The sequence below is a fragment of the Physcomitrium patens genome, chromosome 23 (assembly GCF_059467195.1).
Source record: "Physcomitrium patens ecotype Gransden chromosome 23, ASM5946719v1, whole genome shotgun sequence".
Classification (NCBI taxonomy): domain Eukaryota; kingdom Viridiplantae; phylum Streptophyta; class Bryopsida; order Funariales; family Funariaceae; genus Physcomitrium; species Physcomitrium patens.
This window is the reverse complement of record NC_143432.1, coordinates 4,135,530-4,206,384: the sequence shown is the minus strand read 5'-3', so window position 1 is coordinate 4,206,384 and position 70,855 is coordinate 4,135,530. Positions and strand designations below refer to the sequence as shown.

The 70,855-nt window shown below is 33.2% G+C and overlaps 7 protein-coding genes and 1 long non-coding RNA gene across 25 annotated transcripts; 5 read left to right on the top strand and 3 right to left on the bottom strand.

Annotated features, from left to right (window-relative positions):
* The first annotated feature begins 1,483 nt into the window (after positions 1–1,483).
* LOC112275997 (small ribosomal subunit protein uS7) lies at positions 1,484–3,012 on the top strand. The gene is made up of 4 exons (XM_024506900.3): positions 1,484–1,596; positions 2,130–2,401; positions 2,511–2,714; positions 2,823–3,012. The coding sequence occupies exons 1-4, from the start codon at positions 1,537–1,539 to the stop codon at positions 2,875–2,877; spliced, it is 591 nt and encodes a 196-aa protein (XP_024362668.1). The 5' UTR covers positions 1,484–1,536; the 3' UTR covers positions 2,878–3,012.
* A 1,216-nt stretch (positions 3,013–4,228) lies between these two features.
* On the bottom strand, positions 4,229–6,415 carry LOC112275996 (uncharacterized). 3 transcript variants are annotated; one of them, XM_024506899.3, is made up of 5 exons: positions 6,239–6,415; positions 5,997–6,100; positions 5,742–5,819; positions 5,505–5,560; positions 4,229–5,375 (listed from the first exon to the last, which is right to left on the bottom strand). In XM_024506899.3, the coding sequence occupies exons 1-5, from the start codon at positions 6,273–6,275 to the stop codon at positions 5,291–5,293; spliced, it is 360 nt and encodes a 119-aa protein (XP_024362667.1). In that variant the 5' UTR covers positions 6,276–6,415; the 3' UTR covers positions 4,229–5,290. The 3 variants fall into 3 exon arrangements, with proteins under 3 accessions (XP_024362667.1, XP_024362666.1, XP_024362665.1); XM_024506898.3 differs by having other exon boundaries at positions 4,229–5,308; positions 5,997–6,094; positions 6,239–6,396; XM_024506897.3 differs by having other exon boundaries at positions 4,229–5,308; positions 6,239–6,386.
* Positions 6,416–8,829: 2,414 nt separating this feature from the next.
* Positions 8,830–12,429, bottom strand: LOC141044793 (uncharacterized). 6 transcript variants are annotated; one of them, XR_016500401.1, is made up of 4 exons: positions 11,757–12,429; positions 10,574–11,378; positions 9,540–9,651; positions 8,830–9,241 (listed from the first exon to the last, which is right to left on the bottom strand). It is a non-coding gene; the product is annotated as an uncharacterized LOC141044793 (long non-coding RNA). The 6 variants fall into 6 exon arrangements; XR_012216502.2 differs by lacking the exon at positions 11,757–12,429 and having other exon boundaries at positions 10,098–10,668; XR_012216501.2 differs by lacking the exon at positions 11,757–12,429 and having other exon boundaries at positions 10,351–10,668.
* A 367-nt stretch (positions 12,430–12,796) lies between these two features.
* LOC112275988 (large ribosomal subunit protein bL19c) lies at positions 12,797–14,941 on the top strand. The gene is made up of 6 exons (XM_024506889.3): positions 12,797–12,903; positions 13,218–13,358; positions 13,640–13,822; positions 14,025–14,111; positions 14,258–14,391; positions 14,511–14,941. Exons 1-6 carry the CDS (start codon positions 12,880–12,882, stop codon positions 14,614–14,616), a joined length of 675 nt encoding a protein of 224 aa, XP_024362657.1. The 5' UTR covers positions 12,797–12,879; the 3' UTR covers positions 14,617–14,941.
* Positions 14,942–26,872: 11,931 nt separating this feature from the next.
* Positions 26,873–29,229, top strand: LOC112276139 (putative oxidoreductase At4g09670). Of its 8 annotated transcripts, none has more exons than XM_024507196.3 (4): positions 26,873–26,949; positions 27,384–27,498; positions 27,638–28,167; positions 28,267–29,229. In XM_024507196.3, exons 3-4 carry the CDS (start codon positions 27,709–27,711, stop codon positions 28,894–28,896), a joined length of 1,089 nt encoding a protein of 362 aa, XP_024362964.1. In that variant the 5' UTR covers positions 26,873–26,949; positions 27,384–27,498; positions 27,638–27,708; the 3' UTR covers positions 28,897–29,229. The 8 variants fall into 8 exon arrangements, with proteins under 8 accessions (XP_024362964.1, XP_024362959.1, XP_024362962.1 ...); XM_024507191.3 differs by having other exon boundaries at positions 27,624–28,167; XM_024507194.3 differs by having other exon boundaries at positions 27,357–27,498.
* A 12,532-nt stretch (positions 29,230–41,761) lies between these two features.
* LOC112275487 (ATP synthase subunit delta, chloroplastic) lies at positions 41,762–43,024 on the top strand. The gene has a single exon (XM_024505858.3). It carries the CDS (start codon positions 41,796–41,798, stop codon positions 42,789–42,791), a length of 996 nt encoding a protein of 331 aa, XP_024361626.1. The 5' UTR covers positions 41,762–41,795; the 3' UTR covers positions 42,792–43,024.
* Positions 43,025–44,251: 1,227 nt separating this feature from the next.
* LOC112276195 (uncharacterized) lies at positions 44,252–50,400 on the top strand. Its single transcript, XM_090246856.1, has 16 exons — positions 44,252–44,537; positions 45,243–45,503; positions 45,652–45,743; positions 46,091–46,187; positions 46,339–46,382; positions 46,552–46,640; positions 46,792–46,880; positions 47,093–47,230; positions 47,462–47,613; positions 47,845–47,881; positions 48,147–48,230; positions 48,341–48,388; positions 48,958–49,085; positions 49,581–49,734; positions 49,832–50,036; positions 50,168–50,400. The coding sequence occupies exons 1-16, from the start codon at positions 44,403–44,405 to the stop codon at positions 50,233–50,235; spliced, it is 1,821 nt and encodes a 606-aa protein (XP_090102982.1). The 5' UTR covers positions 44,252–44,402; the 3' UTR covers positions 50,236–50,400.
* A 485-nt stretch (positions 50,401–50,885) lies between these two features.
* LOC112275485 (uncharacterized) lies at positions 50,886–55,155 on the bottom strand. 4 transcript variants are annotated; one of them, XM_090246416.1, is made up of 7 exons: positions 54,974–55,155; positions 54,063–54,272; positions 52,647–53,762; positions 52,209–52,448; positions 51,890–51,994; positions 51,638–51,757; positions 50,886–51,466 (listed from the first exon to the last, which is right to left on the bottom strand). In XM_090246416.1, exons 3-7 carry the CDS (start codon positions 53,739–53,741, stop codon positions 51,242–51,244), a joined length of 1,785 nt encoding a protein of 594 aa, XP_090102542.1. In that variant the 5' UTR covers positions 53,742–53,762; positions 54,063–54,272; positions 54,974–55,155; the 3' UTR covers positions 50,886–51,241. The 4 variants fall into 4 exon arrangements, with proteins under 4 accessions (XP_090102542.1, XP_090102540.1, XP_090102541.1 ...); XM_090246414.1 differs by having other exon boundaries at positions 54,063–54,256; positions 54,974–55,153; XM_090246415.1 differs by lacking the exon at positions 54,974–55,155 and adding an exon at positions 54,790–54,926 and having other exon boundaries at positions 54,063–54,256.
* Between the last annotated feature and the right edge of the window lie 15,700 nt (positions 55,156–70,855).

Sequence of the window (70,855 nt, the reverse complement as noted above, 5' to 3'; positions counted from 1 at the left end):
TGCTGCTGAATTCTAAAACCTTGCTTGTGGTGTGAATTAGAATGACATAGCTTTTAAAATAAATCTTATATTTCTAAGATATTATGTAGTTTTTAAAACATTATAAAGAATATTTTTTTAGAATATAGTTTTTATAATAAAAATAATGAAAAAATTAAAGAGACACCTATATCTTATTAAGATAAGTTTTGGCACAATCTAAGTCTATTAATTTTTCTATTATTATATTTGATATTTATTTAATTTAGTATCTTAAATTTTTCTTATACCTCCTGATTTTTTGATTTTTTGAATTATTTTTTTTATAATTTATTATTTTGAAATAAATAAAAATAAAATTAAAAAATTAAAAAAACATAAAATACAACCTTGCCACAAGTAATTCTAATATAAAATGTTAAAAAAATTTTGAACCTTAGTTATGTTTTGAAATAATTGATAGATTTAAGTGTGATAATCCAAAGATATTTTTGAAGAATAAATATAACTAAATTTTAAGGATGATATTAATAATGGCACAAAAATTGCAACTATAATCTTTGATTGAATGGATTTATATATCCATCAAATAAAATTTTAAAAAACTATTATCATTTTTTACAAATAAATATTTATTTATTTTAGAAAAAATAGATAATTATTGAAGCCTCTTTGATAATACTTTTTGCTAAAAAAAGTTATTATTGATATTTAATAAGATGTAGCAAATTTAAGATTTTTCTACTACAATATCTTATTTTTTTGTACTTTTTTTAATCTCTTATCTTCAAATGATAATAAATTATTTTGAAGTAAGTGTTATTATAATGATTAACTTATTGTTAAAACATTAAACAAGATTTTTACTATATTTAAATGGAAATAAAAAACACAATTAAAACTAAAGTCAAAAATTTTGAACCAAGTTTTTTCACAAATTAAAAAATATATATCATTTCTTAACAATATGTGTTGTTTCTAGAGAGAGAATATTTAAATATTTATTAAATAGACCCAGATTTTTTCTAAATCAATCTACCTATGATGAAGAATGTAGGAATCATGATGAATGTGGTTGGTTTTTATTGATTTTGGATCCATTGGTGAAGAAATGAATGTAGAGTTTTTTTTTTTTTTTTTTTTTTTTTTCATTTTTTCTTTCATTCATGATGGGTAGGTCAGTTTTGTAAAAACCCAAGTCTATTTAGCATTCCCATATATATATATATATATATATACACACATATACATTGAGTGAGAGACGAGAGAGCAAAATGAAAAATAAGTGATCTATCAAGAAGGCAAAGTCTATTTGACAAGCATTCAGGCGTCGCATCGCAGACGATCCTGAGTTCTGGTTCAGGGGCACCGTAGGATGCATGGGGCAGATCGAGGGCCGCGGATGGCTGCCCGTGCCTGAGCTGCCCGGGCGAAATTAGGGCTGCGAGGGGGGAAGGCCATGAAGGCCGAAGGAGCGATTCTCAAACTCTCTTTTTCGTGCGTCTTGCCACAGTTCCAAGCAGCTTTTCCTGAGACGACGACCCTCCTTCCATCATCATGGCTGTCGCTCAGCCGGAGGTCAAGCTTTTCGGGCGCTGGTCTTTTGACGACATCGAGGTTTGTGTATTTTGTAGACCTTGTGTTCTTGGTTTTTGTGGGTTTCTTCCGTCGGTACTCACCGGCACGGTGAAGATTTCATATTTCGCGGGTTGAGCTTGTCCAAGGAAAAGGCTATGGCAATTACTTCTCTATTCCTTCTGTTATACAATGGGTCCATTTTTCCCTCAGCTTGAAGTGTGAATTTTAGGGTTACGGCGGCTGGAGCCAGAATTTTAACTGGTTTGCGGTATTCTCTTGTGGTCGCTGTGTTACAAAGTAGGCTAGATTTAGGGTTCTTCAGTTAGGGAATAGGTTTTAGTCTTTTTCTCGCATTGAGTTGTTGGATATGCATTTATCGAGGTTGAAACGTAGCTTGGCAGTGTTCTATTCACGCTGAAGCGCGGTGAATCAATCGTCTCTCAGAAACCACTCCTCTAGTTTTCTATGGCATTTAACAGGCGCGCCTCTTTTAATTTCTTTTAATTTCTTGCCCTCTTTCTAACTGCACGCTTTTTCTTAATGTGGGTTCTCCGTTCGTACTTCTGCTACAGATTAATGACATCTCGTTAGCCGATTACATTGCCGTTTCTGTGGACAAGCATGCCACCTTCGTCCCTCACACTGCTGGACGATACTCCGTCAAGCGATTCAGGAAGGCTCAATGTCCCATTGTTGAGAGATTGACCAACTCCCTCATGATGCACGGTCGCAACAATGGAAAGAAGTTGATGGCTGTCCGCATTGTGAAGCACGCCATGGAGATTATCCATCTCCTGACTGACCAGAACCCCATTCAGGTCATCGTCGATGCTATTATCAACAGGTTCGGACGCAATCCCGTGTGATATCGAACATCCTGAGGACACAATTCTTTTTCTGATTAAATATTGTCAATTTGTCTCTGAGCGACAGTGTTTTCCCATACATTGCAGTGGACCCCGTGAAGATGCCACACGTATTGGATCTGCGGGAGTTATCAGAAGGCAAGCTGTGGATATTTCCCCATTGAGGAGGGTTAACCAGGCCATCTACTTGCTTACTACTGGTGCGCGAGAGTCTGCTTTCAGGAACATCAAGACCATTGCAGAGTGCTTGGCTGACGAATTAATTAACGCAGCTAAAGGGTCTTCCAACAGGTAAAATGCTTGAGACAACCTTGTTTTGTCTGAATTACATATGGCGTCATTCTGTTTTGATACCTGTTACACTTCTCTGGACTGATAAAAGGTTGTTGCTTGTTCCAGCTACGCCATCAAGAAGAAGGATGAGATCGAGCGTGTGGCCAAGGCCAATCGTTAAGCTAGTTGCAAGATGTTTATTGCATCTGGGAACTCTTTAAATGTTTAATCGTGAGGTGGAGCTGTCTCCTGGAATTGTGGCTCACAGAAGTTTCATGGTCAATCAAGGTTTCTCAACATCTGTTGCTGAGTTGAATTGGCAGTGCTCTTATTACTCTGATTTGCGGACTTTAACTGTTCACTGTGTTAGTATTGTTCTCGATATTCTGGCACTGCACTTTGTCTGAAGTTCCTGGTCACAGCTGAGCTGGGAATGACCTGTTATCTTCTTTCACACGTTTCATAGAATTTAGATTTGGAACAGATCTAGATGAGCGAAATGGTCAAGGCAGCCCATGTCTTGGTAAGTAATGTGGTGCACAGAAATACTTGACTGCCTGTGAGCAGGTAATGGTGTCATCTTTCATTTTCATTGTTTTTTCTTACTGGCACACACTCATCAGCTTAAGATGTTTCTAAGATCGACAGGCTTCTCAGTAATTTTTTTCAATAATGTTAGATTAGAGGTCCAGTTCAGTTGGCACGGTGTCTGTATCACCACTGGTGGCTTCACAGATGCAGGCGTGTCAACAGCTTCCGTGATTTGAGCACTTACACATTCAGATGTTTGTGAAATTCTCTTATGCATGGTTCAGTTTCAACAGATATAAATGCTTGTGCAACTGTAGGGTAGTCCAAGGAACTAATTACCAAGGGAAATCTTCGTATTTGTAACACATTCCTTATAAGATTACTCGACTGCGTCTTGAACAGTGGAAACTGTATGAGAGCAAGCATCAAAAACTCTGGCCTACTGGATTGAGATCGTTACTCCGTAGTCTCTAAAAGAAGTGCGTCTATATGTTGTCTGAAAGATGTTGAATATTGAATTTCTCAAGGTTAAGAGCAGTGATGACCAATACCCATTTTAGTTCTTAGCATAAAACTAAAATGTTTCGTTATGTACCATTAGTTTAGAGAAGTCCACCGCTGAACAGAAATATATGAAAAATTAAACCACCTGTGTAGAGACTAACTCTTAAAACTTATGTTGTAGAACTTCAAAAATGAAACTTTAATGTGCAAAGACTACGGTTGTATGGAAAAGAATCGTGAACTGTCAAGTGTAGGAATACTATTTTTCATTGCAGGTTAATCAACGAATTAATTTTTAGCTATGTTTATTTCAAACGTAGATTATATTTTAGTAATTTTACATACTTACAATCACGGAAAACATATTGGCTACTTATATTCGATGATGTTGCATAGAAATGGAATTCAAAGCCATGATTGTCTATCAGATAGTGGATACAATATGAATATTCATTGTTTTAAAATTCAAAATTAATCAGACAAGTATGACAATGAAATACTAGAACTTGATTAAACTCCTCTTTATTCCACCGTATTTTACATATTCAAACTTCGACTTAATCCCTAAATCTTCTGAACCATCTATCTAGTTAGTGATGAACTAGCTACATGTAGAACAATTTTTGTTTTGCAACACAATTTTTGTTCTGCAAGTAACATCACAATTTAAACTTCGATTCTTTGAAATGGTCTAGATGAGATGCTCTCAGTTCTACAATATGCGAATAAGTAGATATTACTTGTTAAAAAATAAAGAAAAAGACAAACAAAGAATATAATTTATGGAAAATATTAAAAGAGGCACGTTAAACCTCACAAGCTTGCCTCTAGTGCCATTTTAACTTCAAGATTAGTAATCTTGTGAAACCAAATCTATTTCTATTGATGGCATGAATTGCTCAGTCAATGACTATTTCCTTACTGACCACATTGGTTTAATAGATAGTATCTTCCTTGATTGACAAGTCACCCTAGTCGTGCCAAGTGGACAAATAGTATAGAAAGATTGGAAATTGAAACAGAGCATATGGACATCATGTGAAGGGCAGAACCAAACTGCATGTTCCACACGAAAGTGGAGAGATGATTCAAGTGCAATTCCCGATGTAGCCCTCTTGCACAAATTGCATCGCTCAGAATCTTACCAGGTTTTGTCAATTGTGTCCATTCTCGAAGTTGGGAGTTGTGCAGGACGTGAGGTCAAGACCAAGGTTTAAGCGATGATGATTGATAGCAAAGTTTCTTGGTCACTGGCTCACTTCTTAACAGAGTCCTTGGACTTGGCTTGTGCAGTGACCAACTCTCTGATCGGATCATCGACAGTGAAATTTTGTTTTGCATCTGCGAGTATGCTGTTTTTCTTCGCTAGTTCATCGGTAGTTGTTGGCTCGAGGTCAGGTTTTGGTGGTTCTTTCCTTTTGAAACGATCGCAACCACAAGGATCGTCCTCATTGTCATCTTCGATATTCTCTTCCTCCATTACCTTCTTGGGTTTCGGATCATCCTCTGGGTATGTGTCTTTTAGGGGGTTGTATTTGAGGAGATAAGCTGCCAGAAATTCATGAGGGTTGCTGGGCCTGTACAACCCAGTCCGAAACCCTTAATTGAGGTTCAGATGACCGAGATTTCGACTTTTGGTTGCGTCTGTCAACGGAGACTTCAAAACGTTGGATCAGCTTGAGATAAACTGTCACTTGTACAACGTCAGGGATGTCCATCGAATAAAATAGGTAAAACCCTAAGTGTAATACAATGCTTGAGCACTGAGCCTACCTGTGAGCACAAACAGCTTCTAACGCTTGCAGTAAGATTGGCACTATATTCTTTTCCTGCACACCAACAGACACTGTAATTGAGAAAATGTTCCCATCCAATTCATAATATCAAAAGCATTAGGAAATTTTCAGAAAGACCAAGAGACAAAGAGAGAGAGAGAGAGAGAGAGAGAGAGAGAGAATGCGCATAAAATTCAATAACTTAGGGTTGCCTTGCTGTTCCTGAGGAACTCACCAGCCATGTCCGCACTGGTTCAGCCTTTTCCTCAATTTTCTGCCGCAACTGTTGCTCCATTCGAATCGCCTCCTCTCCCTGCATCACATCAATTCAAAGTAAATGCCAACCATTACAACATTCTGCATTTCCCACAATACTGCATTTCCCACGCCAGATTCGTGGAGCAGAAATTCCCAACCTAATGAGGCGAACATTGTGATCCATTTCCCCTAACGCTGAACTTTCCAAGTGCGTTAACAATGGGCCGCTTACTTCGATTGGATCATCAAACCACTGATCGTCATAGGTTGGTTTCGCTGGTTCTGAAGGGATTACTTCCGGCGGCTTTTGCTCTTGCGGCAGCACAACGGCTGCGTCTTCACAATGCAAACAACAACATCAAACTGCGATGCAAAGTACCGTCAGCAGTAACATTCGCAAAACAGAGATGGGCATTTCAACCCGATATACCTGGTTTTATTGCAGAAAAAGTCGAGAAAACGATGGTATTCAACCTTGTACAGGAGTGTAACTGATTTTCTTCGGCGCCATGGCTGCGATTTCGTACCAATTACGAAGAAATTCAGCGCGGTTACAATGCAAATCCGCGTCACCGTCTCTCCGTGGAAGTTAGCCTTCCGACGGCAACACACACACACGCAGAGTCTTCCACGAAAGCTGTTCGGATGAACGTGCTGGTGGATGAATGTGTAGTTGTGGGTCTGGACTACTCACATGTTTTATTATTCACAAAGGGTCTTAGAAGTAGTGATTGAATAATTTTTTAAAATACGCAAGAGATTCCCTTGAGAAATTTTGATATTATTATTATTATTTTTAAACCTTCAAAGATAAAATGAATTAAATGTGTGAGTACATTTTATCTTTGATGTGTGTATAATATTTTTATATTTAAATTTTTTATTTTTAAAAAATTAAATAACATATAATGTCTCAAAATTGGCAATTTGCTTCTTTAAAACTTTTAAGATTCTATCATGCAATATATTATATTCTTATAGAATTTAGAAAAAAATAATATACATAAAAAATGTTTATTATTTTTTAAAAAAAGAAATATAGTATAAAAATTTGGCATATATATATATATATATATATATATATATATGTATGTATACTAAATTTATTAAAGTCACACCCCAAATTTATTAAAACCACACCCTTCCTTGCCATCTCATGATTAATTTTGTCTATCCCTTGTCTCCATTCTATATCCCCAATCCTCCATTCTCGTTTCTAGTCCCAATTCCGACCCCTTGTTCTCATGCCATATTTCTAGTCTCTCCTTCCTATCTCTTATCCTGTTTGTGTCCCTCGTCCCTTGTCTTGAATCTCTCCATTCTCATTCACAACTTAGGATAGGCCTCACTTTACACTCCCTAACTCTCTCGTCCTCTTCCATTTTACAACCCCTCGTTAATCCATGGTGGCCAAGGCCCATCAACACCATTGCTTCACAAGCTTTTGAATTCTTGGATGATAAGATTGCTAGATTGCTAGATAGAAAACTCTTATTTGTTGGACCTCTCATGCCATTTTTCTTTGTGAAGTGTTATCCACTTGGTTAACCTTGCTAAATTATTTTACTCAAATACAACTAATAATCAAAATAATTCATATAAGAGTCTTGTTACTATTTTATAATACACTACATTATTAAAGTGTATAAGAAATGACTATGACACAAGACAATAATACTCATAGTTTGTATTATGTTCACAAGGTATATTTCAAAATCTAAATCAAAAAGTATTAATTGTCACTATTCTAAAACAAAACTAATCAAAATAAGTAAGAACTAGTTTTATGTTCAATGACACAATTTTTTATTTATGTGTATGTGAGTATATATATATATATATAATCACTTACATGTATTAGCAAATTTTTTTTGGTATTTATTAATTTAATTTAATTTTACTTTAATATTTGAAATGAGAGTATAAACTAGTTTCTATTGGTTGAGTGACAAACTAATATATTGACATTCTAAAAAAAAAATATCAAAATTTTATCAACATTTTATCAAAATTTTAACAATTAGATATTTCCAATATGGTAATGGAATAGAAATAATTTATGTCATAAGCTGCAAAAGGTCAAAGACGATTTTGTTTACCACTTTAAAATGATATTAACCTGTTTTAGTATTCATATGAAGTAAGGAGAAAAATAATATATATATATATATATATATATATTTTAAAACACATATATGTATCTTTGTATCTTAACAACAACAATACAATCAATGACCAAATTTTACTTTAAAAAAACCAAAATCGAAAAAGTAATAACTCTGCAGTAACTGTGTGGCTTATGTTGCAAACCCTATCTCATAGTGTAACAACATTCATGATGGGAAACATGTCAAGTTTATGCTTGTGAAGAATTTTTATTAACATGCATAATTAGTAGGAGAAACAAACAAGAGTAGTTATCAGCAATCATGTGACATCAGGATAGTGAGGCTCCAAAATTTTCAACATACAGCAGCCATTTTGAAACAAATTTTCTCCCAAATATTCCAATTCTCCTGTTTTGTTGTTTCTTTCAAAAGTGAGCATATTGATTCTCAAAGTACTTAAGTTTTGAGGGATCTCTGTCTGCTCTTCCAATGCAGTTGGATAGTGGGGTCTTCCATTTTTTTGTCATTTAAAGTGGGTGATGATGCTGGTGATGTTCTACCATTATCCCCTAGACAATTGGATGTGACTCTTGCCATGGGTTCCCAAGGATATTTGTGGAAACATTTCATCCACTATACCATCAAAACAGTAATTTAAAACATCCACAACATCAGACTTAGATTTGAAAATAACCAATAAACGTGGAAGCAATTGAGTGTACCATGTGCACCACTTGCCTATGTAGCATCGATTTTAGAATAATGGAATTCTTGTTGTACTACTGAAATTTGAATTCATGTTTCCTACTTAATTGCACAGACCAGGTGAAATGTGCAAACCAAGGCATATGACTACTAGAAAATCTTGCTTCGTCCGAGTTTAATACCCAACATTATGGAAGATTTTTCATCCAGTAACAAGGCCCATATAGCAAAGACCGCTGTGAGTCCCGGTCATCATGAGAACAATGATCACAATTACTTTAAAAAAAATATACACATACCGTACGGTCTTACAATCTGCCGGAGCTTACCTTAGCCACTTAACCAGAAGTAGTAAACGTATAATATCCATGATCATACCTGTCTACTTTGCATTAAGGAGGGCCTGACTGGGACCTAGGAACACAGACATGTGATTTTGGAGAGCAATGATAAGGTACCCACTCTGTCCTCATCTGCCTTAACTTGATCAGCAGCTCCTCCTTTACGTCTTTGTTTTCTTCTTATGAGATACGCAAAGCTTGTCAAAAACACTGTGAACTACTGCTTGAACCTCTTCTTTGATACGCTGCCCCATCCCCGGAGCTCGCACATCACTGTCAGCTGTAAGCGCATCCAAATGCTCCCGTCGTTTCTCCTCCTCAGACTGCACCATGTAACGAAGAATCAGAATGTGAAGAAGTGCCCCAAATGGTGGTGGTGCTACTTTAACCAGAAAAATGTTGAAACTTAAAATCGTAGGGAAAAAACAGGCCCTCTCAAGTCTTCTTTAGGATTCAAAATCTTGAATATCTGGAGGCCCTGCAGCGTGCACTATTATAGTTGACTCCCAAATTTATGGCAATTCCAGAGAGGACGAAAGCAGATGATACAAATAAAATATTCCATTTGAAGCATCCGTAAGGAAGTAAGCATCACAGATCAAGTGCATAATCAGATCGCACCTGATGGTGTTTGTGATGCTGTTCAATGATAGCTGTTGAAGCTTCGCCAGTAGCCATATTGCAGTGTGCTTATCAGAATCGCTTAAGTCAGTTCCTTGTGAATAAGCTTTTTCTGTGGACCGACACACAGGAAAAAACTAAGATGTCAAATAATAGGTCCCAAGTTCCGATGCTTAGTAACACAGATGTGGATCCGAAAGAAGGATATCCTCCCCATTTAAACGTCCACACAGAATGATCAACAACAGATAACAAGTTGTACCTTGACTTCTCAAGAATATGTCGCAGAAGGATATCACACCTACTACAGACAAGATACAAGGTGGCTCCCAAGTCTAAAGCAGAATTCAACGACAACTTATGGGTATTGTAGTTATCCGAAGTTCAAGAATAACGGCATAGGTCTGAAACAAGATCTTAAACGAACCAGGACCGTTCGGTCGCCGAGCATACGAGACAGAAAGATAATCACTTGAGTCACACGATATGTAAATTACCCAGCAGTATCGAGTTGCAAACCTCATGTTCTCAATGTGAACTAGGGCAGTAAACCCTAACCTGGCCAATGGTGACGACCGTAAACTACCGCAGAAATTGACCACAGGACATAAAATTTAAATCGCTGTCGCTTTCCTTCTCCGTCGTCGCAGATTCTTACGTATCGTTCTAGAAATAAGTATTCTATGGCCAACGTAACATCAGACAAGACGTTCCGACAATTTCTCGATTTCCACAAGCTGTGAGAAACCTGCTCTTCCTACCACTAAAAGCAGTGGCACGATTTTCAATGCAAGCTCGCCAAGACCATTACCGTGCTCAAAAACGCCGCGCCAAAGCACTGATTCAACGATAGTGGCAGAAATTTACCGCTAAGAGACTGAAACCACAATCTTCTGGACATTTCGGAGCATGAGTCCCTCAAAGATCACAGGGAGAGATCGAAAACAAGGCCCGAATAGATACAAACGCGCTACAACTTCTGACGCTCGAGGAAGGAGAAACAGAAGAAATAAAACCGACAAGAAACTACATACCTCCGCGTTGAAGGATCCTCTGAAATCGTTGCTTTTGCAAATCTCTCACTTCAAGCCCTCAAACACTGCAGGTTCTTTCAGATACAGCACTCCTCCCTGTACGAAGTAAAGTACCTGTCTGGTGTCTTCTACATTTAGCAAAAACGCCCTCGACTTGGTCATGTAGAAACGATCATGTAAATACTCGCATGTCAATAAAGTACGGTGATAGGTGTCATTGCTTTCGTTGGTGGGTTAACAACCCATTCTCCTGTGTGCTTGCACGAAACATATGCTCTTACGCATATTCTCAGTGGCGATTATCTTTCTCACCGCTAGCTCAGCGTCGCCCTCACAAATTAGCAACGGTTAGTGCTGAGTATGGTGGTTTTGCAAAACTCTTTGTAGGATTAACATCAGTGCTCGAATACTCACAATCCGATTCGGTCGTTTGTATGACAGAGTAAGTGATGCAAATGACAAGCCATTCCGTTTTGATTCGACCTCCGTGTAACAAATCTCACTAAATTGTTAGTTGAATTTGTCCAAGGAAACTCTAGTTGTTGTCCACGTATGCATGGTGGGGCTGTTTTACACTAGAGAACATGGATTGACGATAACTGAATATCTTATTCTAGAGGTTGTGACGACAGAGGGAGACCTGGTTTTGGAGTTCTCAAGTGATTGGCTGCGTTGATGTTTCGTGAGCACGTTGCCTTCGTACCAATGATGGAATATCTTGACAAAGCTGCAAACCATGGAGGTGGTAGTCTCGATACTCGTAAATTCTTCGCGATATGCACCCAGTGACGACCTCTTTGCTTACCTGGCACTCACAGACATGCAACATCTAACAAATTGATGATATGTCGAAAACTTTTGAACGGTCAACGTTTGAACGATCAAATTGTTATGTGGGTGTGCCTCACTTCCAACACTTAGTCTGCCGCGCTGTCTGTTGCTCATATCGTCTTTCAGAAACTTTCATAAGAAGGGCTAAATCTGCACAAGAATCGTCCAGAGCGGAGGTGTGGCCTAAAACTTCTTGGTAGAAACGACGCTACGTGGATGTTCCTTCTAAGTTGCACCCTCATCAGAGCACTTAGGATCAATGATTTGGCGGCATTGTAATTCCTGGATCAAGTCCGGAATAGGGTATCACTTCCCGAAAAAAACACAAGAAATAAATAAAAGAGAACCAAACCTGTTTAAGTTAGAATCGATCGTCACCTTGAGCATACCGATAGCTGTGTATCTGTCTACAAGCCTTGAGCAGGAGCCTCAAAAGCGACCAGGATGAATTTGGATTTGTTTTCAGAAAGTACATCTGACATATGAAAGAGATTCCTCAATTTCTTGCATCCCATTAACGAAAAACTGCTAACCGAGGGTGAATCTTTAATTTCCGACCCCATCAGTCCTATCTTCGTTAATCGTCTCAAACGTATCACCCGCCTGAGGGCAAAATAAGTTCGCTTTTCGTATCTTCAAATTTTTGAAACTGAACCGATTTTTAAGGTCACGAGGGCATCACGCGGAGTAACACAACCACGTTCGAGTGGGCACAAGCTCCGCACCGGCATGGAAAGGGGCTGACGATCAAATCTGATTTCTCGAAACGGCACGCCCGCGCCCCTAAAGGTTGGTGAATGATACACCATGACAAAATGAAAAGGCAAGAAAAATCAACTGGGTGGCAGTGGGCCTCTGCTTTAAATTGGTTTTAAGCAGAGCTACCGAAAGGACAGAATCAATGATGGATTGGATAGGTCGGAGAGTCCACTCAGCAGACACGGCTCACAATCGGAGACGATTCTCGTCGGATTCCCGTCCGATTTTCATTCGATCTGCACGGGGATTCCGGATATGTTGCAGGGAGGCTCAGAAAACACGTTGCCAATGCATCGCTAAAACCCTCTTCATGGATGGACCGAACCACACAAAGCTTATCGATACTCTTTCATTCGCAGGAATCTGGAGCTGGCCGTCGATGGGGTCGTAATCCGAAGGGTATGACCAGCAGAATCTGAGCCACTAATCTGGGTTCATACCTGCGGCGATGAGGAAGTGTTGATGATGTGGAGACGAGATAGGATGGAGGGTTCTGGCAAGCTCGAAGCCTTTCGATCGAGGATCTGACGGTGTCACGAACAATGCTTATTATAGCCTTACTGGGATCCATCCCGCAACCTCCCCGCGTTTATCCGGATGTTGCCCTCAGTTGATAGAATTGGAGAAATTGAAAGAGTGTCTGTGTGATTGTGTTGCGAAGCTATTCAGCGCGACGGCTGTGGAAAATTGGAAATCCTGTAACGAGTAGGGGCAAGATGGCGTCTAGCTGCAGCCGTCAGGTATGTATGCGTGGTGTTTCAGTCGCTCTGTGTCTCAATTTCGCGAGACATTTAAGCGGAGAAGTCATCGCAATGAAATTCCTGGAGTTAAATCAAGAGAATCGTAGTTGGACGGGCAGATACCCACAGTCGTTTGGGGAGAAATTGTTGGGAATCGGGTTTTATATGTGCTATCGCGTGTGACTAATGGTGGCTATGTGTGTGCTCTTAGTTCAACAAGGAGAGTCCAAATTTGTCGTGTACATTTAGAGGATTCAAATTTGAACAGATCTCCGGGCTTACATCCTGATTCAATCTGTTGCGATGCTGTGTAGCTTGCCGCATTGTCCCTTGATAGTAGAGTCACGGCTGCGCCAAAGGCGTTGAAGGTCGTAGGCCTATCTTCGACTACTCTTACTCCTACAGTAAAGCCTTATCTGAAACAAGCTCGCGAACCACTAAGCGCCTCCCTCCAGGTAAGAATGCATTTCCGCTATTGTCCTACTTTTCACATGTTTCTCTTTCAGCCCCCATCTCTATATCGTCCTAGAACATGTACTCCCTCAGTGCAGTCCGAATAATACAATTCAGGAAGTTCTCCGCCCTAGGGGAAACTACGGCTGAGTTGAACAATCGCTATGATATGTCAGTCTTGAATACGTCTTGAAGAATGGAGAAGTTTTAGTACATGAGAACTTGTGGGCTGGACGATCGATGGGTGCGTTATCTAATTTTAGGGTTGTGGGTTCGTTTGTAGGTCGCAGCTCCTTTGAAGGTTAGAAGAAATCAGAAGTGCGTCGTCTTCGCTCAAGCTGTCACAACTACCCCTGAAACCGAGGCTGAGGCTGATGCTCCCGCCGTCCTGGAAGCTGCTGAGGAGGCTCCACCGGCCAAACCAAAATCTAAGAAGCTGACGAAGGGTGTGAAACACATCATGCAGGTAAGCAGGACCAAATGTTACTTCCTTCAAGTGTGTAAAAGGTGGGAGAATGCAACCGAATAAGCAATTCGCACTGCCACGCACCTTGCTTTCACATGCATCTTTTGCTCAATTCTAAGAATGGCTCGGATCATGTTTTCGAAATAGAAATTGCTCTGATTTGACGAGCCGTTAATCTGATCACCAAGTTCGATGTAATCAGTATCTAGATGAGGAAGCTGTTAAGGCCGCAAATGAAGAGAAGGTTATTCCTGACATCCGACCCGGAGACGTCATTCAACTTAGAGTTGTAAGTGACCTTCAGCTATTTTCAACCTGTTGTAATTGCTGGACTGCGTACCAGTTTTACACAGTTTTCTTGATATATGTCATTTCTTTCTCCATTCTGCTTGTCTACAAGTGCCTAAATCCTCATTTTAAGTTTGGCTTTCGCAGGAAGTGCCAGAGAACAAGCGCAGGGTGTCCTTGCTGAGAGGCATTGTTATCTCTCGCCGTAACGCAGGCATCAACACCACCTTCAGAATCAGGAGAGTTATTGCTGGAGTTGGAGTTGAGATGGTTTTCCCACTGTAAGTTATCACCCATCAACTGGGTTGTCTGGTGTTCTTATCTTGCAACATTCTAGAGCATTGTATCATCAACTTGTTTAGCTTTACGTCACTCTGATGTCACCCTTTCCACTGTACAGATACTCGCCGAACATCAAGGAGATTAAGGTGGTAGACAAGAGAAAGGTGCGGAGGGCGAAGCTCTTTTACTTGCGTGACAAGATTGCCCGCATGTCATCTTGCTAAACAATTCGTAGACAATACTTCTCCCAGCATATATTTTTTTCTCTTTCTTTTTATCTTTTCTTTCTATCTACGCAGAACAATTACTTTCTCGTAGTGTAAGAAGTCGAGAGAAATATTCTGGCAAAGACTTTGCATTCCTCAGGTGTTGCACCGGGTAGTCTGCTATTGCGATGAGGGTAGATGAATTTCCATATACATGCCTCTACTTCCCTTATTTCACTCTCTTTTTGGTCTTCGGTAGCGAAATCGATTTTGGTGGAGACCCTCAGCACTCTCTGTTACACTGTAATCTACATAGGAAATGAAATCCTGCGTCCCTCCTGAAGTAATGCTCGCAACTGTTGTGCACCACAGCCCGAATCAATGCATGTCTAAATTATACCAATTTTATTTTTCCAGCTGTTTTGCAAAAACCTTGTGGTTATATCCTTTTTAAGTAGGATCTTTTATTAGAATGCTGTGGGGTCTTCACATGGGAATAAGAAGCTAATTGTAGAATACTAGATACTTCTACATGTCACAGTTCAAAAGAGTGTTAATCGCTAAACGTGGAATGCTCGTTTGCATAATTTTTTTTAGTTTAAGCAATTCTAGAAAGCATACTTTTAAATAACCCTGTGCACATAACTATTAATTATTAATAATTTGTAACAAATTGGACATTTTCTTTGTTCAATTGTAAACTCTTCTAACAATCTACGATTTTTTGGATGCATTGCTAGTTTGTTGTCACACTTTATTCATTAAATTACACAATTTTTGGTGAATATTACATTGTAATTGTAAATGCCAAGTTTTTCTACTAAAATCATAAGCTCTTGGGTTCTATTGTTGACCATTTTCAATAGCCTAAAACTTTTTCTGAAATAGATAAACACATGTCTTATTTTATTATATATATATATATATATATATACATATACATATATAGTATTAAAAAGTAATTTCATATTTTTAAATTAATTTGCAAAAAATAATTTGGCACAAATGATAAAAAAGGTTACATATACTATTATATATTAAAGTCACTCTATCTTGCTCAAATTACTACAATCTTCAAACATATATAGCACACTAGTCTTAAGTAGTTAAATATTTAAGAGTTTATTCAAATAAAAAAATTTAATTTTGTGAAACCAATTTAGAGGCTTGAATTACATATAACAATAAAAGCATATTATATGCATGTACACAATTTAGTTTAGTTGCAATTTCATATTTGTGTTGATATATTCTTTTTGCATCACAAATTTTACTTGTAATAGACAATACATGAAAATGATAATAACTATGTATCTACTTAAAAATTAACTATTTGTTTATTAAAATTATGATGAATGAAATCAGTTGAAGAATTTCTTTAAATGATTTTTCAAATCATTATTGTGGTGTGGCAATGTGTTGACTTAAAAAAAAGTACTTGAATTGTGTCTACTACATAAATCATTAATTTGTTTTTGTAAATTTACTAATAAACAAATATCTCAATTTTTTTTATATATATGTATGTTTTATATGATTATAAAATTAAAAAATAAATTTCAATTAATACTTTTATATATTATCAAATTGTAGAAAATAAAATTCATACAAATTCTTAGCTTAATAATAGTTATAAATCATTTATCAATAATTTTTTGTATAGTAATGTTTCTAAGATTCTAAAATCATCTTTTTATTATCTCAAATTATACTCACCATTTTTTATTATATTCATAAATTATTAAATACTAATAGTACTATTCAATTGAAATATTCATTATAAGCACCTTAGTATGTACCTTTAAACTTTCAAGGTTTTATATGAGGTTTATAAGAACAAAAAATTTGAAGTTTTTTTTTAAAAAAAATCTATAGAATTATGAAAAGTTTGATGATAAGAAATTTTACTTATAATCCAAAAATTACATGCTTGTATAGTCTTCTTTGAAAAAAATTACGTTTAGTGAAACAAAATATTCAAATTTGTTTTAGATCTTACTTGAATTAAAACATCTACCAACAACTACACTTGCAATTCTGAAATATATACTAATTTTTGTTAAATACAAAAAATTTTGAAAATAAATATACAAATATTATTTAAATTAATTTTACTGTGCTTATGTAGAAAATAAATTATTTTAATTAAAAATAAAAGCTTTAATTAAAAATAAAAGCTTTAATTTCTTTCATGTTAAAAAAATTATTTAAAATTAATTAAATTGTATAAAATAATATAAGATTTATTAGTTTTAAGATAAGAATTTGCATGGTATCAATAATATTTTATTTATTTATTTATTATAATTTATAATATCAAAAATAATAGATTTATATATTAACCACATAAAAGTTTGAAATTGATATGCCAAATAGTTCTTATAATTTGTGAGTTCTAAAATTATTTTATATCCATTAATGTCAAAACAGGTAAATGTTCCTAAATACATACTTTAAAAGGATAGTTAATTGGAGTTCAAAAAAGTTAAACCAATTTATCTAAAACTTACAAAATAACGTTTTAGGTAAGAAAAATTTAATTCTATAGTTCATTTTTAAAGAAGATATTTTACATTACATAAATTTGAAGAAAAATATTAAAAGCCATTGGTGGATGGCTTTATACTATAAGAAAAATTGGTATTTATTCTTTAAACTGATTTATCAGAATAATATATATTATAATGTAGTATATTAATATTATTAAGAAAATTAAGTGCTAAAATATATTTTTATTATTTATTATTTGAATAATATTTATAAATATATATATATATATATATATACATATTTTAAGAATGATTCAAAATAATAAACAATACACAATTTAAAATGAACCACAACAATAGTATTAGTATTTCGTTCTTTGATTATTTTAAAAATACTACTAATAGTGTTTTATTATTTTAATACTCTTTAAGTTGTTTAAAAAAATATATATTTTTTAATAAACATACAAATACATCTTATGTAAAAGAACCATGTTATTTTATTAGATTATTAATTTATATATATCCATAAAAAATTTATTACGATTTTATATATTTAATTGAATATTTTGTGATTTTTTATATAAAAAATATTAAAAATAAATGAATATATAAATAAATATATATATATTTTTAATTAATATTTTATTTTTTAATATATATTTATTATATATATTATAACTATAATTTTTAAAATCTATTAATACTAATTTAACAGATAAAATCTTTTAAATATTTTTTAAAATAAAAATTAAAAGACAATAATAAAGATTTTACTCAAGCATTTGACATCTATTAGCAATCAAGTAGATTTATTTGGTTATAAGTGGTTTATTCTATACAACTACTAATTTTTCTTATTTTATTATAAAAAATTATCTTAAAAATTAAATAATTTATTAATAAAAATGATAAATATGAAAAGATGATATTGAAAAAAAAAAGAATTTGGAGGCAAATTTTTTCAAATAAATAGCCAAGATCAATTACAAGATCTATGACAAAAAGCTTCTTACAATTGTAGATTTATTTCAAGAATGACATAATTATCTAGAAGGCACTTCCAATCCAATCACCATTGTCATATTGTGGTTTGGCTAATATGTAAAAATAATACACATAAATATTTATTTACAATTTATTATACAATATAGGAAGAACCACATTATTAGATTTTACTTAATCACAAAATATGGTTAGATTACTACTTTGAAGTGGTTAGTTAAAAATGGCTATTGTTGAAGTTGATTTTATATTAATAATAGTTTATATATCTAGAGCCACCTTTATTAGACATTGGTGATTCTTGAAATCTTGTTATGTTTCTTTTTTTTGGTATTTAGAACATATATTATATAGATCTTATATGAATAAGAATTGGAGAAAAATTTTGGTAACAAAAAGAGTAGTTGGGACATCTATATGGATGAATGGAAATGGATGATAAAAATCTCTATTCTTATTGGCCAAAATTCATGTCCAATGGACTTCAAGGAGGTTGCTCAAGGTCTTATTAGGAATTAGGGTTATTCTTTTGGAATCATTCAAACTTAGAAGGCTAAGGTCAAAGAGTTTAAGTTTTTGGCTATGATTTTGGTGCAAATTTTAGATTATTTGGAGTTTTTATAAAAGAGATGTAGGTGCTCAAAGTTATGGTATTGATTTTGCACCTATTGTCACTATTTTAGATATAATGCACTTGTATAGAATGCAATGAAAGATTGATAATTGGGATTGGAGAAAGCTCTTTTTTGATTATACTTTTTACCTATTGCTTGATGAATTTTAAGTTGGGATGAAGGAGTTGTAGGAAGTTGAAGTTAAGACTTGAAATCTAAGGGTAGTAAGTGACCCAATTTACTAGTGGTTGCATTTTGAGCTACATCTTCAGGAATTTGAAAAGATTTTGACTAAATATTTCCAAAAATGTATATTATCATATTAATAAACTTTATACATAAATTTTGTGGCCTTTGAAGTTCAGATTTTTAAGATATGGAAAAAACAGTGTTTAGGTGCTCATATATTAGGATTTAAAGTACCTACTAGGATTTCTATGATATCAAATAATCTGTAGTAGATTTAAGGTTTTTTTTTTTTTTTCTTTTTCTTTTTTTTTTTTTCTTTTTTTTTTTCTTTTTTCTATACCTTTAACATATATATAAAGTTTAAGAATACATTCTATATTATCTAGAAATTTGGAAAAAATTTAATGGTTGAATCAAGAAATATAAATTTCTAAATTTAGAGAAAAAATCTTTTGGTAGCAAAAAATATTTTAAAAGAGCTTTGCTATAATTTGGGCATTTTATTCAAAGTAAAGGAGTTTTTTGGAGTCAAGTCTTTATATATATGTTAAAGGTATAGATATGGAGCTATGAAAAAAATATGATATAAAGATGGATTTTTTGTAAGAGAATTATGGATTTTCTTTGAGCTTGCAGGAAATCAAACTTATTGACAAATAGTTACTTATGATTTGATGTAAAAAAAGATGTTAGGGCATTTCTAGATGCTTTAGAAAGCCTTACGTATAAATCTTCTTAAATATAAAAGATATTTTATTAGTAGAATATCTTTTGATATTATTATTATATATATATATATATATATATATATATATATATTTTATAATAAGAATATATCACTTATTAGAACTTATCAGATTAGTTGAAGCTAAACTCTCTACAGCTAAGTACTTGGTGTATTCTCAGATAAAAAATCATGCTACACAATATTGTATATATAAATCACAAGAACCTTGAGTATTTTATATTAACATATGTTTTGAATTGTCACCATGCTCGGTGGAGCATGTCTTTATCAAAATCACTTATTGATCCAAAAAATAACAAAGTTTATCAAATGCTCTTTTTAATCATTTTTATATTGCATATAAAGAAGGAGATGCAACTTTTATTCAATAAGTAATAATTTTCTTAAAGTTGGAGCATTTTCATCTTCAAGTAATGAAATCAACATTGACTATTGATTCAATCTTTGTCAAGCAAGTTCAATCAAGTATGTTCTCTAATCTTCATATTCATGATATTAAGAATATATCTTCTAAGTTTTATGATACTTTTAAGTTCAAGTTCAAGAACAATCTACTCTATTTTGAAGTACTTGTATATATGTTAAAAGACAAAGTACAATTATATGTTCTTCAAACTCATCACAACTTTCTAGTAATTGGATATTTTGGATACAACAAGATTTTGAAGCTAATATCTAAAGATTTTTGGTGGCCTTAAATGTGAAAAGTAGTCAAAGACTTTGTACAACCATGTGACATTTATTCAAGATCAAAAACTCCTTATCATCAACTTTATGGACTTCTTTAGCCATTACCTATTCTAAAACAACCATGGTCTTTTACTATATTCTATGAATTTTATTATAGATCTTCTAATCTCAGGTTCTTATGATTTTATATTTGTGATAGTAGATTTTTTCACCAAGGTTGTATCTTTTGTATTATATACAAAATCTATTATAAATAAAAAAATAATTAGGTTTTTTTTTTATAAAATCTATAGCTATCATGGATTACTTAAGAATATTATATCAAAAACAGGGATTCAATTTGTATTAAGATTTTTGGAGAATTCTTTTTAAGATTTTAAAAGTAAACATAAAGTTATATTTGATTTTTAGCCTTCAAACTAATGGACAAAATGGAACAAGTAAACTAAGTTTTGAAGTAGTATTTGAGGTGTATAATCAATTATCAATAAGATAATTAGATAACTCTTTTATCATTGGAAAAATTTACTTATAATAACATAATACATTCTTCTATGGAATAAATACATTTCTTTCTTAATTATGGTTATCATCCACAACTTAATACTTTTGATTTTTTAGTAGTTGATAATCTTGTAGCAAAAGATTCAAAAAATTGTTTATTTGAGTTTCATATAACAGTAAAGGTACATTTATAAAAAAACTCAAGAATGACAAAAAACCAACACGGATGCCTATTACAAGGAGTAATTCGACTTCTATCTTGATGAAAAGATATACTTACTTTATCGCAATATTAAGATTACTTATCTTTGTAATAAATTGGATTATCATAGGCTTAGACCATTTTTTATTTGTGAACAAATCAATTTAGTTTTTTATTGATTATATCTACCAAAGTCCTTGAAGATCTATTTTGTATTCCATGTATTTTTTCTTGAACCATATAAAACAATGAATATCTTGATAAAAAGACAAATACCACTTCTTCATATAAAAGTGGATAATAATCAAGAATTTGAGATAAAAGAAGTCTTAGATTCAAGGCAACACAAAAGTAGGTTAGAATATCTTATTTATTAGTGCAATTATGATATTAATAAATACATATAGAAACTAAAAAAAAATCTTGCATATATAGTAGAAAAGGTTGATACTTTTTATAGATGACATCCATCAAAATAAAGATAAATAATAGCAAATCTTTGCTACAGAAGAAATAAAATCCAAAGAAAATAACTTTCTATATTTTATCTTTTTTGTAATTTTTGTATATTTATAGCACTAAAGAGATGAAGAATCAATAATCAATAGATTTAGGTTAAGAGCTATTATTTGCTGATTTATTGGATGAGACATTACAATTGTCACAATCTTCAAAACGTCATAAGAGAAATGAAGATTTTTATGAATGGCATGTTCTTACTCAAATAGATGGCAAGATATAATACATTTTTTATCACAACCTTGAAAGTTACTTCTAATGTTTGGTAATTTTTATTGGAGGCAACAATAACTTTTGATAGCACTTCAAATGTTTTATTTGAAAAACATTATGTAGGCCTCAACAATGATCAAATAATTGAGTATTTTTTTTTAGCATGATATGGGATACTATTGATGGTTGAAAAGACCTATCAACCACTTCCAAAGGAAATAATAATCAAAGTATGTGGCAAACACAATTTACTGCATCTTGGACTTCTTTAACATACAATGACTACTTCTTGTAGAATTTGAGGGAGGGGACATAATATCATAGTCATATATATTTATCTAGATAAGAAATAGTATATAGAAGATAAATGTAGGAAGATTTGATATTATCTTATAGCAAAGCTTCTTAGAAGCTTTATAAATACAAATTTGACTTTATACATATTTATAGTTAATTGATAGGTTTAAAATTGAGCTAATAAATTAACCATATACCACACAAGTGGATAGCTTGTGGTACAAGCCAATGATATTGCATATATATAAAAAACTTGCATTACAAGTTAAGGCAAATTAGACATGTATTAGAGATTTTATAGAATGTTGTGACATAGCTTTTAGTTAGATAGTATACATAGAAGTAAGAATAAAGCCTTTTTTTAATTCTTATCAACGCTTTTCTAGTCGTTGGTCTTATTTCAAGAATTTTTTGTCTTTTTTTCTTTGGCAATAGCCATTCTAGTTTAATATTATACCATCTTAGTATTATTTTCTGGTTTATTTGAGTAATAGAAGAATTTATTGATCTTTTAATTCTATAAAATTAATGTCCTTGATAATTCCATTCATAAGAAGCAAATATGTACATGTTTGCTAGCAAGCTCTAATTGTCTAAGTAAATACAAAAGCTTGCTTTTAAATATTATAAATATAAGAATTTTATTTTCAATCTAATAATTACAAACTTGTATCTTGTATCTAAAATACTTAGCAAAGTTTCACAAAATCATTAAAATTTAAAAAATAAGAGATAAGTGTTGTTAACCTTAAAAGTTATAATTGATAAAATAAATATATTATTTTATTAAGAATATGTATTATAAAAAAATGGAAAAGAAATAGACTAATATAAAAATTAGAAAAAAAAATAGAAATTGGTATAGAAAAAAAATTATAGAAATAAGTATAAATAAGATTAGAAAAAAAAAATATATAAAAAACCAAAGAGATCAACCGTCTATGTGTTTAAAAGATAAGATGGTTGAAACCACCTTTGATAATTATGGTAGTTAGAAATAAATTATTTTTATTATGTTTAAATAATATTAGAAGAAATATATTATAAAGAAGCTATAAATAGCTTCAAATTTATATTATTATCATTAAAAGAAAGTCATAATAAAAGAGAGAATAAATGACATGCTTGTATGTTATTTCATAAACTTTTGGTCTAATATTGAATTATAAGAGTTATAAGATAAAATGAAGATATACATGGTTGAAGACTAGATTAAAGAAGATAAAGAAAAGAAGAAGTTAATGAAGATATAGATAGTTGAAGATTAAATTAAAGAAGATAAAGACAAGATTAAGTCCATGAAAATATAAATATTTGAAAGGTAGGTTAAAAAAGAGAAGATAAAATTGACAACTAAAATTAATAGAAAAATTGAAAATAGTTTCTAAAGGGAATTATTTGACCACAACTTTGAAAAAATCAAAAGCCATAAAAAAAAAATTACAAGGATAGTTCCTATATAGAGACATAGAAGAGATACTTGAGATTCTTGATGTATAAGAATCTAGGTATTCAAGCATTAACAAAATTCAACTACTTTGAAAATGACATTTTGGATTGGAGACCAATAGCTTCAATGTCACTAAAAATATGCAAGTATAATTGTGCATCATTGATGGTCTGAAAAGTATTAGGAATGTACTCTTAATATACCATAGTTTAAATATCTTGATTCCAACATTCAAAAGTAAAAGGTTTATCTCATATAGTCTATTATAGGATTTTAATGAAATTAGGAGCACAATAATGGTTCTAAACCATTCTAGTAATAAAGCACAAGTGTAACACAAGAGGCAAAGTACAATTTAAGAGGCAAAGCATGACAAGAGAGGTAGAGTACAATACAAGAAGGAAATGGAAGGCAAGACAAGAAAATTGAATCTAGATATGTCTTTGGCTCTTTTTTAAATAAAAAAAAAATTAGGATTTTCGTAAGAGGCTAGAGATTGTAGTATTGTGATGATTGTAACAATGATGAAGATTAAGATAATAATGAATGTGATTGGTTTTTATTGGTTGAGGATTTAATAATAGATAAATAAATCTAGATGTCTATTTTTTTCATAATAGTTAAGATGGGTGGATTCATTTAGTAAAACCTTAGGTTAATTTAATATTTTTCTTATTAAACCATATTTTATTTTTTCTAATTGTTTTTGTATTGATATAATTGCATATCTATTCACTTTCTAAAGCATCATCTATTTAATTTTAATTATTCATTTCAAAATTTTATGTATCCATATCTATGTATATATATATATATATATATATATATATCTCAGAAATAATATTTTATATTTAAGAAAAAAAGTGGGAGGTTTTAATATTTATATATTTTGATTAAATGAAATCAAAATGAATGCTTTGATTGGTTTATATTTAGAAAAATAAGTCCAAAAGTCTTAAGAAGAAAAATGGGATAAAATGCTTTTTTTGTACATAACATGTATAGCATAATTCTTTAAATTTTCTATTGATTTTGTTTAAGAAAAATGATTTTTTAGAAAAAAGTCAAAAATTCATGTAAAAAAAATACTTTAAATAAATATTAAATTTTTAATAAAAAATATGTATTATTTATATATTTCATAACTATCAAAATAAAGATATGATTTGACATATTTAGACTTCTTATAAAAGATTGATATGATCAATTTTATGGCCTCATTTTAATTTATAGTAATATTGATTTTTACAAAGTTATGCTCTAAGAAACTTAGAGACAATTTAAAACATGTACTAAGATAAATTATTTGAAATTCTTAAGATTTGTATATAAAATTATTGATGTTAGGAATTCACCAACATAATAGAATGAAAAAATATCAAAAAAATAAATAAATAATAAAAAAAAATTAGAGAAGGGTACTCTCAAATCTACAAAATTAAGATTTTGCATAGAACAATATCATTTCCAAAAAAAAACCTAATATATTTGAAAGATTAAAATCAAAATTTCTTTAGGAGGTTCTATTGTCAAAAATCTCTACAAGAAGTGGTGCCTCTTGACCTTGCCTACTGATTAACCAATAGGGCTACTGTAGGAGGGATTGTCGCCTCTTCTAACCTCTTTGCATTTATTATAGATATAAATTAGGCTCCACACCTTAACAATTGGATTAGAAGTAACTTTTAATTAATAGTTTCATTTTTTAAGTGAATCCATAATTATAAAAAGATATTATTTTATAGATCTTGTAATCAATATTGACTATTAAAAATTTCTTAAATAAAAATCTATTATTTGAAGTTTTTCATCTACTCCTATTTTTGTCAATATTGCACTCAAAAAAAAGTTAGATGTATTTTATTTTTTAAATAAATGCTTTAAAAAATTAACACAATATAAGGTCAAGATTTTTATAAAAGCTATTTTGAAATCTTCAAATATTGCTTCAACTTCTTTGTTCTACTCAAGTTTATCTTTGCAAGTCAAATAAGTAAGTTAAGGTACAATTTGAAAAAAATTCTTAATAAAGATTCAATAAAAAATGACAAATTCCAAAAAACTTTGAACATCTCTTATTATTCTTAGAACCTTCTAATTTTTAATAGTTTAAACTTTCCTAAGATCTTTTATGAGGCCATCATTTGGAATAATATTTCCTAAAAATTTAACTTGAATTGTGTCAAATATACACTTCTTTATCTTTGTATATAGTCATGTATCTCTAAGTTTTTTGTAATATACAACAAACATGAAGTTTATGCTCTTTTTTATTCTTAGAATAGATTAAAACATTGTCTAGATTACAAAAAAATAAAATCATCTAAATATTCTCAATAAGCATCATTCATTAGATGTTAAAAAAATAGCTAACATATTTATGAGTCCAAAAGACATAACATTATATTCAAATTGCCCATACCTTGTTTGGCATGCAGTCTTTTATTCATTTTTTTCTTTAATGCATATCATGTTATATGCTCCTTTTAGATCTATTTTTAATATATATTTATATATGTATATTTATATATGTATATATATATATATATATATATATATATTTTTTTTTTTTTTGATTAAAAAATCAAGAAGACTTGATATTAAATGTAAAGAATACCTATTTTTAATGAAAAACTTCTTAAGTCCTCAATAATCTACATACATCATTTTTTTTTTATTTTTTTTTTTATTTTTTTTTTCCTTCACAAACAAGATAAAGGCTCTTATTGGAGATTTTGAATGGCATATGAAATTCTTGACTAAATTTTCACCAATATACTCCTTGAATAAAGCAAACTATATAATACCTTAGTATGGTGTGATCATATGTAAAATTGCAAATGAGCTTGCTTTAATAGTTACTCCATGTTATAAATACTCTTAACATGACTTTTGAATTTGAGGTGTTAAATAGTCTGTTATATTTTTTCTATTCTATTGATGCAGTCAGTATACTCCATTCATCTGGCAGAAAAAATAAAACAAGCTTTAGATAGCTAAGATGACGTGCTTTCAAAGTTTACCTGTTAGGGCTCTAGATGACTTGTTTTCACCACCGCTAATCAATAACATTTGGTTTACCCTGTGAATGTAAAACAAAAAAGTGTGACCCTATAAATTAGATCTGGAATCCTACGGCCATGCTCAATCAACAATCCCGGCGCTCCGTTATTCGGCTGTGGGCATGCAGAGGGGACGTGCCCAAAAGCGATGGATATGGTCCGACAGCGCGCCTTTTGCGACGAATCAATCAGCCTTAGCCAGCACTGGCGATGGTGAACAGACACCGGAGTGAACATGTCCAGGGGTCTCAAAAATCCCTGTTTGCTGTCAGTGTGAGCATTATTCTGACGCTCAAGCTGATTGTTGCTCACAGAATCTCGGTCTGGTGCCCATCTGGTTGGAGTCGTGCTGAACTTCTGGCGATTAGGGTACGTATTGACGTTGCTGGTTGGAGGTGACTGTGGGGCTAAGTGAGGGAGTCGGTGAGTGAGAGAGCGAGAGAGTTTGTCGTTGCGGAGGCGTGTGCCGGATGAGTTTTGGTTTGCTCGCCAGGTGTGTGTTAATTGAGACAAGGCTACGGTGTACTTGGCTTGATTCCTTGTGGGTGGTGGAAAAGTTGCGGTAATCTGGGTTTGGAAGGAGTTTTTGTGTAGATTGGAATGAATTGGAAACGAAAATATTATCTTGCTGGAAATTTCGTGGGTATGAAACTGCTGAAATGTCAACTGTGGGGGTTAGTGAATGAGCACTGTTGCACGCGAATGCTAGTGTGGAATGTTGTGCCGTTGCGACTCGACTGCAGTAGAAATTGATTTCTTTAGAGAATGCTGGTCAGGATGGGTGGAATTTGTTGCTTTCTCAGGAGCGAAAACTGAGGCGTGGATAATCGAGGTTGACATCAAACTTGCCGAGGAACGTTGCGAATCCTCGGCAGTTGGATAAGCACCGTTTCTTAAATACAAATTCCCTAGCTTCAGGTACTCTGCACACCCTTTACCTCTCTGAAGCTTAAAGTATGTGAGCAGAAATTAGTACTCCTTAGAACTTTTTGGAAAAAGCTCCACCATGGAATGTACGGAAGCCCTGAATGTTGGTGTACCAGTACAATTTGCGCAGGTTTTGAATCGACATTTGGTTTCCATTCCACTCCTCCGGCGCCACAATCTATCAACATCTTCAACCTCACAATGGCGCACGAGATCAAGTTCGGCATTCTCGGTTGTGCAAATATAGCTCGCTGCCTCGTAAGATCCATGAAACTACTCCCCGAGGTTAAGATTTACGCAATTGCGAGCAGAACATTAGCCAAGGCTCAGAGCTTTGCGGCAGAAAACGAACTCCCCGAGGAGACCAAGGTGTACGGTAGCTACGACGAGCTTGTGGAAGACGAGGAGGTGGACGCGCTGTACATCCCCCTTCCCACTGCATTTCATGTCGAATGGGTCCTCAAAGCTGCTGCAAAGAAGAAACATGTGCTGCTTGAGAAGCCACCAGCTCGCACTGTGGAGGAACTCAAAGTCATGGTCGAAGCTCTTGACAAGAATGGTCTACAGTACATGGACGGGACTATGTGGATGCATCATCCTCGCACGCGGAAGATGGAGGCTGTTCTCCACGATTCTTCCCGACTCGGAAGAATCCTCGAGGTAACCGTAAACCTCTAATCCTAATTGAAACTCTTCCAGTCTCTGAATAAATGTAGTTGAAAGCTCTAATGCATCAACCTATCTTTGAACCGTGCGCAGGTTCATGCAACCTTTAACTACCACGCCGAAGTGGCATATAATAGTATAGGAGGATTGACTGCGGATGTACGAGGAAACCCAGATTTGGACGGCTTGGGCGCCCTCGGTGACATCGGCTGGTACTGCGCGCGCGGCATACTCTGGGCCTACGACTACGAAATGCCAGCATCCGTCACAGCACATCCGGGTGCTTCGTACAATGAGAAAGGCGTGATAGTGAGTTGTGGGGCAACGCTCGTCTGGCCCGATGGCCGCACGGCAACTTTCACAACCTCATTCAACACCAGCCACGTCATGAAACTCCTCGTCGTGGGAGAGACCGGCAGCTTGGAATCCGACGACTTTACCCTTCCGGCGAGCAACGTGAAGTCCTCCTTCAAAGTGGTATCTAACACGAGCTGGAAGGACAAGCTTGCTGGTTGGCACCGCACTGAGGACTTCCAAGAAGTAACTCTGGAGATTCCCCAAGAAGCTCACATGATCCGTGAATTCGCAAGGCTTGTTGCTAACATTCGAAATGGAACGGGAGCGGTGGAACCCAAGTGGTCAGAGATCTCTGTAAAGACTCAAATGGTGCTCAACGCTGTGAAGCAGTCCATCGAAAATGGCCTCAAAACCATCAATCTCTGAAGGTCCGGCAGCTCCTGGACTCACTGTATCTGCACTGTATCTGCCAGGTCCTTGTGAAAAAATCATATCATCGTTAACAACGCAGAAGATTTTCAGTTTAGATCTTCATTCGCAAGTTGGATGTTGGAACTGACGACGCGTATTGCATCCTTCGTCACATAGAAATCTGTCGCGATGCGCCTCGTGCTCTCTCTCTACTTTTGTGATCTAAGTTCCATACTGTTCGGCTTCCACGGTATATGAGGTAGAATCTACTATCACAACACAGATCTAATTCCGTGTCAAGTTGATCAGTTTTACTTTCGTGATAAAAATTTATCCAATATTGGTTCATTCAAATTGTGTGATAATTATTACATCTAGATTAGGCTCTTGATTGTGGATGTAATGCTCAACTTCAAGTTTAGAGTATTGAGAGGTAAAAGCCAAAAGCCTTAATACAAGTAATACAAGTGCATGAGCTAAATTATTCACAAAAGGTAGATAATCTATTCCTAGTCACCTTCAAGGTGGTCTAATTAACCACCTTCAGGTGTTAATTAATTGTATTGAAATAAATATGGGTGATAATACAAAAATTAATTATTTATTAGTAGAATTGTTCATTTGAGATGATTGATTATGTATTGGTGGTTAATTACTTTCTAAACATATAGTGGTTGGTAAGTGTGGTTATAATTTTTGGATTTGCATGGGTGACATAGCAAAGATCTAAAAGACTCTAATTAAATATAAAATATAGTTGACTCCTACATTCTTGACATTTGTAATTTATGCTATTCTACAACTCTATAATTCTACAATTGGATTTTTGGATTTTGATTCTATTTTGATTAAATTCATATTTCAAATTTGGTCTCATAATTTAGTTTTGTAGCTTATAAGTGTGCATTTTTATTTTAATAAGGTCTTGCAAGATAGAATGGATGTGTTTTAATTTTGGTGGCAATTGTTGACAAGTTGAGGTGGAATTTAAGTTTAATAAAATTTGTTTCAAGTGGTAGATATAAGCTCTATTTTGAAATAAGTTCATCATATAGGCTAAGCAAGAATATAAAAGAAAAGCTCGTTACTTGATTACAAACTTAATTATGTATATTTTCAAATATTTTTATTTGTGTTTAGTGTTTGGATTCTTTAGTTCATACATGGTTGTATAAAAGAAAGCACGAGAGAAGAACTAATAACTTGATTGCAAACTGGATTGTATATATTTTATCAAGAGTATGGTAGCATTTGATAGTTTTATACTAACTTGGAGTGATCAACTAGAATTTTTCTTTAAAAGTAGAAAACATGACCAATATAGTAGTGGAAGTGAATTTAATTCTTCCATTGGAACTTATATTGATAACTACAAGGTATTTGAGATTTTGCAACTGCAAAGTATGAAATTTTTTTAGAATAATAAAGTTGAGAAAAGATTAGGAAGAAGTGGAGAAAGTATCATTAGGTGAGGCCAAGAGAATAATTAATTGGGTAGATAAAGAAGAAACCATTAGAGTGGAAGAAGGAGTAATTACAGTGGAATTGTGGAGAAGATTAGAATGAAGAAGGAGAGTGAGGTATTACTCTTTAAGAATTCCAATGTAAAAGATATCATGGATACTTAGATAACATTAGGTGATGTTAGCAATTAACAATTCCAACTAAAAGTAAGGCAATGTTAAAGCAATACTATCAAGGTAAAAAAATTCTTTCTATGGCAATGAGCAAATGAGAGCGTTCTTAGTAGAGTATGAACAAGGTGCAAGCATCAAGCAAACAACTTAAAACCATGATATTCCATATTCAACTTTCAGAGAATGGTGTTATATTGTACAAACATTAAAAATGAGGAAAATATAAGAGGTACTAACTTAGGAAGAAGAGGGCAAAGTTGTGTAGTACATTCTAACCATATGAAATAGGCACATAGGTTTAAATCCTAAATCTTTAAAAATAGAAGTATTTGAAATAACTATGACTTAGTGCATCCCATTTGAAAAAAAAAAAGATCTTGAATAATAAATAGCTGAGGTGATTTAAACATTATCACTTCGAGTTCAAAATGAAAGTAGTACAAGCCTTTGCATCTTCTAAAGCAAAAGCATTAAGCAAAAAAATATAAAAAGCTTCTATGATAATTTAAGTGAGGTATATATCTTATATAGATACCTTCTAGATAGAATGTGGAATTGTGATAAGTTCAATGTACAAGCAAGAAGAAACAATGATGTACTTATCATAACTTCAAGAAGTAATTGATAGATTTATCTCATTATTCTAAATAAAAAATAATGGCTTTTGGTTTTGATTTGCATCAATAAAATGGGATTAGTATCAAAGACAAGAACTTGATAAAAATTAATAAATAAGTGAGACTTTTTCAAAGAAGTATAATAAAATAGAAATAAAATAATATATATATATATATATATATATTAAAAAAAAACTAGAATGTCTATTACTAAAAGATAAGAAAACTAGGAACTTCTTGAAACTAAACTAGAAGCAAGAAAGGAGTTGACAAGAATGAAGAAGGCTTCACTCTTGCATCTATATATACTATGTATATAAGAGCTACATGGCAATGTTCTATAGAACCTCCAAAACATGTTAATTTTGTACAACACATATCTTAACTTGCAAGGCAAGTTTTTTATATAGGTGCCATACTATTAGCTTGTTGTGTAAACTATCAACATGCATAGCACATAGTTAACTTTTTGACCAAGTTTTCAATCTATCAATCAACTATAAATACATATGAAGTAAAAGTAGCATCTATAAAGCTTTTAGGAAGCTTTTCTAGAAGATATTATGAAATTAATCTATTTTTATCTATTTCTACATATTCATATTATTTAGGTAACAATTATAATAAATATATGTCAATGATATCATCTTCCTTTTTAAAGACAAGTTCTACAAAGAGCAATGATCATATGTAGAAGGAGTCTAAGATGTAGTAAATTATATTTGTCATATATTCTAATCTTTGTTCTCTCTAAAAGTAGTTGATAGGTCTTCTTAGCCATCTATAGTATGCTATTCTAGGGCAAGAAGACTGTCCTATTATTTAATCATTGTTAAGATCTTCATAATTTTTTTTGAATAAAACATTTGTAATACCATCATAAGTTTTTGTTACCTCCAATAAAATCACCAAACATCAAGACTCTCTTTCCAAGTCATCATATTAAAAGTATTGCATCTTGCCATCTATTTGAAGAAAAATATGTTGCTTTTGAAGGTCTTCATCTCTATTATGTCATCTAGAAGGTTGTAATAATGACAATGTCTTTTCCAATAAGTTAGCAAATGATGGTCTTTAAATTGGATTTATTAGTTGATGGTTTTTCATCTCCTTAATGCCACAACTATACAAAAATTACAAATAATGATAGAAGATAGAATACGTTTCTTTAAATTGTGTTTCTTTTATAGTAAAGATTTACTATCTTTTAACTTGGTTTTGATGGATGTTATTGATGAAAATCTTTAACCTTCTTTGTATTGAAGAAAAAGAACTTTGAAGCCACTCATACATAACATTAACAAGATTGCTCATAAAGATATTATAAAATAAGATATCTTTTACTTCCAATATTTTTTATTTATAGGTGGTGGTTGCTATTATAATAGATAATTTCTATGCTTTAATAAATACATCCATTCAATATTCTACCAAGACTATCTATAACTATCTTATTTATTATAAGAATATATTTTTAATATATTCTTTATATCTTTAAGATCCTTTGTTCATTCATCTACTTTATTTCTTATTATTTTTACATATCAAGAGTCAATCTTTTGACCAAAAATAACTTACTTTAAATAATATCTTCTATAATATAATTTATTTTATTTTTACTTTTACTTATTCATTTTAATACTATCACTTTGCTATAAGTCAAATGCTTTTAATCCTAATGTCTTTGTCAATATTTAATGTCTATACTTTACTTATATATTTATTAACAAATCAGTAAGCATGTCTTTTTTAGGATAATATTTAATATTAATTACTCCCATTTCAATCTTTTTTCTTATGAAGTGATGTTGAATGTCAATGTACTTGGTCATTAAATGATGCTTTGAATTCTTTGCAAATATAAGACATTCTTGATTATCACACTCTATTAAAGGTACTTCTATTTGTACAACTTAAATATCCTCCAAAAGTTGTCTTAACTATATTATTTCCATTATACCTATTTTTTTCAAACTTCAATAGCTCACATCTCATAATTGGACTATGTAAACAAACCAAAATTTTACATGAAGTACTAATATACTTTTAAAAACTACCACAACAAATTTCAATAGCAAATTCATTACGAATCTTGAGATATCGCCAAAATCCTAATAATAGCTTCAAAGCCTTATTTATATATATCCATATGTAATTTTCTTCATATCTCACAAATTAAATATTTAAATACCATAATATTTTGATGTATAGCTTTTTAACCTAATAATATACACTTTTGGAGATTTTGAGTCAAAAATTTGTTTGAAAACTAAAGATATGGCTCCAACCATTACTATCAATAAAATGACTCACTTATTGCCTTTGAATTACATGTGCTATCTTTAATGTTCTATAACTCTTTCACAAAATTCCAAATGCAAAAATTCTTTCAAAAAAGATGTAGATCTTAAAATCATACTTATAGCTGCTCCTTCCTATTTCCAAAATCTATCATAAAACTCCTTTTATCTTTAAAAGAGCAACAATATGTCTTAAAAAAATATCTAAACCTCAAACTACTATAACTTCTTTACCTTAATTCCAAATCCTCTAAAATTTGTACAAAAATTGTAGCTCAAATCCTAAATCTTATAATATTTACTTTTGATTCTTAAATGACTCTTTTAAAGTCACCAAAACCCCTGTTATGGCCTAGACAATTCATTGAATGCCTATAAGGCATGGCCTTCAACTAATAAGGATGAAGATCTTTATCTTTTGCCTTTATCTATCCATATCTTGCTTTCATCCCTCCAAATAAGTTTTTTTTAAAGGTTTTCATCTTCATCTTTGAGCTTCAATCTTTCTTTTAAATTTTATACTAAATATCTAAATCCTATATATTTTAAATACTATAATCAACATAGATAAATCTCAAAATAAATTTTCTTACATCAAATCTCTTTAAATTAACCTACTAACCACTCTATTGCACATCAATACTTATAATTATATTATATTTTTTAGTTAATTTTTACATATTATAAAAAATTACATTGTATTGTAATTTTATAATATTGTATTGTAATTTTTTATAATGATGTGGTTTGTCTATTATATGAAAATAATGCATATAAATATTTAATATATAATTTATTATATAATGTGATAAAAGCTACATTATTAGATTTTACTTAATCACAAAATATGGTTAGATTACTACTTTGAAGTGATTAAATTAAAAAGAATATTATTGATGTTGATTTTATATTAATAATATTTTTATATATTTAGAGCCACCTTTATTAGACATTGGTGACTCTTAAAATCTTGTTATGTTTTTTTTATTTTTTTATTTAGTAGTTAGGGCATGTATTATATAAATCTTATAAAAAAAAAGATTGGAGATAGATTTTAGCAACAAAAAGAGTAGTTAGGGCATCCATATGGATGAATGGAGATGGATGATGAAAATTTCCATTCTTATTGGTCAAAAGGCATATCCAATGAGCTTCAAGGAGATTGCCCGAGGCCTTATTAGAGATTAGGATTATTCTTTCGAGATTATTTGAACTTAAAAGGCTAAGATCAAAGAGTATAGATTTTTCACTATAGTTTTGGTGAAAATTTTATGTGATTTAGAATTTTTATGAAAGCGATGTACGCATTGAAAGTTAAAGTAATGATTTTATACCTATTGTCACTCTTTTAGACATATCGCATGCGTATAGAAAGCAATAAAGGCTTGACAATTAGAGTTGAAAAGAGTACTTTTTTTGCTATACTTTTTATATTATTTTTGGTGAATTCTAAGCTGGAATGGAATTATAGGAAGTTGAAGTTAGGGCTTGCAATCTAAAGGCAATAAGTGATCCGATTTACTATTGGTTGTATTTTGAGCTATATCTTAAGCAATTTTACAAGATTTTGGCTAAAAATTTCTAAAAATATGTGTTATCATGTTAATGAACTTTATATAAAAAATTTGTAGCATTTAGAGTTTGGATTTTTGAGATATAAAGAAAATAGTATTTAGGTGCTTATAAATTAGGATTTAAAGTACTTACTAGAATTTCTAAGATATTACATAATTTTTAGTAGATTTATATATATATTTTTTTACAATAAAACTTAAGAATAAAGTCTATATTATCTAAAAATATGAAATAAATTGAAAAATTCAATCAAGAGATATGAATTTCTAAAATTTAGGGAAAAAAAATCCTTTGGAGGAGAAAAATATTTTGTAAGGGTTTTGTTATAATTTGGGTATTTTATGCAAAGTAAAGAGGTTTTTGAGAGTCAAGACTTTATATATATGTTAAAGATGGAGATATAGAGCTATGAAAAAATTATGGTATAAAGATGGATATTTATAAGAAGATTATGGATTTTCTTTAAGCTTATTGAAAATCAAACTTACTAGCAAATAATTAATTATGATCTGATATAGCAAAGAATGTTAGGGTACTTCTAGATACTTTAAAAAGCCTTATGTATAAAGCTTCTTAAATATAAAAGGATTTTTATCAATATAATATCTTTTGATATTATTACATTTTTTTTGCCTCTATAATAAAAATACATCATTTATTAGAACTTGTCCAATAAATTAAAACTAAACTCTCTATACCTAGGTATCTAATGTATTTTCAAATAAAAAATCATGCCACAAAACACTGTAAACTTTATTAACTTCAAATTGACCTCCAAAAGTGTACTTATAGGTTTACACTCTTCCATGTTGAATCATTTCAATACTTCTTTAATGTACTTGTTTTGGCTCATTGTAATGGTTTTTTTAGTATGATCGCTCATAAACTTCACTGCTAAAAAAAAAAAAATCTCTTCCAAATCACTCATCTCATACTATTTTTTTTAATTTTACCTTCAATCAATCCATTATCTTCAATGTGTTGGTCAAGATAATCAAATCATCAACATAGAGGATGAAAATTAATATGAACTCACTTAATTGCATCACATACATGGAATGATTAGCCTCACTTCTTTCAAATTTTTTATTTCAGAAGAATGTGTTGATACATTGATACCATATTATTGATGATTGCTTGAGCCCATGCAAGGATTTTTTCAACTTACAAACAAGGTGTTATTTTCCTTCTTCAAAAAATCCTTGAGGTTGATCTATATAGATGTCTTTTTATCATCTTCTATTTAAAAAAATTATCTTGACATCCATTTGAGGTATCTCCAAGTTCATTGCTACTCAATTATCACAACAGTTCTAATGATATTGAATTTGGCCATAGAAGAAAATATTTCATTGAAATCAACATCAATAACTCATGAGTAGCTTTTGATAACCAATCTAGTCTTGTATCTTAGAATATTATCTATTGCATCTTTCTTGATTTTAAATACCTACTTATAACCAATTGAAGATTGATACGATAGAAGTTAGCTCATTTTCTATATTTAATTATCTACAAGTGAATTATACTCTTCTTCCCTAGCATTCTTTCACTTCATAACATCTATGGACTTCATTATATCATACAGATACAACAAATCAATAAAAAAAATATAATATTAGCATATTCTTTATTTATTTAAAAAAAGATGTAATTCATCCATTAATCACCAAGTTGTTTTCTATCTTTCAAATGATATCTCCTTTCACTTGATGAAGATTCATCTTTGTGCATTCCAAGGTCTCTTGCAACCTTCTTCTTTTGTAAAGCTTATTTCTTCAGAATTAATGGTTGTTACTCCTTATTATTATCATCTTCAATATCTCAATCGTCTTTATTGCTAGTGTTAATAATTGTAAACATACTTTGATTTACCTTCGTTTTCTCTTTATCTTCACTCATATTTTTATCATCTTCATTCTTATTATCTTTTTTTTTTTTTTTTTTTTTTTTTTATTGGAATTATAGATATGTCTATAAACACACCATTATTTTCACTTAGATACATTTCCAAGTGCTTACAAGTACTCTTATATTCCAAAAATTCTACATCACAATTCTTGATGATCTTCTTGGTTTCTAAATACATAAGCCTATATACCTTTGTACCTTCATAATATCTAATAAACATATATTTTGTACTTTTTGCATCAAGTTTGGACCTCAGATAATTTGGTACTTTTGCATATGTAATGCATTTAAAAATCTTTGTGTATAAAACATAAGATTTATTGCCACTCTAAGTTTCTTGTAGAGTCATTGATGTGAGTGTACTTATAAAGCTTTATTCCTTATATATACTACTGCAACCACAACTTCAACCAAATATTCATGTCCAGAATTTTATGCTTGAAGCATATTTCTTACCATCTCTACAATGGTGTAATTTGTTCTTTCAAAAATTTCATTTTATTATAGAGTATAAGGAATTAAAGTTTATCTTGCAATGTATTGAATCTTTAAAAAATTATCAAAATGCTTTAATATATATATTCACTTCCATTGTCTATGTACAATACTTTGATCTTACACTTATATTATTTTTTCTTCTGTGCCTAAAATTTTTTAAATCTTGAAAAATACTCATTCTTGATTTTATAGATGTAAATCCATATTTTGCTTAAAAAATCATCAATAAATGTGACAAAGTATCTTGTTCCTCCAATTGATAGTATCCTCATTGCTCCATGAACATCAGAATGCATAATCTCTTATAATGTACTAGTACGATGTTGTGTTGTGGTTTGGCTTTCATATGAAAATAATGCATATATATATATATATATATATATATATATATAATTTATTATATAATATAATGAGAGCTATGTTATTAGATTTTAGTTGGTTACAAAATATAATTAGATTATTACTTTGAAGTAGTTAGTTTAAAAGGGCTATTATTGAGATTGATTTTATACTGATAATAGTTTTTGTATATTTAGAGCTATCTTTATTAGACATTGGTGATTCTTAAAATCTTGTTTTGTTTCTATTATTTGGTATTTAGGGCACATATTATGAAAAATTTATTAGAAAAAGGATTACAAAATATTTTTTATATTAAAAAAATAGTTAAGTCATCCATATGGATGAATGGAGATAGATGATAAAAATCTCTATTTTTATTGGCCAAAAGTCATGTCCAATGGACTTCAAGGAGGCTGCTTGAGGCCTTTTTAGGAATTAGGGTTATTTTTTTCAGACCATTCAAACTTGCAAGACTAGATTCAAGACGTTTAGGTTTTTGGCTATGGTTTTAGTATAAATTTTGAATAATTTGGAGTTTTTATGAAAGAGATACAGGCGCTCAAAGTTACAATTATGATTTTGTACCTATCGTCATTCTTCTAGACATAATTTACATGTACAAAAAGAAATGAAGGATTGGCAACTAAGATTGAAGAGATCACTTTCTTGAATAATTTTTTTATATTTTATTTGATAAATTCTAAATTGGAATGAAGGAGATATAGTAAGTTGAAATAAATACTTGCAATCTAAGAGCAATAAGTGAGCCAATTTACTAGTGGTTGTGTTTCAAGCTATATCTTAAGAAATTTGATAATATTTTGGCTAAAACTTTCTAAAAATGTATATTATCATGTTATTAAAATTTATATACAAATTTTGTAGCATTTAGCTTTTGGATTTTTGAGATATGGAGAAAATAGTACTCTAGTGCTTATAAATTAGGATTTAGAGTACCTGCTAGGTTTTCTAAGATGCCAAACAATCAAAAGTAGAGTTACAATTCATATTTTTTATAATAAAATTTAAAGATTGAAGATTTAAAATTTTAAAATTTAAGATTTAAAATTTAAAGATTATCTAAAAATTTTAAAAAAAAAATTGAACAACTGAATCAAGCAATATGAATTTCTAAAATTTAAGGAAAAAAAATCTTTTGTAAGAGAAAAATATTTTGAAAGGACTTTGCTACAATTTGGATATTTTATGTAAAGTAAAGAGATTTTTTTTGAAGTTAAGACTTTATATATATATATATATATATATATATATATATGAAAGATGGAGATATGGAGCTATAAAAAAATTATGATATAAAGATAGATTTTTGAAAGAAGATTATAGATTTTTTTTAGCTTATTAGAAAACTAGCTTATGAGCAAATAGTTAATTATGACTTAGTATAGCAAAGGATGTTAGGACATTTTTAGATACTTTAAAAAACCTTACGTATAAAGCTTCATAAACATAAAATGATTTTTATAAGTAAAATATCTTTTAATATTGTTTTATTTATTTCTCTACTATAATAAGAATACATCTCTTAATAAAACTTAGCCAGTGAATTAAAGCTAAATTTTCTATAGCTAGGTACTCAATGTATTCTCAGATAGAAAATCATGCTATATAATAATGTATTCTAATTCCTCTTGGAAATGAAGATTTGATTTACTATTGATTACCTACATAACAATTATAATAAATATATCTTTGTGAGGATTAGGCAAATCATCCTTCTATATTTATAGAAGGAAGTATTTTTACTAAAACTATGTAGAACTATGTTAATTATATATAACCATTGTAATATAATATAATGCTTAAATTATTTATTTATTTATTTATGAATATATTTTTTATTTTATTAATGGAAAAAGAAAGAATACAAATTTAGTGCAAAGTACCAAAATGGAAAAAATTAGAGGAGTAGGAGAAGCGGGAAGAAAGATAAATTTTAAAAGAAGCTCAAGAGCACAATGTAGCAACAAAATGCACATGCAAGATATAAGAGCAAAAGGTCATATGCAACAAGGTAGTACATCTAAAGGTACAACAATAAGTCTTATAAGTAGAGGCTCATGCATTGTAAGTTGTAAAGGAATTATAGAGAAGGATGCAAGGACAAGGTGCTTTACTTCTAGTATAGATTCCAAATGGAGGATAAAACTTTAGGCCTCCCTTTCAATATGCATCATTACTATGTACTGATCCACAACCACTAGCATCCAATTTGCAACTAATGTAAGGCATGCATTTTGTATTTAGCAATCCATTTTGAAATTTTGTTACCTTTGTACAGTCTATGTTGTAATTACAACAATTGTCTATGGTTCCAAGTCTCACACAATTGCAATAATTTTTTCTACTATATCATATGCAAATTGCATGGCCTATGCAATTGAATGTTGGAGAAAAAACTTAAAGGAGCCATTAAAGTAAGGCTGAAAGATGGAGGATAAGCAAATTTGAGTTTAGAAATGAGCGAAAATAAAGAAATCTTGTTGCAAAAATCTTACAATAAACTAATTAATTATGGACAACTAGATATTTGAATTTGGATTACTTCATCTACATATTATCATTCTCAGGTAATATAGTATGAGATGTAGATTAAAAGTATATTTAGGTGCTATAATTCTCAAATACAAAAATTAAGATTTTTGGATTTTGTAAACAACCCTAGGTTGGAATTAGGATACCCTATATGAAAAGTTTATGACAAACAAAATCTTCAACTAGAAAATTCATAGGAATTTTTTTTTTGGGCAAAATGACATGAAAAAATCCGGAATCCTCTTGAATTCTATCTCTATACATTATTACTATTATTATTATTTTTTAAAATTTGTCATATCCATAGTACAAATATGTTACATTGCTTAAGTGGTCAGGAATGGATTGTCTACATTACAACATTCCATACCCACCTTGTATAGGGGTATTCAGGATTTTTAAAGTATGTGGTATGTTAACACAATATGGCATTCAGAAACCTAATCCATTATTGGATAATGTTAGTTTCTTCAATCAACTCAAGCAATCTTTTTTGGACAGTTTGAATTGATTTTATGAAACTCATATGAACAATAATCCTTACTCAATTTCATTATGAGATATTAAAATGATGAACATAGTTATTTTATAGGATTTTGCAATGCACTTCCAGGATCTGTTGAATGTTTTTACATCTCATTGTCAGTTGTCAATGATGGGTTTTAGAAAATAACCAAAATAGATGCTATTGTTGCTGTTTTCATGAACACATAGTTTGATTAGTGTTCTGTGTAAAATACATCTTTTTATAGTGTAAATGGATTAATTTTATTTAAATTTATTTAATTCTGCTATCTCAAAGAGCAAAAAAAAAAAAGAAAAAAAAAAAAGGTTTGTTTAACGGTTGAAATACTCATGTAACAAAGGTCATATAATATTGCAAGAGAATGAATTGCTAGTATTTAAACTTTTCTTGATTGAAAACAATCTGATGTTGCTGAATAATACAAAGATTCAAATTTTAAATCATGCATTTCTTTCAAAAGCATGAAGGTTTATGCCACAAATATTTTCAAAGCCAAACAAAAAATTCGACATATTAAATAATTGATTTCCTATCATCAATACCAAACTTCAAGCCAATATTGTTAATCTCAGTATATTTGTATTTTAAAATAACATAACATGGCTTTTATAGGATTATTGTTATCTGTCCAATCCAAGCAATTCTGTATACAGTAGGAAAAACCCCAGAAAATGAGAGTTAAATCACATCTTTGAATACCAATGTGTTTATTTTCAAAGATCCCAAAAAATTAAAAACTTTACAGCCGAGAGCATTATTTGAAAAGAAAATCAGCAATGAAATACAGTTTGCAAAAATCACTTTAAATCCTCAAACATGAGTTAAAATGCTGCCGAGGTTAGGAGAGAGGGAGGGGGGGGGGAGGAACCATGGCCACAAAGGCAACGGAGGCGATTGGGCCCAATAGAAGCAAAGCGATTGAAGTGCACAGCAGCCCTATCCCCACCTTATCCCCATGGCCGCTGTCCATTGGACGCCCCTGGCGCTCTGCCTCTTCCTTCCTTCCTTCGCCTCGCTCCGTGGCCACGGACGCACGCACGCCGCGTCCCCGATTCCCACCTTAGAATTGCAGGCGCCGCGATACCACCGATCGCAGTCCGTTACTACACTTCCCTATCGTCGTGACAGGATCGTGGTGGAGAATTTCTGCGCAATGGAGGCGTTGCAGCAGTCTGCGAGGGCGGGCGTGGTGCCCTCCGTGTCCTCTTCGAACGGCTTGGTGAACTCCTCCCCTGCCACAGGATCTCGCCTCACGCACGCGAAAGCGAGATTCCTTTGCGGGAGCGGAGCGTCGTTCAAGGGGAACGGAGCTTTGGTGGCTAAGGTAGCGAAGGCTGTGTCTGTCCCGTTGGTTAGTTCTAGCAGGGGCGTCGTGGTGGCGTCGACGGAGACCGCTGCAGGAGGCTACGCTGCTGCCCTGGCTAACCTTTCTCAGGCCAACAATGACTTGGAGAAGATCAACCAGGATATGGAGGCGTTGGGCGAGCTCTTGACCAATGAGACGCTATACGACTTCTTGGTGTCTCCTGTTATTGATGGCGACAAGAAGAAGAGCATCCTCAAGACCGTTGCCGAGGACGCGAAGTTTAGTGATGTCACTATCTCATTCCTGAACCTCTTGGTTGACAAGAAGCGCATTGAACTCATCAGGGAAGTCACTAAGGAATTCGAGGCTATCTTCAACGATCTCACGGATACGCAGATGGCTAACGTCATCTCGGCTGTCAAAATCGAGAAACCCCAGCTTGCTCTTATCGCTAAGAAGATTCAAAGCCTGTGTGGTGCCAAAAACGTGAGGATTAAGAACGTTGTGGACCCTTCCTTGATCGCCGGCTTCATTGTGCAGTATGGAAAGGATGGATCTCGCTATATCGACATGAGCGTGAAGGGCCAACTCGATCGGCTAGCTACACAGTTTCAAACCGCTGAGCAGTCCGCCGCCACACTCTAAGGTCCCTGCACAGTCCCGTATTCACTTGAGCTTTTTGCTTGTCCTTGAGGATCAATGCAGGGCTTGTAATCCGTTGACACTTCATAATCAATTGAGAGGAGGACACCCGCTTCTCTTATTGATGATAAATTGTGGTAGTGAATCCGAGAAGAGGTTGCTTTACTTGGGGATTGTAGACTATGTACAGTTTTCAAGAGTTAAGAATGAGGCAGTTCCAAGTCTATTCTGCACTATCAATTGGCCGGCATGGTTGTGTTTCATTTTTGTCCATGGTTTTTACTGGAGCTCTCTGTCCTTTGTAGCTTTCAACTCAATTCATCTGCTGCCGACTTTCACCACATTTCAGTATAGGCATGCATGCATCATGTCGTAATGAAATGGGTGTTGTGTTACAGACTACCATTGACCTTCTCAACCAGGTTTAGATGTCTTTTGTTGACACGCTTATATCTGTTGATAATTGTTCTACAATGTCATGGTCAGACTTGCTGGAGGAATGTTTCTTTACTGATACAGATATGGTGACTATTCAAACCTACCGTGGTTGAATGTTGACGGCATACTATTCAAATGACGTACGGCATACAACCTCTTGATGTCTGTTCCAATTGGTGCCTGAATCATTTGATGGAGTAGAACTATGATCACACAGAACTAATTGCGCACGGGCTTTGCACGGCCGTACACAGTACCTCGATGCTAACACAACATTAAATTACATTTCGTCATTCAAGTCGAATGCTAGAATTTTCAATCTTGTGTGGAATCTGCACACCTTAGAGAGTTCTCTTGTCGTGCTTTCAGTCTTCTATGGGGGCTGCTTTTCCTGGCTTGAACCTTCACAGTGACGTTTTCACACACCGGAGAACTTCTGAACGATGACCATTGAACCAGAATCAGCGTGAAGTAGTTAATCATGGGCATGATTAACGAGTTCTATCCTTGAAGGATGGCTGCAATATGTGAGCTTGTTTAACCTGACATTTCGAAGTGAACTCGGATACTCCAGAAGTTCAACAATGTGCTTGAATCAAGTTTTGTGAACCATTTCCTCTACGCCCTTTGGCAGCTCCTTGCAAAGTAACTGGTGCAAACGCTCAACATAAATGCTGTTTGTACTTTCAAACAGATTGACGTATTCTTTCGTCATTTGAATAGTATGCCGTACGCTGTCTGGCACACCGGCATTCGTCATTTCTCGCAGGTCGAATTTTACTCAAACGTCAAGAGCAATCCTTGTTCACACCTCTAAGTTTATGGAATATCGGTGGTTCTTGTACTTGAAGAGATTACGTCGTGAGGATCGAGGCGGGGTTTGCTATGCAGTATAGTTCAGCGCACATGATTTATCCAGTGTCAGTTGTAGAGATATACTGGTTCTCGTCCAGTATCATTCGGACGGTGTTCATTCACTACATTGTATTCTGCAGTCCGAGAGTTCTTCCGCTGCAATTGTGGGGAGGTTGTATTAAATTTGGAACAGTGAGGCGATCACTTTGATTTTAGGTTTTGGTGCAGCGATTGGGATGGAGAGGAGAAGAACCGGTTTGGGGGAGAGGATGGCTTAATAGTGATTGAATTGAGACTGTAGGTGTTGGGGGTGAGAGGGCGATGCGAAGAGGAGCTATGGCGGAGGGCGGCAATGATGGTGATCGCAATTGGTCCATGTGGTTACGCTTGCTATCTCATTCCGTGCGAGACACTGCTGGGTCTACGTCTGCTGATGACACGACTGTTCTTCGAGCTGTATGTGTCGACTCTTTCTTAATTGGTGTGTTCACATGGTTCGATACAGAGTACGAATGAGACAGGGGAGTTAGATGGGAGAATGGCGGGATGCGTTAGAATTCTGTGCTGGGTTCGAAGGTCGTCGTACATGGTATCATTTGATTCTGCGGTCATATTTTAGGAACCCCGTTTTGCTAAAAATTGTCTCATGTGTCTGAGCACTGATAGCCTTGTGTAACAACTTTCCCCGCTGTCCATGCTGTTACGCCATGGGCTGAACGTTGTGCGTCGCCACTAAATTTGTCATGAGCTGCCGCGCTTACTCTGAACCCGTCTTCGAACAGAGTTGATGTCCAACTTAATTAACATCGGAGAGTCTGCGGGTGGAACTTTTACAGGGGTCTGGCTGTTGAATAGACCTCGTAAAACACTGGGCAGAAGTGAGTCTGCACGAAACAGTGCTGGTTCTAGAGCGGAACCGTACCATAACTTGTGCATAATTCCTGTCGAATTTGAAACCTACAAAGCAAAGTTGCTTCTGCATAATGCTGTACGCAGTGAGATACACAGTCCCTTGGGTTTTCCTTCAAATTAATCGCACTGCCGCCTGGGGCCAGTGCAGTCACATAGATTAAAGCCCACTTCGCTAAACGTGCGGGATTTGTCTTTTAGAACTCTCGTACATTTCTGAGGAGCAATATTAACGACGTCTTTGTTATGTAGAAAACATCTGTATCTGATGTCAAGCACAGTTATTTTTCGGAGTTGTCTATGGTGTTCATCGTGGTGTTAGGATCACATGTTCAGTTACTGCAATACATAAATATGTTACTTGACCAGGTCAAAAACTTGCATCGACTATGTGCCAAGGGAGAACAAAACGATGATTTAGTTGGCAGGGTGTACCCACATCTTGTAAAGATCTTTAATCGGTGCTCCGCGTCATTGTTGTCTCAGAAAGCAAGCACTGGTTTACTTCTTCTGGTAGGATCCTTTCTGATCCCATAATAGACATTAGTTTATGATCTGCAAGATGAAGTTGAGAGAATCTTTTTGTTAGGCTTTAGTCTATACCTTCCGTTTATTTAGTGACAACTTGAGCGCTACTATAACTTCGCCTTTTATACAACAGGCTATCTTGCAGTTTTTCTTGGACTTTGGCGAGATTGTGTTACACGATTCCGATCCAAGTTTGCGCACCTTCTTTCGCTCTTGTCTGAGTAGGTGAGTCCTCCCTGCTTTCTTGCAAATTTTAAATTCAGTTCTAGCAGTTGTCCTGTGTGAATTGATATTGATAGGTGATTTATGGCCAGAACATGTAAAGTAATATCTTGGTTTAAACACAAGGATTGCTGTTGCAAATCTAAAGAAGCATGCTTCGTAGACCTTCGATTCGAAGTGACAAGCTAGAATCAAAATATGCAAATCAAAGAGTTTTTGCGATTGATAGGTTTTACAACTGCTGAAAGTAAAACCCCTAGTGCTATTTTTATTTATTTTTAATTCTGAGGTTCGGATGCACGACCTTGGCTGCATGTCCATTATGGATTAATGTGATTGGGATAGCCCAGGCAATATGCTGATGCTACTGTGGCTGCTGCCACCTTGAAGTTTCTGAATCAAAATAAAGCAAAATTGGTGGTTGCACACCCTGCTTTACTTCCACAGGTATTTAATCTTAAGTGTCAAAGGCTTCTTTACGTACGTTGATGCTCACAAGTGCTTGGGCACCCTCTTTGACAATGGATGCTATACTACCACGAACAATTTCACTTACTGATAATTACTAATTGATCATTCCTGTTTCATGTGTTTCCAGTACTATCCTCTCCTCCTGAAACTGGTGGCTTGGGGAAGCAGCAAGTAAGTTCTCGCCCTTCTTTTCACATCTCTCATGTAAAAGCTACAGTCGAGTTTCCAGTGAGGAAATTTATACGTGATTGTATATACTAGGTTTTGCAATGTAACAACGAATGTTGCCTCCAATAAATACTCTACAATGAGCGATGTTTTCAAATGATGATGTTTACAGGCTGGATCAAGCGTTTACGGATCTTTTGCCAGCTTTAACTGGACCCTCCTCCTTTCTACCTTTGTTTCCCGCGCTACTTGACCTCCCCAGTAAGTGGACACTCGGACCTTCAAAATCGGAAGCTGTTCAGCATCTGTTTATGTTCATCATTCATTTTCCTAGACATGCGAAGTCGTCATGATGCATTCACATCATGAGGTTAAACAGATTTGATAACTTTGCCTTGAGTGTCATATGCAGCTTTGGTATTAGCATTGGAGAATATACAGTCCAGTTCCGGAGCTGCACCAGGGACTTCTAGTGGCAGTAAAAAAAGCCCTGCACCCGAGGTATGTCAACTTGTTGTGTATTTTAGTGTGATTTTTTATCGCATAAATTGTTAAGTTTTTTGAGTGAATCAGAAGAAAATTGAATTACTTTGTAGTTTGGTTCATGGAGTAGATATTACTCTTTTGATGTTAAAGTCCAATGTGATGTCTGGATATCTAGATTTGTTGTTTTTAGACTGCTTTCTCTGAATTTGTGCTTAGCTTGATTCCAGGTTTTGCTTGCGTTGATGGACGAAGCATATACGGGATCTGTAATAGCTGACAGTCAAGGCGATGATGGGGCTGGTGCCAAGGACGAACCCGAAGCATTTTTTGCAGACCTGCTCAAAGATGAGAATGAGGGCCTAGCGGTGAACCTCATTTCTTTAATCAAACATCGCAATTATTTTTTATGATATTTTTGACGTGACAATGTCAGCCACCCCTTGAATTCATATGTGCGGTGTCCAGTCTCATGAGACTGGAATGTTTGTTTCTGTGTACACTTAGTTTGTGGATGACGAGCATATAATTAACATCCAAATATATGAAAGTGTGATTCGTTTTGAAGTCGGCCATCTTACTTGTAGAAGTTGCGACAGGAACGTCATTGGTCATTTCCAGGGATGGCAGCCGCACTACAATCATTGGTAGGGTCGAGCCCTTCAGAACGGCTGCAGCATGCTATGACATTGGCACCCATATTACTTCATATTTACTTCACCATAGCATTACGAGATGTAAATGACTGTGAGTAACCTTTCACCCATGAATCTTGACAAGTTCCAGCATTGTTTCCTTCATAATGAAACTGCTACAAATGCAATAGTAGAAACAATATGCGTGTTTGTTTGCCATGGCTGCTCTTTGGTAAACTTCAATGAACAGTGGCCACAATATCCTAATGAACAAGGAATCTGTGGATGTGTTTTTTCTTTTTCTTTTTCTTTTCATCTGAACTACATTTTCCTCTTATTGGGATCAGTGTGGATTGTAGAGATGTTGTTAATGCCAATTTATCGGTTTGAAATCTGGATGGTACAGCACTGCTAGCAGCGCTATTGCCGATTGTGTTTCTTAGAGTCGATGCAATGCTTCCGAATCCAAATTTTAATTTACAGGCTCCTTATTCTCTAATCCTCGGTACTTGCAGTGAGTTAGGTTCTTGCTTCACTTCTGGTAATATGTTTTCAGTAGTACGCCGTGCTTTGCCTTGATGTTTATGTATTATGAAACTTAATGTTTACTTATAATGTAATGCTTTAAGTTTGCTATTAATTCTAACCATGTCTCGTCCAGGCACAAAAATTGCTGCTTGAGTTTGTGCTAGCCGCATTTCAGCAATCTCCTCACTTAGTAGCCGTCTTGAAGGCAAGATATAAACATTTCCTCTCTTCCCGTTACAGAAGGTCGTAGGGAAGAGGCTATGTCAAGTTAACATGGAGACTGTATCTATAATATATTTGAAGCGCTTGTTGCAGAAACCGATAATGGATAGAGTTGGGCAACTACATACCAGTACAGCAAAGGTACTTGTCACGTGCGTCCCTCATGGGATCTTCATGTTAATGGCCCTTCTGAGCTACTTCCGGAGGGGTAAAGTAATGCATCGTGAGTGCTTCTTGTCAGGTGTTATGTTTCAAGTGCGTCTGCAACCAGCACATCAGAAGTTCTCATTCAAGTAGAACCAGGGGTGAACAGTTATTAGTCACTCCGTGCGGTTCATTTGAAAAATGATGACCGTTTTTTGTTACTACTAACTTCTTGTATCAAGAGTAAAAAATTAAATTATTATTATTCATATTATTAATACTGTTATTGTTGTTGTTGTTATTATTAATATTAAGTTAATTGATTAATCTGGATTTTGATTGCTTTGGTCTTTGCGAAATTTATATACGTAATACACTTAAAGGATGTTAAGCGCATATGTTGCAAGATGTGATTCATTCGAAAGAAATTTATGAGGTCCCCCTCCATTGTATCATAACTCTACAGTTCTAGAACTAGGATATCCACATCTGTATGTGGATGTTATTGAGTGGCCTTGAGACTGGAATGTGAGTGTTATTGAGCGGATGGTTTTTGGTTTTTGCAGACAGAGCTCGCACTTCAATTATGTTGGGCAATAGGTGAGCATAGTGGAGGCGACTTTGGTTACAAGGCTGCTGCCCGTGAGCTTTTTGAGACCCTTGAGCTACTTCTTTATGAGAATCTTCCTTCAAGGTGATTATCCTTCTTTGTCATGGCAATTCAAATTTGGTATTTGGAGATCTAATTTTTTGGAAGTCTACTCCAAAGCAACCTCAAAAGCAGCGTCACGGTTGACACCGTTGAGTAAATTTGCCCCTATTTTTTCATCTAGTTTCTTGACAATGGGAACCTTTTTTCATTCTTTCGATTGACAATACTAAAACGAAGTGGGGATTTAAGCAGGTCTGCAGCTAGTTAAGCAGTTCACTAGCTAGTTATCCTGCTGAATTTCCTCCTTTGTTTCAGCATTCACCCGGAAAAGTTTGAACGAAGGATCCATGTTACCATTTTCATACACCCATTCTTCATATCAAGAATGAGTTCCATTGTTTATGCAACTTTGAATTTTTTTGACCTCAAACAAGGTGTAAAAACTCTCCTTGTATGATTCGTTGGTGTTGCTTACTATGGAGACGATTTTCTGCTGAGTTGTCTTTTGGAACATTCTCATGTTCTGGTTTTTAACAGCCGCATGAAGGGGACCGACAAACGAAACGATGATGCCTTCAGGGAATCGGCTATTTCCCAATCCCGCTTGTTGTGCTCCGTGGTCACAGCCATTGCTAAATTGGCAACATGTCATAGAGAACTTTCTCCAAGACCTCGTGTTTGTCTTTCTAAGGTACAGTACGTTGTTTTGTTCATTTCTATTTCACACATATTAACTTCCCTCTTCAATCTCTTGTTCAGCCTTTGCTGATGGATATGAGTTTGTGTAGGTTGCTCGGTCTCAGCAAGTATTGGACATATCTATTTGGAGAAGCGCACACGAGTTCTTGGGGCTCATGCATAAGCCAGCAATGTGCTCCTCTATACTGGGACCACCCTCTGGCTATCCTAATCGCCCTGGTAGCGTGCAATGGAGTGAAGGTGGCACCAAGGCGGTCGCTTCCATACCCTTCTACGCGCTTGGGGAGAAAGCAGGCACACTCCAGTTTCCATCTCTCATATTCTTTGCTATTAATCTTTCTTTAGTACGCAGGCTATTTCTCTTACGTTGATTGGTTCTCCAGCATGATTTCAATTCAGATAATTGTAAGTTGTGTCTGTTGCAGGTCCTCCATTCCATGATTTCTCGCTTCAGGACGTCATTGGTAAATCGGAAGCAAGATCGAAGTTTTGACGGCAATGTGTAATATTAACCTAAGGAAGAGTAATACCAGGAAGTGAATTTTAAAGCTGCCTAATAGTATATAGAATGGGTTACTAGTTGATAAAGAACATATTGTTACAAATGAGATGTTTCACTTTCCCAGATAAGATGCACTTGTAAACCCTTCACCCTGAATACCCGACTGAAATGCGTATTCCTTCCTTCTAGCTAAAGTTTCTTATGCGTTGTAATGAACTGGTACTGTTCCGCTTAGAGAATTGTTTCAACTGCTGATTACTGACAGGACGTCTGATTGATCAGTCAAATTTTCCAGTTTTGATGCAAGCACTTTTTCACTAATTCCTTAATATCACAAACTGATAACTCAGCTACAATTATTAGCGAGGAGTAGTAGAATGTTGGTTGCGCACAATACCACTACCTTCACCATCCAATCTAATTTGAATGATATAATGTGGTGAGCGGAATATTCTAATGCGCCAGTAAACAGTCACTGTGGTCAATATGAGTTCGGGGATCTAGAACTGCAAGCATGATATTACCTGTTAGGGGTTAAGAGTATGTGTGATGAAGACATTTCCATTTTGACTTTTATACGTTACAAAAAAAATCATCTGCTACTTTCACTTTTTTTTCTTCGTCACTTCACAACTTAGAGCTATAGTGGAAAGGAGTATCTAGTAGTTCATTCTACTGCCCATACAAGAATTGATAGGATCAAAATCAGTTGCTCCAACTAGCGGTTGCAACAGACTGATCTTGCCACACCAAATAAATTTACAATGTCTTTTCTGATTCGCTGTCCTCAAATGTACGAAAGCCTCAGCCGGGGCGTCATGACGCAGAGTGTGATGTAAGCCTTCACTCATGCACACAAATCCCATCGGCATTGATATCCCAGGCCCTCGCCAACTCCCGTTAACAAGTGCTCTACCTTGCTGCCCGTTGAATATGGATACTGAAGCAAATTACCACAGTCTAGATTACAACTGCTTTCCAGCATTTTACATGCCTATCAACTTTCTACAGCTTGAGAAGCAGTGAGCAAGAGGCTATTGATTCTGCTCTTCAATGCATCAACTGGAGGACAATCTGTGCTTGAAGGTTTTTGAGGGACATTGTCGCTCCTTACATGGAGGGCAGAGTCGTGTTGCACGAACTCTTTTTGACAGTTGTAGGTATCTTCTCTTTGTTCCATGAGAATCGTTTTCTTGTTTTCCAGATGGACATCGTTCTCGACCTGACAAAGGTGAACTTGAAATTTAGTGAGGTGAGTTGATTCTTGTCCAAATGAAAGTATCACATTATCTAAGAGAGTTGGTACACTAAAAGGCAGCGCTGAGTTACGATAGAACAAACTCATACACAATCTTCTGCTGGGAATAAATTATTCAGAACCTGATAAGATTACCTCTGTCATTGGGACCACGGAGAGCCTTGGACTATTCCTTTTCCCAAACTTCAACTCTGATCGTGGTCTCGGTGGCGTTTCCAGAGGATGACCAGCCTTCTTTACAGCCATAGGGGAAATCTGCAGACAGCCTTCCTTCGTTAGAAAAGGAATAAAATTATATCAAAAACTGAATCCTGTATAAAAAAAAAAAAAAAAAAAAAAAAAAATACTCCTGAACTTCGAAGATAAGGGCAAAGAGCAGATATTAACCGCTTTCTTGACCGGTTTTTGATTTATATAAAGCCGACAGCTTGTGCACTGCGTCTTCTCATGCTGCTGAACACGTTCCGCGAGGACGGTGTTTAACGTTCTCGTCTACACGTTCATGACAAAATACAAATATCAGAGCAGTCTAATGAAAAGCGATGTGCAAATAGCTTAAGTTCCTTTACAACAGTTTTGATTTAGTGAAGATACTTGGACATAGTACCAGGCCCTAACGCCGTCTTCGCAAAATCAGGTCGAAATATAACCTGCCGGACACAAAACTTAAGAATTAAAATTGGTGGTGATAGAAAACAAAAGAGACCTGTTTAATGTCAGTTGATAAAGAGTCAACACGCTCCCGAAGTTTGGAAACCTCTGCCTGGAGGCTGAGCTTGGCACGGATTTCCAGCTTCAGTTCCTTCTCTCGCTTCTGGTATTCGTCTCGGAGTTCGATCAAATCCTTGCAGAGGGTCGGAAACGCTTCTTTGTAGGCCTTCAGCTCTTCGGCCTGGTTGGCACACACCTGTCTCAGCAGCATGCCCGCTGATTGCGCCCTATCGGCCTGTGCAATTATCGACATAAGGGACTGAGTTCGTAGATCCAGAGGTGACTTCGCAATTAGTCGCCGCAGATGATTGTCAGAAGATATGCGAAGAGCTAAGATGTACAAATACCCACAGACGGTTGCACTCCATGACTTCAAACTGCACGCAGTCATGGGAGGGAGATCGAACAAGAACACAAAAGTTCAGGGAATTACCTCGTCTTCCATAATAGCATATTGCCGCTGCAGCTGATGCAATTCTTCTGCATACTGGTGGTTCTGATGCGTAACTTCATGCTCATTTCTAAGAACTTGCGACAGACGACGAGCTCTGCGGCCCGCGGCGGAAAGGTCGACGCTTGAAAGGAGGGCATTGTTCTTCTCTCTCTGAGTCATTTTCTTCGCAGACATTGGACTGTTCATCATCACCCTCTTGAGAATTTCTTTTTGCCTATCCGTAAGCCTCGGCACCTTGCTTTTGGAGGTAGGAGTTTTCTCTAAATAGCTCCTTACTACAGAAACATTTCCATCCTGTCCACCAACGTCAGCTCTCTTTTTCTCAGCTGGCTTCGACTTGAGTGCTGGGGAGTTGCTCATGCGCTTACACTTGGTGGGTGACTTCTGCATTGTCACTATTGAATCTTTCCGTTTAGATCCTGCGGCAGACAATCTGCGACCACTTGCAAGAGGATTAGAGTGTATGACATACTGTCTTGAGTTAGATGCACAATTAGGTGACTTGTTCGTTGGTCGGGTCGATTTGTCACTCTTGACTCCCGTTCCTTGTATTGGCCGCACTGGAGATCTTGTGGAGTTCGACCAAGATTTGTGTTGAACCTCTTTCACCTCGCGCCGCTTTACATTCTTCACTGAGTTAACTTCGGCTACTTTCGGACGAAGGAGCTTGCAAACAGTATCGCCCACCTCGGGCAAAGGTTTGTTACTTTTCTCTAAGCACGGTTGGACACACCGTGCAGAAAACAGAGTACTATTAAGGTCTTTCGGCTGAGGAGCGTCATCTTCTTGGAGCTCCTCGACGGCAGACCTCTGGAATGCTGCGAGCTTCTTCAGGCATTCCGCGAGTTTCTGTTCTTTGGCACTGTCGGCATTCGGTTTCGGATTGAACCCAAGCAACTCCCTTAGATCCCCATTCTTCCCGCTTAGCCAGTCGGCTGTGCCGTTCAGAACATCTGAAAGCCCCAACAGCGTCGGACTTGAGGTTTTATCCACCTCTGATGATTGAAAAAACTCAGAAATCTCCGTTGCCATTTCACGGCCCCTCAATTGCGCCGCGTCGGCACTCTGCTCCATCTCACTTACAGTATGCTCCTCCTACGAAACAGAACAGAAAGACGGTCACAACTCAGCCTGACATCGAAATAGGTGAACCCTCGCAATGGTCAGCACTCCAGTGTCAAGCAAGGTCCATTATCACACAATCCTTTCTCCCCAGAAGGCGCCCCTGAACAATTGAGCTCAAGGTTCTCGAAGTGAAAATTTTCACTTAAGGCGTACGCGAGATATTCACGCACTGAAAGAAATAGAGATACGGCAAAGTAGTTATAAAGTGCAAATGTTGAGTAGAAAACAGGCTGGAATTGAAAATGGCAAGCATAGCATGAACGTAAGCACCTGGCCGCTTCAGATAAGCTCGTCACACCTCCACAATTCGTCCGAACATCGTCACAAGAACCTCTTCACTCGCAGGTTTTACTTCAAAATCCTGTAGCCGTAGTCATGGTAGGGCACAAGAGCTGTGTCGTTCTGAAACCCTCTGGGAGATTTCTTTCGGGTAGCACGTACGAGCTTGTGCGCTGTCTCACCTTCTGTACAAATTACGTACTGATTACAAGATTGTGGATTTTAGAGCTAGCTCTGTCACGAGGCACTTCTGAGCTTAGCCCTTTAATGGCAATTGAACACAGTTGAAATCACATAATGCAACAGTTTTCTTTTTAAGTACTCAGCTAGAAAGGTTTTCGTATGCAGTGGTTCAACGCCACTATATCTGCGGAACTAAAGATAATAACCTCACTTCAGTGTCATCCTTGAATATCACTCAGCATCCGCGTTGTAACTATTCCTCAAGCAAAAACACACTTCATGCAGCACTTGCCCAATGCCTCTACGACTTACTAAAACCTCGGTGGAGCACAGCCGCGACTTGAATTGCAATGCAGAGATTAAATACGTCAGAACAATCGGGAGTACAACAATTCTTTTCCACTGAAAAGAAAAAGCGCAATACACTTCCCAGATCCGCTTAACGCCGGAGCCCCTCGAAAAATATTTCACAAAGACCAAGACAACAAGAGTAAAGAGCACCAGCACGAGGACGACTACTCTTGGTACAACTTACAATGCACCGAGTCAACCACACAGCACGAAAGACACGTTCTCTTCCTCTAAGTAGCAGCGACTGCGAGAAATAAAAACGTATTGGACGTCGCCAGCAGTGCAACAACCACCAATGCGCAAGCCCAATGTGGTGTAGAAAATAGATGTATGAAAGCATAAATCGAATTTGAAACTAGTGGAGCAACCTGGTAATCACTGACAGAACCCGATAATGGTGAAGTGCAGGCGTGCAGACAACGAAGCTCAGTGAGCCTGTCTACTCTGGAACTCAAGCTGTAAGTGCAATCGACAGAGGAGCCAGTAGACGTTGAAGGTGCAGGCAGAACACAAACCCGTTCAGGTCACAGAGCATTCAAATTCAGCGGGTTTCAAACAGGGAGGACAGTGGGGAGGCATTTGTCTTTTACACGCCGTGATGGAACCGTTCCAACGTTCTCGATGGCGGCATGCGCTTCTCGGCTGCTCCAGTTTAGTCGGAGTGTCATCCTCACGTTTCCGTTAAACATCACTGCCACTGTAAAAGCACAAGCTCCATAATTGTATGTACAGTCGGGGTAGTTCTTTGGTTGATTTCATCCCGTTGGTGAGAAAAAAGAAGAAGAAGATGTATTTTACTCAGTGAGATGCTCAGGTTTAGGGCTTCAACCTCACCTTAGCTGGCTCCCTCCCCCTAGCGTCCATTTGCAGCTGCACGTCTCTTTTTATATTGAACAGCACATGGTCTGATGAGAAACAATTTGTATATAAAAATAACACAGCGGGCATGTCTCTGAATGTGTTGATCCTCATTGATGTATTGAAATATTTTCTTTCTTGACGTTGGGGGCAAGGTTCGATGTGAAACTTGAAACCATCGAGTAACAATCTAGATCGTTTGAGAGCAATAGTAATGACTGAGCTACCCTAAATGAATATTTATTGGTTGAATGTAATGCGCGCATGAGATCAATTTCATCCAATGATTGTCATACTTGTTGACTGGAGCTAGAACCCCTGCTTTCATGGAATAGTAGGGCCTACCATTGGGCTGGATTATGGAGAGATTAGCTTCATGAGTTTTTACTCTTAGAGGACACAAATCGCAAAACAGGGAGCCGCCGTTCCACACAAAATCCCGGGTAAACAGTTAGATCTGGAGGCGCTTGACCTGCTCTTAACCTCGGAGTTGCTGCTACAGTCACTGTGCATCAGCAAGAGAACCACCGGCAGCACGAGACTCTTCTTCACTTTTCGTGAGGCAAAAAATGAACATCACCTCGCATCTTCGATTCTCACATGCGCTGGGGTTTCGCTGGCCTCACACGATCTCGGCGTCTAAGCAAAAGGATTGCACAGAAAATGTTTGCCACTCTTGGACACTCCTGCAAGCAATGCTGCACCCCACAACATAACTTGTGAAACAACTCTTTGAATTTCCTATCATTTTGGACGAAATTGGTTGCAACAGAATTGATTGATGCATGAAATCCTTCATGGCATAAATCTTACATCCTAATGTTGGCCACAAAAAAGCTGTAAAAGTTCAAATTGTTGTTGCAAAGTCAAAAATTGATCACTATTAAGAAATGTTGACCAGGAAAAGAAAGAAAGAGAGTATATGCATAACAATAAAAACCATTTATGTTTCTATGGTGTAATTGGAAAACATAAATTTTATTTATTACATTTATTTAAATAATTAAGTTAAAAGAACTTGAGATAAGCTACATTTATGGTGGTATTTTTGTCTTCATTATTTTCATGATATAGGAACTTGATTATATTACAAGAAGTGTATTGTGAAATAGATATATAGTAGAAACTTGTGCCATTTGACACAAAATAGTGTACATGTGTTCTTTGTGCATTTCAAGTTCCCATGGATTTCCATAAGTTCTTAAGTTCTTATGCAATTTCTGAGTTTCCAAGCGTTCCCTTACATTCCTTTTGTGTTCCTAAGTTTCCATAGTTTTCTATGAGTTTTGTAAGTTCAATGAGTTTCCATAGGTTCTTGTGTGTTCATATGGGTTCTTGCATTCACCAAGTTCTAGTTAATTTCCATGTATTCTTCATCTCCCTCATGCATAAAATCATATACTTCAAATAGATGAGAATTAAATCTAAACCCAAATTACTCATAGCTTGTGCTAAAAGTAATTGACCAAGTTTAGGGTGCACAAAGATTTCCTAGCATTGAAGATATATACTTGGAATAATTGATGACATTGTCAATTTTGGAAATAACAAAAATTCTATTGTAAATGTCAAATAGGCCACAAAAAGGTGTAAAAGTTTAATTTTTGATTTCTAAGTAAACAATTGACCACTCCTATAGAAATATATTTATATATATATATATATATATATATATATACATTATTAAACATACCATCCACTATAATTTTTTTTGAAGTATTCCAAATTAAGCAAAGTAAAATTTTAAGATCATTTTATTATTTAATTTTAAAATATAATTTTTCTTCAAAAGATATAGTAATAATAATATTATTATTATTACTATATATTATTTATATTTATGTTACAAACACAATCAATCTTATGGCAATATAAATAATATTATTCTTTATAATATAGTATATGGCATATTTGGTGGGTATTTTGGATAATTTTTGTAACTAGTTTAAGAGAGTTTTTGTAGTTTTAATGCTTAGTTTGGGATAATTGCAATTACATGTGTAGTTCAAAATTCAAGAAAAAAACATCCTTGTTTTATATTTATTTTTTTGTGCATATGATTTTATATCTATTTTTTCAAAATAAAATAAAATAAAATAAAATCTGAAGTCATCCACAAATTTGATCTACTTATCTTTAAAATTTTATCACAAGGTTTTTGAAGGATGTAATGAGATTAAAACTCAAAGTTTCCATATTAATCCTTTAAATGGATTATTTAAAATATCTATATATATATATATATATATATATATATATTTTATATATACATATACATATATATATGTTCTAAATCCAACTAATGGTCAAAAGATCCAAGACCAAAGATCTAAAAACCCTACTTACTAGGATTTTTAAACCTTACCTTATAATTTCCAAGTCATTGTGTTTTTAATTAAAACTCCTTGAATTTATCATAGTGTATTCTAAATTGCCAATGTGTAAAGATATTTTTAAAACACACAACTTATCTAAATAGTTTAATTAAAACAACTTCCTTTCTTACTATATATATATATATATAATCTTTTTTGAATTTGAAATTAATAGTTTTTTTTTAATTTGTATTTTTTCTTTTCTTTTCAAAGACCATCTAGTTATTTTAAGATAAAAGCATATATATATATATATATATATATAATCATAAATTTAGTTACATATTTTTTTCTAATCTTTTTATGTTTATCTCACCACATAAAAGTTATGTATACTTCTAAAGTTCTATAAGTTCCAAACATTAGTTTAAGGATTTTAATTTTCTAATATATATATTTTTTCTTTATTAAAGCCATACGTTTTTTTTTTTTTTTTTTTTTTTTTTTCAAAAAACATGCAACGCATAATAACTAATGACCTTGATTTCTCATTTTAAGTTGTTAATTTATAGCAAACAATTTAATTGTTTGGTAGCAATATTATCAATCTAACTAGATCATTTAATGAGATATACAATAATTTTTTATTAATTCATATACATTTTAATTAATTATTTATTTTAAAATAGCAATATTTTTCATCAATTGTTTAAAATAGAAGCTTAACGGCTTATTGGGTTGTCCACCAGTTAGTGGATTGTGGGGTGCTTTTGAACTTTTTCAAAGGTTTGAGTCGAAGATCAACTTAGAAATGCGGCTAGAAGAGTGCTTTTCATCAAAATGAGAAGCAAAAAAAAAAAAAAAAATCTCACTCCTCATTTGATTGCAGTGATGGAATATATTGCACTTTTGATTGAATGAAATCAGAACATCTGCAAAGTGTAGGCATCATGTGCTGTAAGGTGGCACAATGTTGGGTGAGTGTTTCCTGTTTTAATTAATGTCCAGGCAGGTTTAGATTAGATGGGGTTTTTAAAGCCTCATGTTTAAAATATGATTGTGTGATATGTTTAAATGAGTTTATGAACATTTTTCTTGTATTATTGTAAAATTTTGGAGCTAATACACGTGTATTATAAAACTTATACAAATACAATATGTAATTAACTTTTAACCATATGAATTTTTCATCTATATATATATATATATATATATGTTTTTCATCATTTTCAATGAATTCTATTGTCAAACACTAATAAACTAGACAGATAGTTCCAATAAGGGGCGGTTTTATAAACCAATATCCTGTCAAATTTTGTATTCAATATATATATATATATATATATATATATTTTTTAACAAATTATATGTAACTATATGAAAAACAATCTATGAAATACTTTAACTTCTATATTTGTATTATCTTATAAAATCTTAAGTTATCTCTACACAAAAGTAGTCATCTAAATAATTAAAAAAAATAATTATAAGATAGCATCTACATGCTAATAGACATAACTGATGTATTTTTTTGAATTGATTTAAAAAATAGTTATTAGAAACATTTTAGTAGTTTCTCAGTCATATTTCATGTGTGATCTATGAAACTTTGTTATTAATAAATATTTCAACATTATCTGCAAAATGGTTTTATTATAACAATATTTTAGAAAACTTTTTAAAATATTTTTTAGACATGCATATTTGAATCTAATATATAATATAGAATTAGTTTTAGTATATAAAACCTTGCATTTAGCTGTACTATTTTATATAAAATATAGTTTCTATTATTATATAGTTTGTATTCATACAATATTAAAAGTCCTCAACTAATTTTCATAATATAAATGATATCTTATAATTAATTATTTAATTAATTATTTAAATGTATTAAATTTTCTAATACTATGTGAAATAATAACTAATTTTGTTCAAGAAGAAGAGTTGGAGTAAAAATTTCTTTTAATCTACAAAAAAAAAAGAATATATCTATATATATATATATATATATATATATATATATTTCTATTAACTTTTATTGTTGATTGCCTATACCTTCTTACATCTTTAAAAATAAGAAGTAAATAGAGTTGATATATTTGCTTCATTATCACTTAAACCTTGATCATCTTTTATTTTACAAATTTTCTAAGAAACTTTAAAGAATTAATCAAATAAAAGTATAAATTAAGTTTAAAAGCTTATTTATTATCATATTATTGTGCTACCTTTGTTTACCCAATAAGTGTGTAGATTAGACTTGCAAAGGACTATCTAATTATTGCTATGACTTTTTTACTTTATATATTTTAAAACTAAAAATTTAATATAAATTATGTTTATATAATTTTATTTTTAGATTGATGGATATATTTTAAATTAGAACTATAGTGCTTAGATTTTAGCACAAAAAAGTAATATTACATTCTTGTACTACTAAAAAAGAATAGATTTTTACTCAACAATAATATAATATTAAAACTAGAATGACTATTGCTAAAGACAAGACCACTAAAGACTTTTGGAATAAGATTAAAAATAAAAAAGATATTGAAAGCAATGAAAAAGGCTTTACTCTTATCTCTATATATACTATTCAATTAGAAGTTATATGGCAATGATCTATAAGACCTCCAACATGTGTTCAACTTATATCATACATGTTTGACTTCCATGACAAGTTTCCATATGTGCACCACTTGGCCAAATTATACCACAAGTAGTCAATATGTACAACATATGGCCAACTTGTTGACTAAGTTTTTAACCTATCAATCACCTACAAATACAAATAAAGTAAAAATCACGTCTATCAAGCTTCTAAGAAGCTTTTCTATATGATGATATTAAATTTATTAAATTCTACTTATTTCTATCTAATCCTTCTAAATCTAGGTAAATATGTATGTCCATGAAAAATATTATATTAATTGCTAAAGCAATTTATTTATTATGAATCTTACTTTGTATCAGATTTGGAATTATAATAAAAAAATATTTATCTTTCATATTAAAATTTAATTTTTAATTAGATATTTTTTTGAATATTACCCATTTGATTTTATTTTATATTTATTTTATCTACTATTACATAGGTTATAATAAATAATAATAAAACAAAATTCCTTCTAATTACTACATAGGTTTTTTATCTTTAATTATGTGCTTTGTTTTTAGATAAAAATAATATTTTATATAAAATATATTATATTTAATTAAAATTTTTATATATTTTTTTTAAATTATAAGGTTTAGATTCCAATATTCTAACTTTTTGATTTAATTTGATCAAATTGAATAATTATTATTATTATTTATTATTTTACTTTTCATCAATTTATTTTTGAGACTTCTTCTAATTTGAATATAATATAATAGAAAACTTTTGGAACTTATCAAAGAAATTTTTCAATATAATCTATATAAAAATATTAATAGCCTTCATTCATGTTGTTGCATATTGACTTTTTTATACAATAGGATTAACATTGGTATTCTAAGACTAAAAAGTTTGAATTTTTATTCATTTTTTTATTTAAAAAAACTACCAATATTTTTGAAAAAAATTCATTAAGTTTTTATTCAAATAAAAATATTTTATCTCTAATATTGTATTATTAAAGACTATATCTTCTTACATCTTTAAAAGTAATAAGTCAATATTGATGAAATATTTTTTTCATTATTATTTGAATCTTGATTTATTCATTTTTAATAAATTTTCTTCAAAATTTTCAAAAGATTATTCAAATAAAAGTATAAATTAATTTTAAAGGCTTAAGTATTATTTGTTTTATTGTGCTACATTTGTTTATCTAATAAGTGTTTAGATTCAACTTGCTGTCACGGCCATAATCATGTAAGCTAATAATTACATATAGAAATAGGTAGAAGTAAGTAAAAGTAGATAAAAGTAAGTTAATTCTATAATATTTAATATAGAAGCTTCCTAGAAACTTCCTAGACGCTGCTTTGACTTCATAGGTGTCTTTAATTGACTTTTTGGATTAGAAACGTGGTCAACAAGTTGGCCATGTGCCACACATGTTGTTAGCTTGAAGATCAAGCTAACTATGTGGCCCACACGTAGAAAAACTTGCCTTGTAAGTCAAGGCATGTGTCCTACAAAGTCAACACATATTGGAGGTCCTATAGAACGTCGCCACATAGCCCCTAGTTAGATAGTATATATAGAGACAAGAGTGAAGGCTTCTTCACTCTTGTCAACTCCTTTCTTGCTTCTAGTCCAGGTTCAAGAGTCTTAAGTTTCTTGTCTTGTGGCAATAGCCATTCCAGTTTCCTTTTAATATATCTACTTGTTTATATTTTGACTTGTTATATCGAGATAGCCTTTTGGTGTATATTTTCCCTCATCGAGTCTTTGTCCTTGACACTTGCAAAGTCTTATCTAATTTTTTTTGTGATTTTTAAAATTTTAAGTACTCTAAATCTAACAATTTGATATAAATTACCTTTATGTAACTTTTATTTTTAGCTTGATGTGGGTATTTTACATTAAAAAAATGATGCTTGAATTTTAGCACAAAAAAATAGTGTTATCCATCACCTTATTGTAAAAACTATTCAATTCTTGATCTTTGTTAATGTATTAAGATTTTAACTTCAAAAAATTGATACATTGCAAATATATTATATTAGCATCATATCTACTTTTTGGCATAATCTTGTCTAATTAAGAATATTTTTATTAGATAATAAAATTTCTACTAGTTGTTTTTTATTGATATAAAATAATAGTATCCTTTATTTAGATTATCTAAAATTTTAAAAATATTTTCATATTTTTTGAATGTAACAAGTTCTATATCATAAAGGTGATTTATTAGTAGGCCGCTATATTATGTTTCTAATTTTTTAAAATATCTATTATATTTTTATAATTTCTACTATTTTATAAAGATTTTAAATACTTTTTATTGTTTCTATATTGTTATATATATATATATATATATATATATGTATATTAATTTTTTTTCTTTTATGCGAATATTTTAATATTTACTTATATACTTATATGCTACTTATATAAAACAAATGAAATGGCACAAAGTTAAAGCAAGTGAAGGTGGTTGATTAAAGCATTTTTTTTTTCTTTTTTCTTTTTTCTTTTTTTCTTTTTTACCTCTAATTAACAACATCCAACAGATGGCTTTTTAATTGAATCAATTAAGTTTTTAAGACATAAATTACAAAGAATCAAAAAATTAATACACTTTTATGTTATTAGAAAATAGTAGTTATTCTCTCAAAGATAGTATAATATTCAAATTAGAATGGCTATTGCTAAAGATAAGAATACTAGAGACTCTAGTAACAAGACCAAGAGCAAAAAATGTATTGAAAAGAGTGAAAAAGGCTTCATTCTTTTCTTGATATATACTATCTAATTAGAAGTTATACGGTGATAATTAATAAAGCCTCTAACATGTGTCTAACTTATATAACATATGTCTAACTTGCAAGACAAGTTTCTATATGTGCGCCATATGGCCAAATTATACCATAAGTGGTCAACATATGTAACACATAAAAAACTTGTTGGCTCAGTTTTCAACCTACTAGTCATCTACAAACTCAAATAAAATAAAATCCGCTTTTATTAAGCTTCTAATAAGAATCTCAATAAGATATTATTAAATTAATTTACTTTTACTTTCTTCTACTTTATTCTTTCAAATTTAGATAAATATGTATATTTGTGACAAATAATATATTAATTCCTTAACTAATTTTTTACTATAAAAATTTATTTTGTAAGAAATAAATATAAGTATTTATACTGAATTTGATGTTATAATAAAAAATTGTATTAATTTCTTACAAAATAATTTAATTTTTAAGCAAATATATTTTAAAATATTATCTATTTGATTTTATTATATATTTAATTTACATACTAATGTATTGACTAAATTATGAGGCCTAAACTTCTTAGATGCTATTATTACTAGCAATGATAGTTTTAAATTATCTCATTTTAATAATTTTTAATGTAAAAAAATCTTTAATGAATTATATTATTAATATTATTAGTATGATTTGTTGTTGTAGATAGATATTCTTAATTAAAATTTATCAATTTTAAGTATGATTATATATATATATATATATATATATATATATATATATATCTTAAACATAAAAAATAATACTTTAATCTTTAATTATATACTTTGAGTTTAGATAAAATAAATATTTTAGATATAAAATATTATATTTAATTAAGATATATATATATATATATATATATATATATACTTTAATTATAAGATTTAAATTCCAAAATTTTAATTTCTTATTTTAATTTATTATTTCTTTAATTATAAGATTTAAAATTTATTATAATTTAATTTTTTAGTTTAATATTTAAATTAAATTTATTATACTAAATTAATAAATAAATAATAAATTTTTTAAATTTTTATCAATTAATTTTTGAGACTTCTTTTAATTTGGATATAATATAATGGAAATTTTTTGGAACTTATTCAAGAATCTTTTTAATATAATCCATACAAAAATATTAATAGCTCTTTTTATTGTTGTTTCATATTGATTTTGTTATAAAATAGAATTAATATTGGCATTTCAAGCCCAAAAAGTATGAATTTTTATTACTTTTTAATTAAAAAAAAATGCTTGTGTTTTTAAACAAATTTCTCTCAGTTTATATTTAAATAAAAAATATATTTTATCTCTAATATTATATTATTAAATAACTATCTTTATATAGAATATTTAAGCTGAATTATCTAAGTTACAAATTGATTTAATAATAATCTCTTTTCAATAATGCATGCAGTAACTACTTGCTTTGCCAAAAACTATATTTCTACTTAAACCATCTTATTGTTAATTTTTAGAATTATAGGTTGAAATTTTAATTTTAGAATAATATTAAAATAATTACATACAAAAGTAGTTTTTGATTATGAATAAATTTTATAGAATGGAACTATCCTATTTACTTTATGCTTTAAATACTTCTAAATTATCATGTTATTTTTCTTACATTTGGCTTTGAATTAATTTTTTTCATATGTAAGACGGTTCTTACTTCTATAGTGATATTTTTCCTATAGACTTACACTTGCCAAAACTTGCTTTGCATAAGTAGCCATATGTCAAAGACAAGAATATGATAAAAACAAATAAACAAGTGAGACTTCTCTCAAAGAAAGATGTCAAAATAGAAATAACTTGATATGTATATTAAGACATAAATTAGAATGGCTATTGCCAAAAGCCTAGAAAACTAGAGAGCCTTGAAACTAGACTAGAAGCAAGAAAAGAGTTGACAAGAATGAAGAAGGCTTCACTCTTGTCTCTATACATACTATCTAATTAGGGGCTACTGTCACGGACATACTCATGTAAGCTAGTAATTACATATATAAATAGGTGGAAGTAAGTAAAAGTTGATAAAAATAAGTTAATTCTATAGTATTTAATATAAAAGCTTCCTAGAAGCTTCATAGACGATGCTTTGACTTCATAGGTGTCTTTAATTGACTTTTTGGATTAGAAACGTGGTCAACAAGTTGGCCATGTACCACACATGTTGTTAGCTTGAAGATCAAGCTAACTATGTGGCCCACATGTAGAAAAACTTGCCTTGTAAGTCAAAGTATGTATCCTATAAAGTCAACACATATTGGAGGTCCTATAGAACGTAGCCACATAGCTCCTAGTTAGATAGTATATATAGAGACAAGAGTGAAGCCTTCTTCACTCTTGTCAACTCCTTTCTTACTTCCAATCTAGTTTCAAGGGTCTCTAGTTTTCTTATCTTTTGGCAATAGCCATTCTAGTTTCTCTTTCAATATACATACTTGTTTATTTATATTTTGTTACCTTTCTTTAAGTGAAGGCTCACTTGTCTGGATTGCTTTTTCATCGAGTTCTTGTCCTTGACAGATTGATAAGAGTACACCTACAATATCAGAGCTTTGTCTAATCTTAAATAAGAGTGGATTATCCTTTTTTCTTGATAAGATATAAGCATATTAGAAGTTACAGATTACCCTCTTCTAAACTGATATTGTCCTTAGTATTTTCTTTGTTCTCAAGTCCCCTCTTCTATTTATCTTGAGCGATATTAAATATCTTCTCTCTTGTAAGTATTATCATGGCAGAACTTGTTGAAATGAAGAGTGCAATGGCACAAATGCAAGAAAAATTGAGGAAGTTAATGCTTGCGATGCATCAACTCAATTTACCACTAGAAGGACCAACAAGATTGGCAGGAAGTGAATATATAGATTTGGTTGGAATTGCTTCAACATCTGCACCAAACCATGTCCTTTCTCCTATAGTGGAACGCCCTTCCAGTGTTAGAGAACCAAGAATTGCCATATCCGAGAAGTTTGATGGCACCAGATCCGAGTTTCGAGGATTTATCAATCAAGTGCAACTTGTGATTGAACTTCAACCCCAAAGCTATCCAACTCGAGGATCTCAAGTTAGATTCATTGTTACGCTTCTTTTAGATTCAGCACTATCGTAGTTTTCATCTTTTCTTGAACGACAAGATCCAATATTAGATAATCTAGAGGTTTTTTTGGCGGAGTTTTGATCCATGTATGGAGAACATGATACAATTCGTGTTACAACCAATAAGATCTGTATTTTACGACAAGGTAATCGATCAGTAACATTGAACGCTTCACAATTTTGACAACTTACAACTGATATCAAGTGGGATGATGCTGCACTTAGTAGCAAATTTCTCTACGGATTACAATATGAGGTAAAAAAATTAATGCTCAACTTACCTGATCCTCAAACATTGAGTCAAGCAATTGACTTTGTTGTGAAGTGCGACGATCGCCTTTTTGAATTTTGATCTGAGAACCGTACAAGTGAACCTTAACGTTATTATAATTCAATAGCAATACCAATACCTCTGCAACACATACATTTAGAAGTAGAGGATATGCAAATTGATGCAGTACATTTCAAACCTCTTACTAAGCAATAAAAGACTCATCGTCGTCAAGAAGGATTATGTTTATATTATGGAGAACTAAATCACACTGCTCAACATTATCCAAAGAAATGACGCAATCACAAAATAAGGAATATGGTTATCAAAAAAGATAATATGTCGAAAAACGAGTTTGTCCAGCTACAATAGGGACCATATGGTTGGAACCTTGTACAACATCTAGTAAAGGTCATATTCTCTCCTCAAAGCCCTCTCCTTGTTTTACATTAAATGTTATTTTAGGACCTAAATATTACAAAGCCTCTGCCTTGTTAGATTCAGGAGCCTCGGCGTGTTTCTTAGATGAAGAATTTACTAAAAGACATAGCATATCTTTAATAAAGAAAACTAAACCTGTTCATGTAGAAGTCATAGATGGTGGTCCATTGTCTTCTAGAGATATTACTTACGAAACCCTTCCTATAGAAGTAATAATCAATGATCATAATAGCTTTGTAGTATTTAACATCATTAGATCTCTCTCTAATCCAGTTATTTTAGGTTTATCGTGGTTAGAAAAATAAAACCCTCAAATAGATCTCTTACTTTCTCTAAAACTATAATTAACAGTGTAGTTAATCAAGTAGAGAGTCATAAGTCTAGTTCAATTAAACCCGTATTTATAGATGCAAAAGCTTTCTTATATGCTGCTATGAAAGAATCACCATATATTATTTATGCCACACGTGTTTCTACTAGTAGAAAGACTTCAAGTGGCATTCCAAGCCAATATCAAGAATTTTAAGATGTATTCGGAAAAAAAATGCGGATATACTCCCGGAACATCGTCCCTATGATTACTCAATTGACCTTCAAGAAGGAGCACAACCGCCATTCGGACCAATCTATAGTTTATCACAAAATGAGTTGACTAAACTCAAGGAGTATATCGAAGAAAATCTAGCCAAGAATTTTATATGCCATTCTAAATCTTTGGCAGAAGCTCCAATTCTATTTGTAAAGAAAAAAGATGGATCATTGCGGATGTGTATTGATTATCGAGGACTCAATAAGATTACCATCAAGAATAGGTATCCACTACTTTTAATATATAGACTTCTTGATCAGCTGAATTAAGCTAAGATCTATACAAAAATAGATCTCCGAGGAGCATACAATCTAGTACACATCAAAGAAGGAGATGAATGAAAGACTACGTTTCGAACTAGGTATGGACATTTTGAATACAATGTCTTATCTTTTGGACTTACAAATGCACCAGCAGCTTTTCAACATCTAATGAATGATGTTTTTCGAGAGTTTTTGGACGATTTTGTAGTCTATTATCTAGACGACTACTTGATCTATTTTAAGAATCTAGAAGAATATGAACTTCATGTTCGTCGTGTATTACAAAAATTAAGAGATGCAGGACTCTATCCAAGATAGAAAAGTGTATATTCTATACTACTCAAGTCGATTTCTTAGATTACATCATTTCAAATGATAGACTTATGATGGATCCTAAGAAAGTTCAAACTATAATAGATTGGAAGATCCCAAAAACGGTAAGAGATGTCCAATGTTTTTTGGAATTTGGCAACTACTATCGGATCTTCATCAAGGACTTCTCTCGAGTTGCAGCTCCACTTACACATTTGATTTGTAAAGACAAACTCCAATGGAATCAAGAAGTGGAAGTTGCTTTTGAATCTTTTAAGACAATGTTTGTTTCTACGCCAATCTTATATCGTGTTGATTTTTCTAAAGCATTCTTTATGGAAACAGATGCATCAGACTTTGCTCTGGGTACAATTTTATAACAAATGGGAATAGATGACAAACTTCATCCAGTAGCCTTTCATTCAAGAAAATTCTGAGCAGCAAAAGTTAATTATGAGATCTATGACAAAGAACTTCTTGCAACTATGGATTCTTTTCAAGAATGTCATCATTATCTAGAAGGTGCTTCCAGTCCAGTCACAGTGTATATGGATCACAAGAACCTCGAGTATTTTATATCAGCATGTGTATTAAATCGTCGTCAAGCTCGTTGGAGCATGTTTTTATTAAGATTTGAATTCATCATCATTTATCGGCTAGAAAAATAACAAGGTTTGTCCGATGCCTACTCTACACTTTCTTATCTTGCACCAAAAGAAGGAAATGCATCTTTTGAGCAACAAAGAATGGTTCTCTTGAAGCTGGAGCAATTTCATCTTTGAGCAATAAAATCAACATTGATTGTTGATTTAACTTTTCTCAAGTAAATCAAGTTAAGTATGTCTTCAGCCCCTCTTGTTCATAATATCAAGAATAATTCTTCTAAATCTGATGATCCCTCTAAATTTGAATTCAAGAAAAACCTACTCTATTTCGAAGGACGTCTATATGTTCCAGAAGGAGGAGCACGTTTACGTATTCTTCAAGCTCGTCATGACTTCCCAGTGTCACGGACACAAAATACAGACTTGAAATCTAACAAGAAATTCAAGAAGAAGTGGCAAAACTAGATTAAACAGATGAGTACAAGAACAACACCAGAAAGGTGAGCTAGAACTCCAAGAGATGTGTTGTCGAGACTGAAGAACTCTTTAGCCTCGATCCCTATATATACTCTTACTTAGGAAGCTTCTCGAGCTACTTCTATTAACTAAGAAGCTTCTAGAAGGTTCCAGAGGCTTCTTTTCTAGAAGGTTCTAGAAACTTCTCGAGCTACTTCTATTAACTAGGAAGCTTCTAGAAAGTTCCAGGGGATTCCTTTCTAGAAGCTTCTAGAAACTTCTCTTCTAGAAGGTTCCAGAGACTTCCTTTCTAGAAGCTTCTAGAAACTTCTCTCTAAAAGGTTCCAGAGGCTTCTCTTCTAGAAGGTTCCAGAGGCTTGTTTTCTAGAAGGTTCTAGAAACTTCTCTCTAGAAAGTTCTAAGGAATATGTCCCTAACATCATCCCCTCCTTTAGCTTCGAGGTCTCTGAGAAGCAATGTTGTTGATCAGTACCAACGCAAGAAAATGAAGATCTGTCGCATAACTTCTGCTATGAACTCCAACTGTTTTTCACCAGGCAAGTGGTTCATCGACCCTTGAAGCCAACGGTAGTGGCCCACGCCTTCGACTTCTGACCAAGTATGAACTTCCGTGTCCTCATTGTGAAATTATCTTGCAAACACGCCTTTTGGTTGACCATCGTAAGCACGCTCGATCTCAAATACGATCACCAGTGATCGGTTACTCGGTATCCTCCGTCGTCGTCGTGGTACATGTAGTTCTTCATCTCGGGGTCGCCTTTGTGAGCTACTCGGTTGCGATACTCTGACTGGCATAGTATCTATCTCTTGGCTATCCATATCAAAAGACCAAATTACGATCTATCTTGGAGAAAATAACTACATCAACTATGAATTTTGCTGGTGCTCTCCTCTTTTCTTATATTGTTGGAAGAACAAGCTTCAGAAAGAAGCTATCATCGAATTGATTTAGGTTTATCGGGATGTCGTTGATGAAACTCCTGTACTTTTTGTGGCGCATTCGCAAGATTTTCAGCTGGCTCCCACGTTTGCTCATTAATGTCATAGCCGTACCAATGAACAAGATATTCTAACTTTCTCCACCTTTGCCGTGAATCCAATACCTTTTCAACCTCATATTCTTCGTGGTTCTCGATTTCAATACTAGGTGGCAGACATTGCACTCTTCCAGGAAAAGATGACTCTCGATAAGGTTCCAACAGAGAAACATGAAAGACTGGATGTACCTTCATAGAAGCCGATAACTCCAGCCGGTATGCCACTGGATTAATTTGCTTCTGGATGATAAATGGTCCCAATCTTCGATAGTCCAACTTATCACATGGTCGCTTGGTCTTGATATTTCATCGAAGAAGCCAGGCTTTGTCTCCAACTTTGAAAGTAGGTGCTGGATTCCGAAATCTATCTGCAGACGTCTTATAGGATTCTTGAGCGGATTGTAATTGAAGCTTCAACATAGTTTGAAGCTCTGATAGTTGCTTCACAAATCCTTCAGCTGCTGGATTGTTATTTATTGACGGACTCAATAAATCAAGCTTCGGATGATACCCATAGTTGAAAAAGAATGGTGTTTGTTGAGTCGACGCATGGAGGGTGTTGTTA

Coding starts and splice junctions, on each gene's coding strand:
- LOC112275988 (XM_024506889.3), top strand. CDS start 12,880: ATGGCGTCTAGCTGCAGCCGTCAG. Junction 12,904..13,217: donor CGTCTAGCTGCAGCCGTCAG/GTATGTATGCGT, acceptor GATGCTGTGTAG/CTTGCCGCATTGTCCCTTGA. Junction 14,112..14,257: donor ACGTCATTCAACTTAGAGTT/GTAAGTGACCTT, acceptor TGGCTTTCGCAG/GAAGTGCCAGAGAACAAGCG.
- LOC112275997 (XM_024506900.3), top strand. CDS start 1,537: ATGGCTGTCGCTCAGCCGGAGGTCAAGCTTTTCGGGCGCTGGTCTTTT. Junction 2,402..2,510: donor GTCGATGCTATTATCAACAG/GTTCGGACGCAA, acceptor CATACATTGCAG/TGGACCCCGTGAAGATGCCA. Junction 2,715..2,822: donor GCTAAAGGGTCTTCCAACAG/GTAAAATGCTTG, acceptor TGCTTGTTCCAG/CTACGCCATCAAGAAGAAGG.
- LOC112275996 (XM_024506897.3), bottom strand. CDS start 6,275: ATGGCGCCGAAGAAAATCAGTTACACTCCTGTACAAG. Junction 6,101..6,238: donor CAGTTACACTCCTGTACAAG/GTTGAATACCAT, acceptor TGCATTGTGAAG/ACGCAGCCGTTGTGCTGCCG. Junction 5,820..5,996: donor GGTTTGATGATCCAATCGAA/GTAAGCGGCCCA, acceptor GATGTGATGCAG/GGAGAGGAGGCGATTCGAAT.
- LOC112275487 (XM_024505858.3), top strand. CDS start 41,796: ATGGCCGCTGTCCATTGGACGCCCCTGGCGCTCTGCCTCTTCCTTCCT.
- LOC112276195 (XM_090246856.1), top strand. CDS start 44,403: ATGCGAAGAGGAGCTATGGCGGAGGGCGGCAATGATGGTGATCGCAAT. Junction 46,383..46,551: donor GTGGCTTGGGGAAGCAGCAA/GTAAGTTCTCGC, acceptor TGATGTTTACAG/GCTGGATCAAGCGTTTACGG. Junction 46,881..47,092: donor AAAAAAGCCCTGCACCCGAG/GTATGTCAACTT, acceptor GCTTGATTCCAG/GTTTTGCTTGCGTTGATGGA.
- LOC112275485 (XM_090246416.1), bottom strand. CDS start 53,741: ATGGAGCAGAGTGCCGACGCGGCGCAATTGAGGGGCCGTGAAATGGCA. Junction 51,758..51,889: donor AAAAACCGGTCAAGAAAGCG/GTTAATATCTGC, acceptor GGCTGTCTGCAG/ATTTCCCCTATGGCTGTAAA. Junction 51,467..51,637: donor CCGTGGTCCCAATGACAGAG/GTAATCTTATCA, acceptor CACCTTTGTCAG/GTCGAGAACGATGTCCATCT.
- LOC112276139 (XM_024507196.3), top strand. CDS start 27,709: ATGGCGCACGAGATCAAGTTCGGCATTCTCGGTTGTGCAAATATAGCT. Junction 28,168..28,266: donor GACTCGGAAGAATCCTCGAG/GTAACCGTAAAC, acceptor AACCGTGCGCAG/GTTCATGCAACCTTTAACTA.